General features: G+C 48.9%; 1 protein-coding gene, 1 non-coding gene and 1 pseudogene across 2 annotated transcripts in view; 2 read left to right on the top strand and 1 right to left on the bottom strand.

Annotated features, from left to right (window-relative positions):
* Positions 1–7034: 7034 nt before the first annotated feature.
* Positions 7035–38901, top strand: LOC122435789 (annotated as a pseudogene).
* Positions 28794–28879, top strand: LOC122436170. The gene has a single exon (XR_006267929.1). It is a non-coding gene; the product is annotated as a small nucleolar RNA SNORD62 (small nucleolar RNA).
* A 21959-nt stretch (positions 38902–60860) lies between the features above and the next one.
* The window catches only part of LOC122434975 (cancer/testis antigen 1-like), a 1403-nt gene continuing 1315 nt past the window's right edge, over positions 60861–60948 (bottom strand). Inside the window, exon 3 of the mRNA XM_043458794.1 lies at positions 60861–60948. This exon is cut by the window's right edge and continues 247 nt beyond it. The gene's annotated coding sequence lies outside the window, so the exon portion shown is untranslated.

Genomic DNA, 60948 nt, shown 5'->3' with positions numbered 1-60948 from the left:
AACCCTCTGGACCACAGCCCACCAGGCTCCTCTGTCCATGGCATTTCCCAGGCAAGAATACTGTTGTGGGATGCCTAGCCCTCCTTCAGGAGATCTTTCCTACTCAGGGATTGAAATCATGTATCTGCATTGGCAGGTGGGTTCTTTAACCACTGATGGCACGTGGTGTGGCCACCTCCTTTCTGTTCTGCTGGCTGGAGACACAAGGTGACACCATGGACCACGCAGGTGACAAACGCCACAGGATGGACCTAGGAGGTCCAGAGAAGTCACAAAGTTCTTCAGGAAAACGTCAGACAAGCCCACTGGGTCTGAGCTGTAGGTCAACATCACTCCCAAGAAGAAGACAGAGCACCAGCCAATTTGGATGTCTGCAAAAGACCCACACCCAGAAAAGGACACTCCCCCACCTGTCTTCTGACAGTGCTTTAAGAGGGAAGAGAGATGTTTATTTCTACATGCGAGTGGAGACCAGACCTGCCATCCCCCGGGAGCAGGGTCTGCACCAGGTGTGAATGCCGGGTGGTGAGGATCCACAGGGATGATAGAGGGTCATGCGGATGTGGATGGTTGTGGGCAGAGGGCAGTGGGTAGGGTCCTGGTGGGTACCCAGAGGCCAGGAACTGAGGCAGTCCTGCTGCCTCCCTGATGTTGCAGCTGGTCTTCCCCAGGCCGACAGGCCGCAAGCAACTGAGTCTGGCTGAAAAGAACCCCTGAGGCAGACATGAGACATCACCCAAGGGGCCTGAAGGCACAAAGTGGAAGGGAAATGAGAGCCTTCAGCATGCTTGGCAAACCTGCTGCCATGTCCTCCCAGGAATCTTCCACTGCACGGGCTCCTGCAGGGCTGGTTCTGGCAGCCTGATACCCTCACTCAGTATCAGGGGCATGAGGCAAAAGTGAAGCGAAAGTTGCTCAGTCGTGTCCAGCTCTTTGGGACTTCATGGACTATACAGTCCATGGAATTCTCCAGGCTAGAATACTGGAGTGGGTAGCCTTTCCCTTCTCCAGGAGATCTTTCCAACCCAGGGATCGAACTCAGGTCTCCCTCACTGTGGGCGGATTCTTTACCATCTGAACCACAAGGGAAGCCAAGGATGCTGGAGTGGGTAGCCTATCCCTTCTCCAGTGGATCTTCCCAATCCAGGAATCAAACCAGGCTCTCCAGCATTGTAGGTGGGTTCTTTACTGACTGAGCTATCAGGGAAGCCTCGACTATAAACCAGACCAGGCACACACACATCTAAGAGCTGTGCAGCTCACCTCATCTCTGCATTTCTGGACAGCCAGGGGTAACAGACAGCCTGAAGCTGGCCCGGCCAGATTAATAATCCTTGTCCTCCTGCTTTCAACCCAGTCATCTGCCATTTCTACACAGCACTGACTTCCAGGTGTCTGAGGCTCTAGCTCAGTGCCGGGGTGGGCCGGCCACACCGTGGACTCCCTGGGAATGTGGTATTTTGGGGGCAGCTTCTGTTTTCTTAGAGACACAGTGTGATGTCACAGACAGCTTCCAAAGGCATAAGATAAGATATTCCTGAGTGCAGAATTGTCGCAGAAGTTGTTCAACCATTGCTTAAAGCAGGAGGCTCAGAGGAGGTCTTCTGCATCTGTGAGTTCCAAAGCTCTGGGCTCATGGTCCCACGACAGCTCGAGAACAGGAACCACACTTTCTGACACACTTTCTCCCTGGGGAAGCACTTGAGATCAGTGCCAATAATCTGGATCCAAGTTCAGTTTTGAAGTAGGGAGTCCTTGCCAGGACTCAAACGAGTTAGGAAGGCAGGAGATGCTGCTAAGAGCTGGACTTCCAGAGGTCTGGGGGAGGTGGCGAGCAGGGCCAGCCAGTCTCTGGTCTCTGCACTGTCCTGTGCCCAGCCCTGGGGTCAGAGGTCCCAGCCTGCAAGCCGTGGGCCTCATTTGTAGGAGAAAACCCTCCCCGACTCCCACTCCTCATCCCACCCTTGCTCTCCATCCCTGATGATGAGACTTAAAGACACAAGTGGGTCCTCGTCAGGAAGATCATTGAGTGATGATGAAACACACGCCAAGACAAGGGAGCCCTGAGCTGGAGGCTATACTTTCTGTGGGGAGGAGGCTACTGCTGGAGAACTCATGGGAAGATGAGTCCGTGGGTGATGGAGGCCTGAAGAGGAGAGGATCCCAGGGCCCCTCCTGAGGCCAAGTCTTACATTCAGTATCGGAGTCTTTATTTCCAAAGGGAGTCCCTCAAATCACATAAGCGTTAGGCCCCACAAAGCCCCACAAAAATTAAGACATGTCCTAGTAGAAAGAAAAGTGACTTTTGCAGAAAAGCCTACACAAAAATAGCATCCCCCAGGAAAACAGGCCATGAGCTACCTTGGGGAGACCTTGACCCAGCTCTGGTACCCCCCACTCCCGTTGGGGCTTCTCCTCACCTGTGAAACCAGGGGGTGCTGACATCACTTTTTCTCAGCCTTTTTGGGTACAAGCACCACTTCTTAAAAGAAAACACTGCGGACACCACATTTTAATTTAGCTTGAAATAGTCCATGGGTTTTGGCATAGACAGTAAAGAATCTGCCTGTAATGCGGGAGACCAGGGTTTGATCCTGGGGTTGAGAAGATCCACTGGAAGAGGGAACAGCAACCCACTCCAGTATTCTGGCCTGAAGAACCCCATGGACAGAGGAGCCTGGTGGGCTACAGTCCATGGAATGCAGTCAGACACTACTGAGCGGCTAACATGACTTCTAAAATAATTCGTGTTTCATTAATCACAATAACATCTGCACAGACTGCACCAACATTAAGTGTACATTGACACATTGTTTATTTGGCCCCATGTATGATGAGTCGTGAGCGTGGGTTCACAGACACCTTGACGTTGCACCATAGTCTGTTTCCACTCCCTGAGTTAGATGTGGACCAGCTTGCTTTGAGCAGGTTCTAGGACATCCACCACCATAGCCAACACCGTCCTGTTTCCTGAGTTCCTGGCAAAGTACCCGCCAGCTGCAAGCAGAGGGTTGCCACAGCTGTATCCACCAGAAAACGGTGAATTTGGACCAGCCTAGCCACAGTGGGCACACTCAGGAGGTGGCAGGAGGCAGAGAGCACAGCAGGTGACCGGGGAGGACAAGTGTTCAGGCCATTCCTCCTGGGCTCCCGGCCTCTCTGAGCATTTCCTGACCTTCCTGCTGATCCGCCCGCAGAGGACCTGGAGGACTTGGAGGCGGCCTTCAAATGACACATGGCCTCCAGTGAACTCCACAGCTCCCAATGTGCTGGCGTCAGCGAGTGGGGTCACGGACCCTTGTTCAAGGTTGACATTCCCGCTTGTGTGCCCAGGACCTTTCCCCGGAGACCACCCTGAGCACCAGCTACTCAGGCACTGGGGTGCATGCTCTGGGGGCAGAAGAGGCTTGGGAAGTTGGCTTTTGCCTTGAGGATCTCACGCAAGAGGGGATACCACACCAGGGACCAGGAAAAACATGCCCTGAACACAAGCGTCTGGTCTCCCTCAGCTTCAGGGCAGGCGGCCAAGGGAAGGAGAGGCTCTTGCTGCAGGATCTTGGCCTGCATTTAAAAATCATTCAAGGGACTTCCCTGGTGGTCCAGTGGTTAAGAATCTGCATGCCAGTGCAGGGGACATGGGTTTGACCCCTGGTTCAGGAATATTCCACATTCCAACAGAGCAACTGAGTCATGCACTGAAACTAGCTAGCCTACATTCTGGAGTCTGTGAGCCACAACTACTGAAGTCCACATGCCCAAGAGCCCATGGTCTGCAACTCGAGAAGCTGGAGCACTGCGACTTGAGAGGAGCCTGTGCAGAGCAGCAATGAGGACTCTGTGCTACCAAAAAAAAAAAAAAAATCATTCAAGATCCCAAGAAACAAAGGCCTGTCAGTCCAGTGTTAGCTGTGCACTGTCTTTGGGTGTGGAGGGCGGGGATGCAGGAGAGAAAGGGGAGCCTGTGTGGACTAGGCAGGGCCTTCTGCTGACACCAGGGGCATCCCAGCAGGGTGGTCACCTTCCCTGTCGCTGGGGTTCATGGATGGGGAAAGGCTGCCTCCAATCCTTGGTGGGACCAGAGGTGGGTGGGGAGGACGGGGCTGCCTGAGGTGCCAGACCTCGTTCTCTGCTATGATGTTGAAAGCACAGCAGGTGGGCTGAGTCAGTTATCACACAGGACTGACCACCGGATGGAGGTGGGGATGAGAGAGCGACCCTGCCCACCCTAGATGGCATCCTGGAGAGCGACCTGGAGGGAGTCATGTGCACAGCACACATCCCGCCCTACAGACGTGTGATGTTCAGGGGGAGGGATCCCTGAGCCAGACTCTCCAGGGCCAGTCACCAACTGTGTGACCTCAGGGAAGTCCCTGCCTCAGCTTTCTCATCTGTAAAACCCATCTCTACCTCATGGGTTGTTGTGAGAGTGATATTAGTTCTTATACATAAATGCACTAGCCACAACATCTATTATGATCACTGAACACTTGTCCGCCTGGGCCGTTGGAGTCAGGGAACCACCACTGAAGGAGCAGAAGAGGCTCAGATGGAAGATGAGCTTGGACCAGACTGATGTGGCCACCAACCGTGGGCCACTGTGGTATGGCCTCGTGCCTGGCAAGCCTGGGCACCTGGGGGCAGAACCACTAAGTCATCAGGGAACCCTCACTATCAAACACCCTTGCTGTTGCTCCTGGTAACTGGAGGACAGAAAAAGCAAACAGCTCATGCATCCCGGAGGCCCTGGCAGATTGTCTCTGCCCCACTGGGAACAGCAAGCACAGCAGACACACTGGACACTCAGGGCAAGAAGGGTGGCTGCTTTTCCAGTGTTCATTTTACAAAGCGCCTGCAAAACTGACCCTGCCTGCCACAGAACAACCCTCAGACCACTCCCCTTGCAAGTCCTCCCCACTTCTCTTTTTTTGTAATTAACAAGATCTTGGCGAGGATAGTAAGCAAGGAAGGCAGGGCTGATCCAGGCAAAATGGAGAAGAAAGGAGAGGTTACCTCATCTGGCAGCCCGGACACAGAAAGCACTTCATTGTGACCCTTAACCCCCAGCCTGGGTCAATCATCCTTGTTTCCTTCTTCCCATCAAAATGTATAGGCCCTACGTTCACATGTGTGTGCATGTGTGTGTGCGTGTGCATGTGTGTATTGTGTGCGTGCAAGCATGTGTGTGTGCATATGTGCACACGTTTGTGCATGTGTGTATGTGTGCCTGCATGTGTCTATGCGAGTGCATGTGTGCATGTGTGCATGTGTGTGTTTCAGTAAGTGTTCATTTACTCCTCCAAACAACCACTCCAAGCAGGTATTACTATCTTTACTTTTCTCTTAAGGAAATTAAAGAGATAAAAGTGTAAGTAACTGGCCCACATCACAGAACAAGGCCCTGAGAAGAGCATGTCTGTGGTAAGCACTGAGAGAGATGGCACGACATCTTCTCTGGCACCTTTCTATCTCCTTCTGCTCCATCTCTCCACCACCTGTGGTTTTGGATGGTGTCTGAACCACTGATCAGGCTTCCCAGGTGGTGCCAGTGGTAAAGAACCCACCTGCCAATGCCGGAGACGCAAGGGACTCGAGTTAGATCCCTGGGTTGGGAAGATCCCCTGGAGGAGGAAATGGCAACCCACTCCAGTATTCTTTCCCGGAAAATCCTGTAGACAGAGGAGGCTGGTGGGCTACAATCTATGGGGTCGCAAAGAGTCAGACATTTCGGACGCTGTCTGAGCCACTGAAGATGAAATGAATGAGCTGGACCAGTGGGGACTTCGGGCAGACCTCAGACCTCCCCCGACCCGGTGCTACTCCACCTGCCAGGCAGGCAGGTAGCCCTGCAGACAGTCTGCCATCTGTGCCCTGGCGCTGACCAAAAATGGTTTTAAATTCAGCTCCTAAAACTGTTCCATTTAAAAGAGAATGTTCAGCCCTAATACTCTTTGATATTAACTTTATAATCTATAATAGTGATTGGTTGAGGTAGAATTTATCACTCTACAATGATTTTTAGCTTTTTAAGACAGTTTTATTTTTCTTCCTGATATTTTGCTGAATCCTGATCATCTTGTTAATAATATTCACAAGGAAGTTAAAAATGATTGAGATTCTGAAATTGGAATTTTAGTTGGACAGTGACTTAGCTACCAACCACTACAACCAAAACTGTTTTTATTTATGAAGGGTTTCTTAAAATTGCTGACTCTATTGTGTCCTCTTCTGAAAGTTAGAATTTTTCATCACAAAGCAAAATGATTGCCTTAAAATTATATGTAACATTTCTTCTATACACTGGCTTTAGCTTTAAAATTAGATGACAGGAATGTTTTCTTGTAGGATGCATTGCACAAAAGCTCATTATAATACATATTTTCAAAGAAAATCTGAACAGAGCTACAGTCACCGTAATCAGCCTGAGATAGTTTGCATAATTATTTCTTAATATCAGTTGAAAAATATTTTAAAAATAATGGATACCAAAAACAATGTGTATTGAGAAATTAGATCTCAAATTTTTGTATTTCTTTTTGAAGAGGAAGGTTAATTAACTGAATTATAAACAGCACTCAGAACAATTTCTATACCCAACTGCATCGAATTATTAAATATTCTTGGTTCTACTATTCAAAGAACAAGAGTCTGCCTTTTGACTTGTACAAATAGATCCTGACTCTGGAGACATAGCTCAGGGGTTCAGTGTGATTGAGGGGAGGAGAATCCTGGTCACCATGGCTATAGATATCACAGTTACAATCACCATGGCTATAGACATCACAGGTAGGCTCACCATGGGTACAAACATCCCAGGTAGGGTCAGTACAGGTACAGATATCACAGGTAGGGTCACCATGGGTACAGACATCACAGGTAGGGTCATCACAGGTACAGACATCACAGGTAGGGTCACCATGAGTACACACATCACAGGTATGGTCACTATGGCTACAAACATCACAGGTAGGGTAACCACGGGAACAGACATCACAGGTATGGTCACTGTGGCTATAGATATCACAGGTAGGGCCACCATGGGTACAGATATCACAGGCAAGGTTACCACGGGTACAGTCATCACAGGTAGGGTCACTGTGGATACAGACATCACAGGTACTGTCACCACGGGTATAGTCATCACAGGGACGGTCACCATGGGTCCAGTTGCAGGTGCCATGGCAATGCCTTCAGGATGGACAGGAGATGGCAGAGCCACAGTGCAAGCCCGCCCCTGTCCCGACCCTATCTCACCCACAGGATGTCCCAGGACCACGTTTGGCCTTGACCTGAAGCTGCTCAGAGCCATCCTGAGGCTGGGAGTCATGGAAATGGGTCCATCCACCCAGGGCACTGGCCAGCAGGCCTGGACCAAGCCCTTCAGGTCCTGCTCCCCACTCCTCACCTGGGAGACTGGAGAGCTCAGCGTGGGCCTACTGTGAGCCACATGAGGAGGGAGAGTGTGACCCAGCCTGGGGTCCCTCCGCGCCCCCAGGCACAGTGGCTCCAGGGGACGCTCACTGTTGAGAATGTTGGGGACAGTCTTCTCCAGGCCCTGGTCACAAGAAGCATGGTGTGGGCAGGGACAGGAGGGGACACTGAGGAGATGAGGAGGGGGCTCTGGGCTGTGCCTGCCCTGTGGGACTCCAAACTGCCTGCGCTTCATTTGATTCACAGGCTCCCCCAGGACCCATTTCCATGGCTTTTCACACCTGCTGACACCTCCAGAAAGTGGAAGGAGGGGGCTTTGGGTTCCAGGTGCCTCCCTTCACAGAAGACCCCTTAAGTCAGCAAACGACCATCAGCTGAGGGCCCCCTGCCAGGTCACACTCATCGTGACACTGGACTGATGATGAGGGGTGTCAGGCAGCACCGACCAGAGCCAAGCACTGTCTGCAGCCATGACGATGCCCTACAGGGTGTGCAGACATCACCAGGGTGACAGCTGCCCCCTGTCCCCCACCCCTGGGCCTTGAGCATCCTGGCCCCTTCCATGGTGGCCATGCAAACAAGCCTGCTTCCAGGAGGGTCTCGAACACCCGGTGTCAGAGAGGTGAAATGGAAACCCTTGTCTTTGTTACAGGTATGGTGTTTTCTGGGAGCCAGGGGACAAGTACCAACAGCCATGCCTTAGTCAGAGCCTGATCTGTGCCTGGGAGCTGGCGCTGCATGCTTACCCTGATCTTTGCTGCAGTTACCTCCCAGAGGAGGCGGCTGAGGCTCCTGCATGGGGATAATTTGCTCCAGCTCGTGTAGCAGCTAACTGGGGGAGGCAGTCTTCCTACAACACCCGTCTCACTGGATGGTTGGCTCCTCCTCGACAACTGCAGGTCTGCAGCCTTTGGAGAGCCTGTGATTTTAGGGCCAACTGATGGAGTGGAATGCAAATATCCATGATGTAAGGCAGACAGCCCCTGAAGGCAAATGGAGATGAAGTGACTCAAGGCCAATTAAAGAGCAGCTCTTCCGTGGGCTGAGGTCAGCATCTGCCTCCCCTGGGCCCCTGGGCCAGGCGGGTGATGCGGACAATAATAAGCACCTGCTCCGGGTGAGGTGGTGATGGCTCCAGGGTACCCTGCCCATTGCCTTCTTCCAGCATGCTCATCCCTGGCTAATCTCCTGCATAGCTCTAAATGCAGCAGGAAGTGCGAGGTCCCATGGGCCCTGGGAATAATCGGGGGCAGGAGACAGAACTCCAGTGACCAGGCGCTTCCCCCTGAGTCAGAGAAGCGCTCCCAAGGGACACCCCATCCTCCAATGGAGCACACTTCTGAGATATGGTATATTCTAGTCCTGTTTTGTAGGGTCAGAAGTTCTTCGAATGAATCTTCTCAAACTTGTTCAGTACCTGGCAAAAAATGTCAACTTCTCTTTAGAGTGAAAAACAAGTCACCATGAGTTAATTCTCCCTTTGCCAAAATCCAAACAGCATACGGAAATCAAAAACCAAGTGAATTCTGCTCTGTTTTCTCTAATCCTCTTTGGCCAAGTGTGGTCCAAAGCAAGGGACTGCCAGTCTCTCTGGGAATAAAATGACCATGCGGAGAAGTTTCCAGAAGCCTGAGAAGAGTGTGCTAGTACTTCTGGGGTTGGGAGGATCTCACACAGGAGAGATTTTTGTCAAAAAGCCCCCAACTGGACAGGCTGTCAAATGACTTGAAGAGAAGGCAGAATCCATTGGGGCTGCGTCCTTACTGCACACACGAGGCTCCCCTTTCTCCTGGGGGCTTCTCTCCCAGTTGAGAGACAGGGCCTCAGGCTTCCCAACCCTACAGAGTGGATTGCCTTCAGGTGCCTTTCCCACATTGTGCCCTTGGAACCTGGAGGGGAGTGCCTTCCCATGAAGAGCAGGTCCTAGCTCCACACATTGCTCTGGTCTTCCACAGGTTCCAACCCACCTAACGTTCCCTGTGTCTCACGGCCGTGCTTATGTGAGTCTGAGCTCATCTTCTCCCAGTCCAGCTGTGGCTTCTTGCCTTGATGAATGCTGCACAAAGGACTACATTCACAACCAGCCAGAACCCGGGCTCTGGGACTAATGGGCCTGTGTGTGCTGAGCCATACCTGGTGGGATGGGCAGGGCAGGTATGTTGTCTGTCCTACCAGGAACCTAACGCTCACTGTGACCACCCTACTGCCAAGCTTGCAACCATGCTTCTGTGACTCCACTTCACGGAGGAGAAAGCTAAGACCCACAGGCAGGGGCGGCTCACCCAAAGGGCCTGCCAGAGCCTTGAGTGGATTCTGGTCTTGGAGTGTGTGGAGTGGGCACTGCCATGAGAAGGAGACTGAGCTGTTTTGAAGGCTCACAGAAGGGCAGAGGGTGGTGCTGGCTCTGGTCCTGATTCCTGGTCCACAGCTCGTCCCAACGCCACAGGCGCCTGGCTAACCAGGGGCTGAGCCTCCGGCCCATCTCTCCTGTCCACCCCACACTATCCAGCAGCTCGAGCTGTCTCTGCCTTGAAGGCTCCATCTGCCTGGGTCACGTCAGCATTACAACTGTCACCTCTGGATTAAATGACAAGAAGCAGATCAAAACAGTGCAGGCAGTTAGGAAAGGGTTTGGGATGACTCCTAAAACACAGCCCCCATGTGTTCTCACTGTTAATAAGTGTCTGCCACTTGCACCCTCACTGCTGTGTCGACTGGGAAAAATCAAAAGGGTCTGGAAAACTGCAAGACATAAGTAACATGCCTGATAGATCTGCACTCAGAAATAAACGTTCTCGTTCTAAATACAGGCCATCTTATTTATTCCCGCCTGCATCAGCAGCCTTTTTCCTGCCATTAAATGTTTAATCCGAGGTGCTGAAAGAATTAAATAGGGAGTTAAAGAAGAAATCGGTGAACGTCAAGCCGGGAGGCAGAAGGAGCTTTTCCCTTGCTGCCCACAGCCTCCCTGGCTAATCAGCGCCGTGTGACTTGCATATTACTCACTGCACACGCCTCACCACCATCCCGGTGGTCTGACAACTCCCACAATTCAGCACTGGAGCCCAAGGACAGCGGAACCGACGTGCCTGCGCTGGCCACCAGGGGGCAGCGTCCAACACCCCCCCCCCCACCCCCGCCCCGCCCCGCTCAACGCCCTCACCCTCACCACATACTTAACCTCTGAGACAGGCAGGAGTCTGGGTTTGATTTTTATTCCAAGGTCACGATCGCTCAGATGTTCGTTATAACCTTGCTGGCTGCTAATTTGCAGCTTCTTCAAACACTGATAGATTGCCTCAATTCTCCCGTCTTCCTTTTCTCATTCCAGGGGAAAAAGACAACAAATGCATTTCCAATGGCTGGAGACTTTTGAGGAGGAAACTGTCAAGAAGCTGCTCCTGTGGGGTGGACGCCCAAGGCTCCTGATGGCCCTGCGATGACAACCTGCAAACCCGTCTGTCCCATAAAAGCACCCCAGAGGCTCCCCTTGTCACTGCCTCACACGAAGGGCAGTGTTTCAGGACTCCAGCCATGCCGAAAGGAGCCAGACACACTGAGGGCAAGGGAAGTCCTGCAACTTTTGTTAAACCTCTTCTTTTTTTCTTTTAGTAAAGTCTCTCTCTCTTATGAGTTTGAACAAGCTCTGGGAATTGGTGATGGACAGGGAAGCCTGGAGTGCTGCAGTCCATGGGGTTGCAGAGTTGGACACGACTGAGCAACTGAACTGAACTGAAAGTCTCTGTCTCTGCTTCATTTTATCTATCTCTGAGATTTTCTCTTTGTCTCTGTCTCTCTCCTCTCAGAAAATCATGATGGTGTGATCACTCACCTAGAGTCAGACATCCTGGAATGTGAAGTCAAGTGGGCCTTAGGAAGCATCAGTACAAACAAAGCTAGTAGAGGTGATGGAATTCCAGTTGAGCTATTTCAAATCCTAAAAGATGATGCTGTGAAAGAGCTGCACTCAATATGTCAGCAAATTCGGAAAACTCAGCAGTGGCCACAGGACTGGAAAATGTCAGTTTTCATTCCAGTCCCTAAGAAAGGCAATGCCAAAGAATGCTCCAACTACCACACAATTGCACTCATCTCAGACACTAGTTAAGTAATGCTCAAAATTCTCCAAGCCAGGCTTCAGCAATACATGAACCATGAACTTCCAGATGTTCAAGCTGGTTTTAGAAAAGGCAGAGGAACCAGAGATCAAATTACCAACATCCGCTGGATCATCAAAAAAGAAAGAGAGTTCCAGAAAAACATCTATTTCTGCTTTATTGACTATGTCAAAGCCTTTGACTGTGTGGATCACAACAAACTTTGAAAATTTTGAAAGAGATGGGAGTACCAGACCACCTGATCTGCCTCTTGAAAAACCTGTATGCAGGTCAGGAAGCAACAGTTAGAACTGGACATGGAACAACAGACTGGTTCCAAATAGGAAAAGGAGTACATCAAGGCTGTATATTGTCACCCTGCTTATTTAACTTATATGCAGATTACATCATGAGAAATGCTGGGCTGGAAGAAGCACAAGCTGGAATCAAGATTGCTGGGAGAAACATCAATAACCTCAGATATGCAGACGACACCACCCTTATGGCAGAAAGTGAAGAAGAACTGAAGAACCTCTTGATGAAAGTGAAAGAGAGTGAAAAAGTTGACTTAAAGCTCAACATTCGGAAAACAAAGACCATGGCATCTGGTCCCATCACTTCATGGGAAATAGATGGGGAAACAGTGGAAACAGTGGCTGACTTTATTTTTTTGGGCTCCAAAGTCACTGCAGATGGTGACTGCAGCCATGAAACTAAAAGACACTTAGTCCTTGGAAGGAAACTTATGATCAACCTAGACAGCATATTAAAAGGCAGAGACATTACTTTGTCCACAAAGGTCCGTCTAGTCAAGGCTATGGTTTTTCCAGTAGCCATGTATGGATGTGAGAGTTGGACTATAAAGAAAGCTTAGCAACAAAGAATTGATGCTTTTGAACTGTGGTGTTGGAGAAGACTCTTGCGAGTCCCTTGGACTGCAAGGAAATCCATCCAGTCCATCCTAAAGAAGATCAGTCCTGGGTTTTCATTGGAAGGACTGATGTTGAAGCTGAAACTCCAATACTTTGGCCACCTAATGCAAAGAGCTGACTCATTTGAAAAGACCCTGATGCTGGGAAAGATTTAGGGCAGGAGGAAAAGGGGCCGAAAGAGGGTGAGATGGTTGGATGGCATCACCGACTCAATGGACATGAGTCTGAGTAAACTCCGGAAGTTGGTGATGGACAGGGAGGCCTGGCATGCTGTGGTTCATGGGATCTCAAAGAGTCAGACACGACTGTGCGACTGAACTGAACTCTCCTCTCTCACACACACTCTGCATCTCTGCCTGAGCCTCATCTGTTTTAACATCCTCTGCTTGGGAGATCGCAGTGTGGGAGTAACGAGTTCCTTTTCCCTGTTGCTACAACATCAGAGTCAGAATCAATAAAGGCCCTTTACCCCAGAAGGCCATGTCCTCAGCAGCCTGAAAGGTGTCTTTTACATAGTTTTCAATTCCTCCTTCAGCTTTATGTTCCCTTAAGGATGATTTTCCAGTCTCAGTTAAATGTTTCAATGAAACAAAATTACTTATATAAAGCTTGAGCACATAGAAAGAAACTTGCATGGCTCAGCCTGAGTGCAAAGTAGCTGGACATCACAGCAGGTGGCGAGACCCCCTGCCCCACCTGGTCTTCTGCAAACCTCAGCTGTGACCACTCAGAACTGGTTCTCATTTCGGGCTTTCATCCTTTTGACCTGCATGGCCACCAAAGCACAGTGTTCTGTGCTCTCTGAAGGGTCTGGCAAACCTTCCATTGGCCCAGGAGCACAGGGGACTGTCTGAGGGCTTCCAGAAGAGTCCCCATGCATTGAGGTCTGTGCCTCTGTCCTTCAGTTCTGGGGCTTTGACCCCAACACCTTAGGGACCAGAGCCTCCTCCATGCGAGGCAGGTGGAGAGACCAGAGGCCAGAAGTGCTGAATGTCTGAGTGGAAGTGGCCATGGTGCCCGGATGGGAGGACACTACCTGCTCCACCAGCCATCCATGCTCGGCTCACGGGAGTGAGCATTTCCCTCGCCAGAGCTGTAGGAAGGGCCCAGAAAGTCCCCCGACTTTACCAGCTGGTGTCATGACACAGAGAGGTGGCCGTGGATTTTCTAACCATCATCATTCCCCAGCTATTTAAAAAATCTCCCCCTCAGTACAAGCTTATGCAAGCACACATCTTGCATGATCTCAAGTCAGCAGTAGATCTCTAAAGACAGAAAGTGGAAAAGACATTGGGGACCAGGCAATGGCAATCTCATGAGATAAAGAAACTTGGGAAAAATGTTTAAGGAATCAGCTCTGGATTCCATAAATCAATTAATGGGTTAGCAGTTGCTTGGTTTTCTGGTTTTCCTGTGTCTGCAGTCTTCAACCAGAACAGGTCACTCTGCCAATGTAGGCTCCCCTGATTTCTCTGCCCAGGAGATCACCAGCACTTTTTCAGAAGACACCCCCACAACTCCTCTAGCAGTGTCTCAGAGTGGCGGCAGTGAGGAGGGGCCCAGGCAGGCTAGGTCCCCTGCACAGGGATTCAGCAAGTAGAAGAATTCACTCCCTCCAGCTTCCAGTACCAGCAGCAGCAGCAGCAGCAGCTAAACAGGAGATGCTTAGGCCATATGGTAAACAGACCCTCCCCTCCATCTCCCAGGCCCCTTCAATTTAAGCAAACGACACCCACCCTCCTATACCTCAGTTGCCAGCAGGGAAGTGGAGAGTGGGGGCCTTGGAGACCAGCCCTGGTCTTTCATTTCTCTAGGTAATTCATCCTCTGGATGAAAACCTTTGTTGGTAGTTTATGGACACTGTTGTCTAGTGTTGAAAGGAATGGTTGGTGGTGTCTGAGTGGTTTTTTCATTCAGAGTTTTACACTATGGCTACTCTTCACACTGACAGCGACCCCACCCTGGAACCTCCCCAGGAGGAAGAGGTCTGGAGGCTGTGCAGAGAGCACTAGTGAGGCATGTTGACTTTGAGTTAAGGGCGGAGGTTGTAGGTTTCGCATCAAACAGCTTTGGGTTCTGATCCTAATGGTGCTGCTTACTAGCTGTGTGGGGCCTTGGACAGGTCAGTGTGAAGCAGAAGGAATGAAGCCCTGACCCTCTGTGTGGCAGTGAGGGATTCTGCCATGCCTGTAGACTAGTTAATCAATAGTCTGGTAGTGTTTTTATTGGTGTTCCCTCAATGTTTTTAAAATATTGAGTCTCTCTCTCTCTTTGTTTTGGCTGTGCTGGGTCTTCGTGGTGGCACGTCAGCTTCTCTGGTTACACAGAGCATGGGCTTAGGTGCCCTGTGGCATGTGGGATCTTAGTTCCCTGACCAGGAATCAAATCCACATCCCCTGCATTGAAAGGTGGATTCTTAAACACTGGACCCCCGGGGAAGTCTGGCAAATTATTGTTAGTAATAAAAAATTGTCAGAAAAGAAAGTACTCAGTCGTGTCTGACTCTTTGCGACCCCATGGACTGTAGCCTACCAGGTTCCTCTGTCCATCGGATTTTCCAGGCAAGAATACTGGAGTGGGTTGCCATTTCCTTCTCCAGGAGATTTTCCCAACCCAGGGATTGAACCCGGGTCTCCCACATTGTAGGCAGATGCTTTCCCATCTGAGCCAGCAAGGAAGTCAGGGGAGTTCTGTCTCCTCACAACAAAAATTTGAAGTGATAGACATTAAAGCCCTTGGCGTGTCACAGCTCTCAGACGGACTGTGTTATAGCTCTCAGCTCTCGGACAGACCATGTTATAGCTCTCGGACAGGTCAGTGATACAGCTCAGTTTTATTTAGAAAATAAAAGGAAAGTACATCCTGGAGGCATGAGGGCATGCTGAGCCAAAAGACGTGAAGAGAAGAGAAAGAGAGAAAGAGAGAGAGAGCTCATGGGAGAGAGAGCGATCCCCAGCCTTTGGCTCCTCGTTTTTTATGTTTTTCCTCCCCCTGGGCCTGGGCAAGCCAGGAGTGCTGTTTGTTCTACCTGAGGTCCTCTCTCTGGTCCTCGGACCTTCCTTTGTTCTATTTCACGGGCTTATCTCTTCCTTGTCTTTTAGCTACCGCCATTCTGGACTCCTTTTTCCTGTTTTTTAACTACCTAATAAAAATGTTCCAAAATGTGAGTGCCCTGGGGAAACAGATCAATGTTTCCACCTTTCCCCAGAATTTTTATAAAGTTGCTTTTACAACCTTCTCCCCAGACCCTATTTTTCTTGGGCTCCTAGGAAGCATTCCAGGAGCCCAATGTGGCCTATGTTCTAGACAGTTAGGTACATTCACTGTGCTGTTGTAATTTTGTACTGTTAGCAGGCAGCATGCAATTAATTACTCCTCGGTTTGGTGAAGATTTACTGCCGACTGGAGAGATCTCTGGAGTCACTCCAGCTGGACACAGTCATAACAGCTGCTCTAGGGAAGAATTCTTAGGAGGGTAGGGATGGGCAGTGACAGGTAAATCCTTCCTGAATAGTAGGAGGAAGTCTGAACGTGCCAGAGTAGCCTGAGGGAGTCTTGCAAACAGACTGTCTGGTCAGCTTCTCTGGAGCCCTGGGGTCTAACCAGGAGGAGGAGCTGTGGGCAGAGCCCGGGAGAGCTCCACTTACTGAATGCCGAGCGCTCCTAAGAGGCGCTGTGAGCACCGGCAAGCCGTCCAGGGAACCCAGCCCAGGCTGGAGTTGAGCCAGCAGGCTGGTAGGATAGGTGTGCCGGGTCAGCTGTCCTGCTTGTTTGACTATACCTGTGTCTAGCCAGGATGCTGGTTCAGGATATGCTTGTGATGGAAGCTCCAGGGTGTTGTGGAGCAGGGTCTGAAATGAACCCTCACTGTGTCTAGGTCCTTGAGTTTTAATACTCTGTTGATGTGTTATGTTCATCCATTCATGCAATGAACTTTTTCTGCACCATGTCTGGTGGTAGAGGTGAATGGACTGCAGTGAACTTGGTACACGATCTCCTGATGTAGGGAGGGAGGCCAACCGCAAGAGAAACACCAATGCAGTGAGAGCCGAGAACAGGGGACCTGATCTTCCTTGGAACCTGTGGCAGGCTTCCCAGAGGAAGTGCTCTTTAAGCTGAAACCTGAAGGATGGGTGTGGGTGAGCGGGTTTGGGGCCCAGGGAAGAGATGGCCCAGTGTGTTTCCAAGGCCTGAAGCAGCTGGGCAGGCAGGTATGTGGACTGGAGGCCAGGGCAGTCATGGGAGGTGATGCTGGAGAGGCAGATGGGTCAGGACCTGCAGAACCCTGTAGATCACATGCAGCCCTGTGGGATTCCAGCTGTTAGATGGAGAGCTGTGGAGAACCCAGGAAGACTCCAGCCATGGTCGGGGCATTGGAGTGTGGAGAGTGGATTGAAGAGGCAGTGGGGGCTGTGGGTGGGGAGGGGCATCGGGGAGAGGTGCTCTGGAAGGTGTGCTGGTCACAGGTCAGCTCCAGGAGAACCTTTGATTTGTGTGAGCACCCAAGGTGCCATGTGTAGTCGGGGAGCCCCAGGGTCCCGTGTGACAATGGCATGACCATTCATCCATCCTGGGAGAGGGCCCAGGCCTGAACGTGGTCATGCATACATTGGGGCCTCCCGTCTCTGGTCTTCTGTCTGGGTGGGTTTTCCCTTGAAGACTGTGTGTGCGTGCACACACAGCCTGTCTGCTCTGCAGCACCTGTGCAGCCAGATCTGTCTCTGCCAGGAGCAGCTGTACAAGATGCAGCGCTGGCAGCTGGCGTACCCTCCATCATCTATCTGCATGACACCTTCTACCCACGCTACCCCAGACGCTGGGCTTTGACCCCAGGCGGATGATGATGCCTTCCTACATGGACCCACGGAACTCGCCTGCTCAGACCCCAGTGGATTTCTACCCTTAGGCCCTGTATCCCTCGGGTAAGCACCAAGGTGCAGTGACAGGCCAGGGTATGTGGTGTGGTCAAGGGTGTTGCCTTGGGAGGAAGACAGACCCCACCTGGATTCCAGTCTGACCTCTTCGCAAGCCACACGTCCATTCTGAGTTTTAACTTCCTTGCTTGCAAAATGAGGGTATAATAGTAACTCTCACAAAGAATTGTTAGGAAGAGACTCTAAGATTATGAATCATAAATTGTCTTAATTAATTTTCATATCTCTGCCATGTAGTTTTGTCCCTCTTTCTGTTCTTTAGTGTTCTTTGTGTTCTCTCTTTTCCTTGATTAGTCTTTCCCAAGGTTTGTCGAATGCCATTTTTTTAATGTCATTTTTTAAAATGTATCTTTTGAGGTTCTTAATTCCTGTCTTTTATTTGGTTTTTATTTCATTAATTTCTGCCTCCCCCCATTTTTCCACTGAAATTATTTTGTTCTTTTTATAATTATGTTGGATACTTAATTAAGTCACTAGTTTCTCAGTTTTCTGATGTATTTAAGTCTCACCTGAGTTTATGAGCCACTGAGTTTTAAAACATTTTTATTATTGTTCAGTTCTAAATATTAGTCTTATTTTGAGTGATTTTTAATGGTACATTGTTAAATTTCCAAATACAGAGTTTTAATATCACCCTTATGATGCTAATTTCTACTGTGGCTGCCATTTGGTCATATATCATGGTCTGTATGATATAGACCAGCAGTCACAATTTTTTTCTATTAATACCAGATTATAAATAATTTAGTCTTCGAACTGCTACTCCAGGTTTGCTATGGTAGAACAAAAAGAGCTATAGACAATAGCAAGTGAATGGGTGTGGTTGCTTTCCAGTAAAACTTTATTTTTAACAAGTGGCAGATCACACTTCACTCAGGGGCTTGAAAAGAATGTATTCCCCTATTGGACATGGTCCATTAAAGTGTGCTTGCTAACTGTGCTGTATAAATATCATCATAGTTTTTATCCCCTTGATCAGTTACTAAGAGGTGTGTGAACATTTTCTACCATGATTGTGGACTTGTCAAATGTTATAAACCTGTCAGTTGTTTTTTTTTTTTTAACCTACCTGGAAGCATATAGGCTTGGGATGACTGCATCTTGTTTCTTATATCTTTGTATAGCACATTTGTTACTTGGGTTTTCTACCTTTAACGTCTACTTTATCTGACTATAATTTCATTCCAGTTTTCTTCTGATTAGCCTTCGTGTGGTATCTTTTTCCCCCAACGTTTTATTGTCAGCCTGAGCCCTTTTTGGAGGAGAATATCTTTGTACATTTAAGATGTGTCCGGTTTTACCCACATTGAGAATTTGTGACTTTAGTTGCCAAAGTTCTTCCCGTTAAATTGGGGGAGGGTGTGTCAAGTTTTCTGATTCTTTTTATTTGCTTTCCTTCTACATTCTGTTTCTACGGTTAGTGGTTAGGTTAAATTCTAACATGCACCCTTGATTTAACAAAGGCTAATCAGTTTAACCTGAACCTGAGCTCTAATTCATGAGTCTTGTAATTTTTGCCTGGAATTGTAATTCTTCCCTTGTTTTGATTCCTACCAAATTATTATCTTTGTTGTTTTATTCAGTCTGTGCTTGTTCAGATCTGCCTGTATGCTGACTAGTTTCTTTGCTGCTTATCCTTCCATCTGGGTTCCATTTATTTTTTCAGAAGGTACATTCTGTCAAGGCCTCTAGGAAAGATTTTTGGCAATATGCATTCTTCACATGGGGCTTCGCAGGTGGCACCAGTGGTAAAGAATTCGCCTGCCAATGCAGGAGACATGGGTTCCATACCTGGGTCTAGAAGATCCCCTGGAGGAGAAAACAGCACCACACCCCAGTATTCCTGCCTGTGAAGTCCCATAGACAGAGGAGCCTGACTGACTACAGTCCATGGGGCCACAAAGAGTTCGACACAACTGAGCGACTGAGCACTATTTTTCACCTATGACAGCCTTTCTCTTGGACGATAGTGTAGCTGGTAGAGAACTCTAGGTTTGCAGTTCCTTTCTTTTAGGCCTGTGAAGATAGTATTCCTTTTCTTCTGGCTCCTGTGTCTGGTTTGTGTTGCTTTAAGATCTCTCTGTCTTTGGTCTCCTGGAGTTCTTTCTCAAAAGGCTGTGTCTAGGTATGTATCTATATCTATCCTTACTTTATTCTGCTTAAAACTCATGGTGCTCAAATCTACGGTTGTACGGCTTTCATCACTTCTGGGAGTTTCTCTTCTAATTATCATGTTAACTATTTGCCTTTTTTCATTCTTTGTATCCTTTCTTCCTGGGTAATCTACTTTGATTATTTGTACTTAATATTTGTACTTAGGTAATTTGTATTTAGGTAATATACTTAGATTATTTGTACTGATTATTTGTACTTATTCTGCTATACGAGTGTCTGCATCATGATACTTCTCACTTTGCCTCCAAGTCTCTTGAATATATGAGAGCTGATTTCTGTGGTGCCTTCTGGGAAAATGCTTACTTTCTAATTCCATGTTCTCTCCAACTGTGTCTATTCTGCTGTTTTTATTTTTGTTTTACTGTCCAGTGGGTTTTTTATGTCAATGACCGTATTTTTATTACTAGACTATTCCCCTTAAAGCTTTTTTTCCTTCTGTCTTGTATTTTTTGTGAGTTTTCAATTCCTTCTTTTATGCTTTTAATAATGTAAACAGTAATTCTCTGGTGTTTAGCATTTTGATCTGTTTTCTGAAGTTCTTGGGGACAGTGCATGATCCTATGAACTTGCTGTGGACTTGTGGTGGATTGCTTTCCCCCTGATGTTCTGGGGGTTTTGACTCATGAGTTCATTTCCAGCAGAGCTAGTCTTACCCTGGGGATTCTGTATAGCTTGGTTTGAGAGTGTACCCTTCCAGGGTGGCTCTACGTTTTCATCTGCCAGCCTAGAACTACCTTTTATTGAACCTCAGGAAATTTCTGGAGAATTCTAGGAGTGTAAGTCTGAACTCCACTCTGCTGCCCCCAAGCCTGAGTGAAAGCTGGCATGTGGCCCTGAATTCCTCACAGGGGCCTGTTTTCCCTGCTCTGGCCCTGGCTGGGACACTAGCTCAGTCATCTCCCCAAAGAGCATGAGGTTTTTCTGATCTGCCTTGAAATTGAACGCATAACCCTTTGAGGGTCTTTGTGTAAGCAGCACCTCAGCTATAGCTCTCTGCCTGTGCAGAGAAGCCCCGTCTCTTGTCGGGAGGGGGAAGGGGCAGTGATTAGGAGCACACTTGTAGGTTTCTACATCTGACAGAGGTGTCCCTGGCTCCCCTCTAGGGAGCCCTTGCTTGTGCCTCTGACCCATGGCTCTTGCCCATGGCTGTGGTTTCAGCTCCCTGGGGGTTTCCTGGTTAGGGGGAGCAGAGCTCTGCAAGTCAAATGTGTAATAGGTTTTGTACAGCGTTTTTGTGACAGGAGGTTTTTTTTTCAGGTAATATGAGCTGCTATATTGCCAAAAATAGGTCTTTGTAGTGCTGGACAGTTCTGCATACCTCATAATCAATACTTAGTAAATGGTGTGTAATTTTAGGATTCCAGACAGGGTCCTCACCGCCACATGACTCAGACTACCTTTGTATCGGAGTCATATATTGATCACATTTGGACAGAGGACTCCACAGCTGAAAGAAAGTGTATAACCACTGGCCTGATGCAGAACCATTTTCCTGATCAGATTTTCTCAGCTTTAAAAACGGGCACAAAAACATTGGCAGCCAGTAATTAGCTTTGTGAAGTATCTGAAAAATCAGACCCCCTTTTCTACACATTCTCTGGCCCAGTGGGAGACCTTTAATGTCGTCTGCAGCATCCCATCTGGTAGAAGTGGACAGAGGGGCCCTGGTGGGGGAGGGTGCCATCTCCCCAGCTGGTTTGTATGTGGTTGGACTGAGATGTCAGCGTACCCCTGTCTCCTTGGGCCAGTTAAGAGTTGAGTGTCATCTGTGTCCCCTTCTCCCCTTCCCTGGACAGAATGTGGTGCGTCACTGTAAGCTCAGGGGCAGAAACAAGCGGAGCTGAAGCCCAGACCCCTTTCAGAATCTTCTTGCAGGGTTCAGAAGCCGACAGACACTGGCTGCTTGGTGTGTGTGGGCTCCCTGGAGCAGTAGCTCATCTTTCCTGTGTCTGTGCAAGAGACCCTCGGGCATCTCCCGCTGCTAGCTGCCTGACCCCTTAGCTTTCTGCCACCAGCCATGAGCTCTCTAGTTGGTTGTGTCCTGTTTCCATTTGCCAGTTCATTATACCCTTTGACATAGGGGCTCTTCATCGAGAACTAAGACTGGACCTCCAGGGTCTTTGAACAGGCCTTTCAGATTGCATGTGTGTGTGCCTGCAGAGGTTCTGTGATCAGATGACGTGAAGCAGGTGGGGTGCTGCATCTGCGTGATGGTCGGGGCAGCTTGTCTCCTCTGGGCCTGTGGGCGACCCATGGCTTGCTGAACGAGGTGAACAATTGGCTGATTGCTTCCTTCAGGATTGATGAAACCCATAATGCCCGCGGATTCCCTCAGTGGGACCGGCTGTCGCTCTGAGGACCAGAGCTGTGTGCCCCCGCTGCTGGAAAGGAAGATGACTGCCATTGACCCCGCCCCATGTGGAGCCCCGAGGGTTACATGGCATTGCAGAGCAAAGGCTACTCGCTGACCCACCTGAAATCCAGCGACAATTTGGCCATGGACGTGCATGTCAGGTGAGGCGACACTTGGTCCTGCTGCCCTGCAGCTGAAGGAGGAATCTCGGTCCTCAGTAAGATGGGCTCTGGGAGGAGGCCCTGTCCCGGGAGACACTGCCCTCAGGGAAGGGGCACCTTGGGAGGGACCGGTGTGCTCTGGGGAAGGAGAGTGAGATGAAGATGGCTGGGTGCTTTCACGTGAGAGGCTCTGATGGTGACTGAAGGCCCAGGAGGAATCCTGGGGTCAGAGGCAAATCCCACAGAACCTTGGGGCAGGGCCACAGGGTGGGGTTGAGTGCATGTGTTATGGCTCCTTCCTGTGAAAGTAAGGCGAGCTGGCAGAGGGGAGCACCTGCCTGGCCCAGGACACATGGCCTGTCCAAGAGGCGGCTGAGGACGAGGACCAAAAGACTGACCCCGTGCTGGCCAATGTAGCCCCGGCCACCTCAGAGGACCAGGGCTCAGTCTGTGCCAGCTCAGACCATGAGGCCAGCCGTCCCGAGGGGCACAACAACAGAGATGGGGCCCCAGAGGCCAGACCCTCCAGGGAGGCCAGCCACACACTCCTAACCAAGAGGAATAACTGGATCTTCATTGATGAGGAGCAAGGCTTTGGGGGCCGGGGGCCAGCCCGGGGCCATGGCCATGGGTTCTGAGAGTTCACCTTCTGCTGGCAGCCCACTGGTAGTAGCCTGTGGGGCGGGGGCGTCCTCAGGGCACAGGCCCTCTACAACGGCAGCCAGAGGAGTGGCCGGGGCCGGGGTCTGCAGGAGTTTGGCCCACCAGATTAATTCCCCCGGGCCAAGCCCCGGCGGAGGATGGCCAGCGAGACCCACAGTGAGGACTCTGAGTAGGAGGAGCTTCTGAGTAGGAGGAGCTTCCAAGCAGCAAGGGCAGCGAGGCGCCAAGCCTGGGGATGAGGGTGAGCTCCCAGCGTAGGAGGAGGCCACGGGAAGGAAGGGCGACTTCAGGGAGTCCTGGTGGTCTGGCAGGATGCACCCCCATAACAGCCCTGCAGTGTCCCAGTTTTAAAGACGGGAAGTTGAGGCCCAGAGAGGTTGAGTGATATGTCCAGGGTTACACAGCTGGTTAGGAGTGGAGCTGGGCCTCAGGTGTGTCTGTCGCTCAGGCCTGTTTTCTTCACTGTTTCCTGTCTGGTTTGAGATAACAGCGCATTACAGGGTTGTGAGAAGAGTGTCGAAATCCTCCCTGGGTTTCCTAGACCCTGGTGATAGTGAATAGGCTGAGGCCCAAGCCAGCTAAGGGCCTGGCCTTTTGAGTTGACTCAGTGCTTCGATTTCAGGTGTCTGTAGGGTTAGGTTATTCTTAGCTTGCAGTAAATGGAACCATTGCCCTTCCTTGTGAATCTTGGTTCAGACACCAACATTGAAAATTGTGGATCCAGCCCTGGGGAGGAGAGTGAGGTGGGCTCTGGTGGGCAAAGGCTTCATTGAGGTCCTGACCAAGAAGCAGCGCTGCATGCTGGAGGAGGAGAGGAGGAAGAAGGAGCAAGCAGTGCAGGTATGGGGCGTGATGCGAGGGGGCTGGGACGCAGAGACCTGCGGAGTCGGAGTGTTGAGAATTTGGCCCGGGCTGGGAGAGGAAGAATGACATGCTTGTAAGCAGGCACTGCCTCCCAGGGCCCACTGTCCCTGTGCTCCGTGGGGTAGATGGTGTGATTTCCATGCTCTCAGAGGATGACTGGTCCTTGTTGACACCAGCTGAAATGAAGTGAGCAGGACATAGACCTCTGTTAGCTCCTGAAGTCCAGCCTCCTCCTATTGTAGTCTCAGATCGCAGCCCACTGGGCACTTCCAGGGGTGGTTTGGTTGGCATTGCAGTTCCCGCGTGGTCAAGGTTTTAACTGATGGTTCGTGAATTCTCTGGAGCAGTTTCTGGGTGTGGTTTTGGAGCCCAGAGGCGTCTTTCTGGGGGGAGCTAATTTTTCCCGTCTGCCATCGAGGCTGGACCCCATCACCCTCTTCTCCGTAGGTTCCTGTCAAAGGCCGAAGTCTTTGCTCTTGAATTCCTCTCGGTTTGCGAAGAAGCAGAACAACCTGTGTCTGGAGCAGGGCGACGGGCCTGTGCCCAGCAGCAGCCTGGGCACCGAGATCTGTGAGAGCAGCAGTCAGGGTAGGAGCTTGTGTTCGGATCCCAAGGCTCGGGCCGCCTCCCAGGCTTGCAGTCCTTCTCAGGGTAGGATTCTGCCTTGGGGCCGTGAGCATAGACACAGCATTGCCTGTTTCCTGGCTTCCTCGCCGAGTCTGGGGTTAATGCCATCTGAGCACCACGTGCCGCTGCAGCCTCTAAAGAGATGTACGTTTCCCTGCCTGAAGTGTGGTGGTGAGCAGAGCATTCTGCATCCAGTGACGGGAAAGAGTGGTCCCCACCCCTCCTGGCTGAGGTCGCTCAGGAGTTGACTTGACTCTCACCCACATCAGCAATCCTTTCTTCTTACCTTGAGAGCGAGCAGCAGACGAATATTTGGGAGAACAGGAGTCGAGAGCTTTCCTGTCTGTGCTGTGTGCCCTTTCCTTGCCAGAAGGAAGGTTCTGTCGCCCCCTCCCCAAATGTCGTCTTAGACTTGAAACCAGACTAGGGTGGCCCTTAATTTGTAGAAAATCTCTGTTTCCCTGAAGTTAAAAGAATTTCTTATCCAGTGGTATTTTTCTGGTAATCTTTCATTTTAAAATACGAAACCATTTTAATTGAGCAGATTCTTCTTGAGTTCCTGCTTTGGGCAAGGCCCTGCAGGGAAGGCAGCGGGAACTTGGTGAAATCACCCATTGCTAGCTCTTTTATTCAAAGCAGCTGAGACTTCCAGAGTGAGTGACAACCCTGGAGCCACATGACAGACACCCTGGGTTCTGAGCCTGGTTCTCTTAGTTTTACAACATGGCCTGTCTTCATGTTTCTGATTAAAACCTTGATTCTAAACATTTCAATGTAATATTGGGAAATAGTCAACTCTGATTGAAAGTGCAGTAGTCTTTCAGTATATTTTGGGTGCAGTCAGTTTGGTTTTGTGAGAGTGGTGGGTGTCACAGTGTAAATGTCCAAAAATACGTACCTGCCAGCGTGGTCAAGCAGAATGGACCAACTAGGGAGTTGCCCTTGGCTATCAAGGATTTCCCTCCTGGATTGTGCAGTGTCTCGTGGTTGCTCAGACCAGGGGTGTGTGGATGGCTTCAGAAGGGCCCTGGATCTTGGAAAAGAGCTCAGGAGGTTTTCTGCACACACACACAGGGTCTGTGACTTTTGTTGGATTCTCAAGAATGCTTGAGCTAACAACAGTTGAGTAATAATCAGCTTGACTCGTTCCAAGACTCGTAGGGAGGTGCCAATTTGTAGAAATAAATAGTTGGCTTATGTGAGAAAAGCTTTACCGCAGCAGAGGTAGTGATACAGAATTCTAATCCCTGTGAGTGAGAAGTTGCTGGCATGTTTACCTGGAGCTCCTTGTCCATGAAATCACGGGAAGCTCGTTTATGGAAATGTTTCTGGGGATGTTGGGGAGTCGAATGAAGGTGTCAGACTGAGGAGGGAGGTGGTTTGGAGACTTGAGTTTGTGTGAGCTGCCCGTGGCCGTGTTTCTGGCTTGGTTGTTCCTCTTTGATGTCCTGACTCTGTCTTTCTCCTAGCAGCCCTCCCACTTCAGGCCTCTGCTAGTGACTCCTGGACCAAAGCTGCCACTGCCTTCACCAGCACCAAGCCTGGCTCTGCTGAGGTGAGTGGCCCCCAGGCACCAAGCTTGTGCTTACCATCAAGGGCCGTCCCAGTGGCCCGCCCATGCTCTCCCTGGCCAGGCAGTGAGCCTGGCTCATCGCTGGTCACCAGTCTTGTTTTCAGCTCTGCAGGAGGTGCCTGTGTGGGAGGGAGAAAGAGGGGATGGCCATGGAGTACCCACCCTGGGTCCTTGGTGTCTGGCCATGCTCAGAGTGCAGGGGTCCATGTGTACCTGGGATCATAGGCTCGGGCCAGGAGACATGTCATGCCTCAGGTCTTGCTCTGCAGGACTCAGGTGCTGACTGGCCGTGTGTCCTGCACAGCAGGGCTTTAAGAGCAGCCAGGGAGACAGTGGTGTTGACCTGAGCGCAAAGTCCCAGAGTCCTTAGTGACCTCCTCGCAGCGCAGCTCACCATGTGGCACCCTGAAGCCCGAGGATGCAAGTGGGTCTGGCCTGGTGCCCAAGGCCATTAGCCACAAGGAGCAAACTCAAAAGCAGTCAGAGCCAAAGGTCATCTGGAGCCCGGCTCTCAGGGGCCAGGCTGGGCAGAACGGCTGGTGTCTTTTTTCTTCTTTTCTGGCTCCCAGTTCCTTGGAAGCTAGTGGTCAGGGTCACTCCAGGCTGTGTGTCTCAGCCTCTTTGCTTTTTCATCAAGGATTCAGAACAAGGCTCAGGACAGAGCACGGAGCACAGACTGGGACCCATCGGAAGTGAGCGCTCTCTGCAAAACAGAAAGGGCTCCGAGGGGGCCGAACAGCTGCCAGGCGCTGTGGTTCCCCATTCATGGGGTGGAGATTCACGGGGACTCTGTGCTGCCAGTGACACCCATTGAATTTGGAGCCAACCCGAAGGTGAGGCTTGAAGTGTTTCTTCTCCGCACCTCCCCAACCCCTGTTTTTGGTGCTTGGAGAGGAAGGAGGGGCCTTTCCTGGAGGAGTGGGCTGGTAAGTGCTGGCAACACTCGAAGTGATGTCGTGGGGTGGCATCCTGGTTGAAGAGCTGCTATGGGCTGGTCCCATCTCCCTGCCAATGCCAGGCAAGTTCTCAGACCAAGCAGGAAGCCAGGCAGGGAAGGGGATGGCTGCCTTGCTTGGGGGCTGTTGAGAAACAGCTGGCCGTTTTGTTCACATGGTGAATACTGCTTACTTATTTACGTTTAAGTCTTTATTTATGTGGCTGTGCTAGGTCTTCGTTGCGTCACATGGAGTCTTTGATCTTCGTTGCGGCATGTGGGATCTAATTCCCTGAGCAGGGATCGAACCCGGGCCCCCTGTATCGGGATCCTGGAGTCTTAGCCCCTGGACCACTGGGGAGGTCCCATACTGGGTTTTTTGAGTTGCTGAGGCGATGGGTCTACTTCACGTGTGTCTCTGCCAGAAGGCGAGCCAGGGCGATTTCTGTGGGCCTTGTTCCCTTTTTTTTACAGGACTCTGATTTCAGCTTGCAGCCCGGCTCTGCCTCTGGTCCCACAGGGATTCCAGTTGTCAAACCTCAGGACGCATTGGCCATGCTTCTACTGCCCAGCTGTGTGGTCCCTGTGCCAGCAGGCCCCGGGGAAGAGAGCCTCGTCAGTGTGGCTCTCGGGTTGGGAGGGTTGGTTTGTGTCTTGGTGCCATCTCTAGCTAGTTGAACGCCCGTGGCAAGTTGTTCCACGCCCTGGTTTTGTGAGCTTAAAATGGAGTGGTGTAACCCCTAAGGTCTGTTGTATTTGGCACTTTGTGATTCAAACCTTCCCGGGTTCCGCAGTCACACAACGTTTGAGAATGCTGTGCTAAATTAAGTAAACAAGTTTCCTTACTCTGCGATTATTCAGAAACCCCATGACATGCAGGTGGGCACTGGACACTGCAGGAAGGGGGTCTAGCGCTGTATTTCTGAGCATGTTTCCAGGGCCTCTTTTTCGCAGTCTGGGGGAAGGGGCTGAGACAGGAACTGGGACCTCCATGCCATGCAGTGGGGCCTGCGTGCTGGCCACCAGCTCTGCTTCTGTTGCTGAAACACGGCAGCCCTGCTGGAAGGCTGGGTCTGGACAGGAGAGGGTGTGGTTCCCCCCTTTGCAGGTGTCCCACTGTGTCCTTCCCTCCAGGCCGGGCTCACCCCCAGCATCCCCATCCTGCAGCGTGACCACCACATCCAGAGAGCCATCAGCCTCTCCCACATGTCCTTCCCCACCGCTGACTTCACTCTGAAGGTAACTTGGGGCCTGGCTTGTGAGTGGGCAAGAGCAAGCAGACCCCACCCCAGCACACCCCCTCCTTCCACCCCTGGACTTAGCTTTGTGCCACCGCTGCCTTCTGGCCCGTAACTTCAATCTCCCCCCACCTCCTTGCATCCAAAGATGGAGTCTGTGCACAAGGCTTGGGAAAACTCGCCCAGCTAGCCGGAGCAGAGCTCGCCAGGAGCCGCCAGCTCAGGCCTGCAGTCCCCATCCTCCAGGGGGCCTCCAGTGGGGTCAGCTATAGCTCCTTCAGTGGAGTCTCCAAGCCCTCTGTGCCCGTGGCCTCAGTCACACTTTCTGCAGCCCTTCCAGGTACCTCTCCCCTGGTCCAGCTCACGGATCCTTCTCCATTCCCTCGAGGGAAACATGGGTTTGTAGCCCTGAGGCCCCCCTGCCTTGACCTAAGGAGCATGTTCCTGCCTGGGGGCCATGGGTTCCTGTGCACTCTGGTCTCTTGCACTTGCTGCTCTCAGCGTCCAACCCTGGGAGGCGACAGGACTCTGTGACCTCTGCAGGGCTCTCTCACCTCCTGCAGAGAGGTCCCATCAGAGATTCTGTCGCATGAGCAGCTGTCTGAACGTTGCCCCCTCCTCTGTGAAACAGCAGAGTCGTGATGGCCCAGTGCGGGGTCACCATGCCCATGAGATGAGCTCACATCCAGGGAGGGTTTTGTATCAACTGAGCCTCAATAAGCAGGAGCCAGTTTTACCCCAATGGTCACTGTCCTCATCACGGTGTCAGTGCCCAAAGGAGCCCGTGGGGACTCAAGGGGCCCAGCTGCCAGCGTCTCAGTGATCCGATCGCAACAGATCCTTCTGACTCTCCACTGTGGACTCAATAGCAGGGAGATGAAGAGGACCGTGACTGAGAGACCTTGGCAGCCTCCTTTATGACCGAGCCCTTCCTGGGTGTGTGGGGTGGTGGGTGAGAGGGGAAGGCTGGCTGCAGCGGCCCCTCTCCCCGGGCCCTGGGCTGCACAGGAGCCCAGGGCCAACTCTGCCACGTTGCCTCCCCCCACCACTTTGCAGGACCTTCTGGGACAGTGAGACTTGATCCTGTTCCCCTGCCTCGAATTGTGTTTCCAGGCAGCCACCTGCCACCTCTCTACCTGATGGCCATGTGTTTGCGAGTCAGCCCCGGCTGGTTCCTCAGACCATACCTCAGCAGCAGAGTTACCAACAGGTAATGCCAGCGAGACAGGTGACCCAGGGATAGAGGGGAGGGTGCAGCACAGGGCGTGATTGGCTGCTTCATGTACCCGTTCATGGCCTGTCTCATGTTTTGAACCCCTCACATTACTGCCGTGTACCTGGCACGTTATGGCAGCCAGTCAGTGTTTCCTGAGTGAACACGTGGGAGCCGAGGAGGAGGGACGGAGCTGAGTGCTCTGGACCGCTTAGCTTTCCTTTCTTGACGCTCTCCCTCCTGCACCCTAGCCAGGGGATTCACTGAAACGGAATTCTCTTTGGTGATCAGGTATCCTTCTGCTGAAGAGAAGAAAGGCCTAGACTCCCAGGCATGGATGCGTTAGAAAGCGGTAGTTGTATAAATGAGCAGGTGTCTGTGTTCATGCACAGTGGGCACAATTCTGTGCTGGCAGGGGCCGCGTGTGGAGGGAGTCTCCCTCCTGAAGCTGGTGCTGGGCCTTCCACGGGGCTCCTGTGCCCGCCAACCCCTGTACCCGCAGAGCCCAGGGTGAAGCACTGCCCCAGGGGCAGAGGATATGGCCCATCCTGATCTTTTCAGAGCATATTCTTAAACATTATGTCTTTTGGCTCTGCAAGGTCTCATAACTGGGCCATACCACATGTATTCTCTGTCCGTGGCGTTATCCATCCACGGTTCCGCTTCTGGACCCGCCTCTGTTGGGGGTGGAGCTCAGGCTCGTTCATCCAGCGGTGCAGGGTCCAGTGCAGGGATGCTCGTAGTGCTGGTTTGGGGTTGCTTCCTGCCGGTTCTCTGCTCTCTCCTGAGAAGGAAGGAAGTGCAGGCAGGCTGTGTTGAGTTCGCTCTATGGGTGGTGTTGGATGCCCCAGGAAGAAAGACCGGGGTGGAGGTGAAGGGGTGCTGGTGATGGGCTGTGAGAAACAGCTTGCAGGGCAGCATGGTGACCCACCCACCTCCCCACCTGCAGGCTGCTGCTTCCCAGCAGATCCCAATTTTCCTTCCCACGTCTCTCTCTCTCTTTTTTCCATTTATTTGTATTAGTTGGAGCCTAATTACTTTACAATATTGTAGTGGTTGCCATACATTGACATGAATCAGCCATGGATTTACATGAGTTCCCCATCCTGAACCCCCCTCCCACCTCCCTCCCCATCCAGTCCCTCTGGGTCATCCCAATGCACCAGCCCCGAGCACTTGTCTCATGCATCCAACCTGGACTGAAGATCTGTTTCACACTTGATAACATACATGTTTTCATGCCGTTCTCTCAGATCATCCGACTGTCACCTTCTCCCATAGAGTCCAAAAGTCTGTTCTATACATCTGTGTCTCTTTTTCTGTCTTGCATATAGGGTTATCGTTACCATCTTTCTAAATTCCATATATATGTGTTAGTGTACTGTATTGGTGTTTATCTTTCTGGCTTACTTCCCTCTGTATAATGGGCTCTAGTTTTATCCATCTCATTAGAACTGATTCAAATGTATTCTTTTTAATGGCTGAGTAATATTCCATTGTGTATATGTACTACAGCTTTCTTATCCATTCGTCTGCTGATTGGCAACTAGGTTGCTCCCATGTCCTGGCTATTATAAACAGTGCTGCGATGAACATTGAGGTACACGTGTCCCTTTCAGATCTGGATTCCTCGGTGTGTATGCCCAGGAGTGGGATTGCTGGGTCATATGGCAGTTCTATTTCCAGTCTTTTTTTTTAAGGAATCTCCACACTGTTCTCCATAGTAGCTGTACTAGTCTGCATTCTCACCAACAGTGTAAGAAGGTTCCCTTTTCTCCACACCCTCTCCAGCATTTATTGCTTGTAGACTTTTGGATAGCAGTCATTCTGACTGGCATGTAATGGTACTTCATTGAGGTTTTGATTTGCAGTTCTCTGATAATGAGTGACATCTCTTAAAGCTCAAGCCCAGCTGGGACTGAGGGGCGGGCCGCATGTCTCCCAGTCTCAGGAGATCTTCAGCTCCTTACAGCCCTTCAGCCTGGGTTTGAGGGGGCTTTGCGGCTTGCCCCCAGGGGTTCCAGCCTTCACAGGCTGTGGGGCTGTTCCCTTGTCCACCTGTTGCTGTGAGCATGTCCACAGGGGATGCGGGTTGGGGTAGAGAGTGAACTGTGGTGTGTTAGAGACCAGGGGCCCAGCCTTGTCTTTTGTCCCCATGTCCTCCTGCCTCCCTCCCTGCTCTCCCCCATTGCTGCCCTTGGCCCGCTCTCTCAGTGTGTCTGTCCCGTGCTTTTGGCATCACACAGGTTTTCCTGTGCCTCATACAGCCTGTATGTCTGCTTAACCAGTGAGGTTCAAACTGGGGTCCCTAGACTAGCAGCAGCAGCATCTAGGAGCTTGCTGTAAATGCAGGTTCTCAGGCCCCATCCCAGGCCTTTGTGTCAGAAACCCTGGGGCTGAGGCAACAGCCCATGTGGGAGTGAGTGCTCTGGGGTCTGAGGTGAGACCAGCCAGTTCAGCCGCTTACCTGACCTGACCATCCATCTGGCTTTTGCAGACACTTTCTTTTGGGCTTTCGAAAGACAGGTGGCACTAGTGGTAAAGAATCCGCCTGCCAACACAAGAGACGCAGTGGACACAGGTTCAATCCCTGGGTGGGGAAGATCCCCTGGAGAAGGAAATGGGAACTCAGTCCAGTATTCTTGCCTGGAAAATTCCATGGACAGAGGAGCCTTGTGGGTTACAGTCCATAGGTTGCAAAGAGTCAGACACAATTGAGCCCACACACATATATACACACATACTTTTAATCCAAGAGAAAGCAGAGGTTAGAGAAGTAGTTACATACAGTTCAGGACAAAACCAGATAAAACACGAGGAGGACTTCCCTGGGGGTTCAGTGGACGGGAATCCACCTGTCAATGCAAGGGACACTGCTTCGACGGCTGGTCTGGGAAGATCCAAAGTGCCACGGAGCAACTGAGTCCATGCCCCACAGCTACTGAGCCTGTGCCCTAGAGCCCATGTTCTGCAGTAAGAGAAGACACCGCAATGAGAAGCCTGCGCTCAGCAACTAGAGTGTAGACGCCCCTGGCCACAACTAGAGAAAGCACATGTGCATCAACGAACACTAAGTGCAGGCAAAAATATATAAATAGTCAACATGACAAGAGGAGAGCAGGCCAGCTTCTCCGAGTAAAGGGCAGTGTGGAGCTGGCTAGGAATCGTGTTCAAAAGCCAAGTGGAAAGTAAAGCCTCACAGTCGCTTACAGACAGCTAAATGAGCTCTTTGTCCCAGGCTCCCCTGTCGGTACTACAAATGCAGAGCCATGAGCAGACGTTGTTACAGTTTTAGTTGTAGGTTTAGCAGATATTAATAGGTTTTTGCCATCATCCCTGGAGAAAAACATGTCAGGGCAGAACCAGAGTCACGTGGGTACGTAGAGTAGGTGTGGACACTGGTCAGACATGTGAGAGGATAGTCGAAAGAATGTCCCAAGCAAGTGCCTAGTGTGTTGACTTCTGCTGTCATCCATCCCACAAGCGAAAGCTCATGAATTAATCAGGCCCACCTGAGGGTCTGACATTAGGGCAGAAGGAGAGACAGTGGGTCATTTAGGTGGCTCTGACTCCCGCCTCCACAGGCGACACTGTGAGGACACCCTCATACACCCCACTGAGGAGACTGGTCACAGTTTCCCAGGGCATAAATGCTGGAGTTCAGGGATGTGCACACTTTACTGGATTCAGTCATGCTAGGCTGCTCCCTGTTACGGCTGCACCCATTCCCACTCCTACCATATCCTGCAACCTTTGGGGTTTTTCTCTTCTATAACTAGCCTTTGTATCTTTTCCACATTTCCACAAATCAGAATTGTAGTTATCTTCTTGATGATCAGCAGGATATTAAAAATATTGCTATTTTCTTGGTATTAATGTGTGATGGGCTTAAAACAATGTTTAGGAAGTACTTCTTCACTCCTAGCTCACAAGAATATTTTATTACATTTTCTATAGTAGCTTTGTTTATTCGGTAACTCAAGGAACTTTTTTTGCTGGACATTGCTCCAGGCCTCCATGGAGGTTCCAGTTCAGCCAGGAGAGACTGTCAAGAAATGAAAAAACAGCTACACTAGGTAGCCTATGGGAAGGTGGTGAGGCCTCTGGACAGAAATGCAACAGTTGAAAAGAGAGGGAGTGCTTGGAGGAGAGGTTTTCCATTTCCAGCCGGGTGGTCGGGGTCAGCTTTGTTGTGAAGCAGAGACGGAGTGAAGACTTGAGGGAGGTTTGGGAGCGTGAGGAGACCAGTGTGGCTGGAGCAGAGTGGGTGAAGAGGAGAGCAGCAGGGTAGGGGGTCGAGAGCTGACAGGGATTGGATGTGGAGGCCTCAGGGCACATGCTGAGGGCTTGTGCTCAGAATGAAGTGGAAGTTGGTGGAGGGTGGCTGTGGGTTGGATTGCGTCCCCCAGAAAAAGATGTTGAAGTCCCAACCCCTGGAGTCTGTGGATGTGACAAAATCATGCCTTTTAAAAAAATTCACTGTTTTTACTATTTCATTTCTGGCATTAATAAAGGTCATAAGGAAGAATCATGACCTAAGTGTCCTCTTATTTGTTTTAAGTAATGACCTCTGATAAAAACTCGGAACACGTTTTGAAGGCTGAGTGTTGAAAATAGACTTCCCTGATGTTTTCAAGTACAACAGGCCTAACCTGACTCACATGGAATGCCCTACATCCATGTTACTTCACTGCAAGCCGTTCAGCAGGTGGCTGTAACAAGCACTGCTTCTGGTCAGCCAAACCACGTCTTTTTTCTGGGTCAGAAACTAGCTTCAGTAGTTGACAATAAAATCAACGGCCCTGCCAGAAACCACAGATAAGGTGACCTTCTGTACTGACATTTAAAGGCAACAGCACCCAGCCTGCCTCCCCACAGCAGGGGTCTGCTGTGCCCTCACCTCTCTTTTCCCCATTGCTGATGCTCCCAGCTGCCCTGCATGCCAGGTCAGCAGCGTCTCTAGGCCGTGATGTAAGGCAGAGACAACCAGAGTAGCTGGGGATCGGGTTTGGGGGAACCAGGCCAAAGGCACAGAACCTACAGCCAAGGGGAATCCTGGTGCTGAGAGAAAGGAGGAGAAGCCACATGAACTTCCTCACCCTGATCAAGGACCAGGCTGATTACCACAAATGTTTTTTCCTGAAACTCCAGACCAAGCCGCCAATCTAAAGAAGGGTATGTTGGCCCACAATGCTAACCTGAGAATCAAGGGCCAGGAATCCTAACCTGAAGGTCTCTGACCCCCAGGCCCCTTGAGCTCTGGCCCCTTTACTCCATCAGGCACCTCCCTAGGTTTCCACCTTTCTGCTTTTTTTTCTTTGATCTTAAATTGCATTTATTATTATTTATTTTAATTGTGCCATTTGTCTTTATAAATTTAATTCTTGTTTTCTGAGACAGAGTGGCACTGTGCAGGCTGGAGCAGGGGGCCCCATAATAGAGAGCAGAAATGAGGCACAGACCCATCCCACGTGGGCACCTCACTGACAGCAGATGGGGCACTGGAGAGCCTAAGGGGCATGGTGGCCTTTCCAATCAAGGCTGTTGGTCACTGAAACTCCACAAGGCCAGTCGTGAACTGGACCTCACTCAGCACCACAAACTGACATCACTGCCTAGGAGGCCTCCGTGGGGAAGGCAGGGTAATCCCTGGGACATGTCCCTTTGTTTGGCTTCTGTCCAGCACTGTGTTCTCATGGTCTTTGTTTCATGGTCAAAACCTCTTATTTGCATGAGTTTGAGCCTCTGTATACTTTCACATAAAAGATCACACCCTAATTGTTTTTTCTGTCTTGAAATTTTAAATCATTTCCACTTTTTTGTTCTTCAGTGTGACTTTTAATTCATTTTCATACTCTATGGTGATAAAAGTCAAAATAGTGATTATCTCTATTGGGAAGAGGCAGGAAGTAAAACAAATTTGTAAATTATACCATATTATAGAAGGTGATCAGTGGTGTGGGAAAGAATAGCGTGAAGAAGATTGACTGCCCACCAGGCTGTGGGGAGGGTGGCTGCAAGGGGAAGTCGGGTGAGAAGATGAGACCTGGGCAGACTCGGAGATGAGGGAGGTGGCCAGGAGCTATATTTGAGAGGGTAATCAAGGCAGGGAGAACAGACTATTCAAAAGCACTAATTCCTCAGAAAACCTGGAATGTTGAGTGTGCAGCCAAGAGGCCAGTGTGGTCAGCATGGACTGAACAAGAGTGAGCATAGCAGAGGAGGTACAGAGGCAATGGGGGTTCACAGATGAGAATGTGGGGCCTTTCTGGTCATTATAAGGACCTCTGGCTTATATTCTGAATGAGAATAAAGCCAGTGAAGGGAACGGAACAGGGGAGACATATCTGGCTTACATTTTGAAAGGAAGGATCACTGTAGCTACTAGAGGTGCTGGGTGCTGCCGGGTGAGATAACTCCATCACCGTCACCCCCAGGACCATTGCCACCATCCCTGGCAGCAGCACTTGCCTCCCTCCAGCCCACGGGAGCAGAGCTCTCGCGGTTCTGTCACGGCAGACTCTGTTCACGCATGTGGGGGAAAAGGACCAGCTCTGCCTTGCCACTGGCTTCAAAGATCCCCTTAAAACATGCCAAAATATATGAAGCTCAGGCTGTGAAAAAACTGGACGTCAGGCCAGGGAGGATCAGCAGTGATCTCTGGGAGCTGAGACATGGAAGAGATGAGCTGTGCAGCTGCCCCAGCTTGCTGTCTACACAGACTGCCCAGGCCATGTCCAGCCGGCCCCCTGGGTGTCGAGGGGGAATTGCAGAGCAGAGGCTGTCAGAGCTGGTAGATGGTGAACCAGAGAGAAGAGGGTGGCAGAGGGAGGAGAGAACCCTGCACGTGGGCAGAGAGTCCGCTGGAGCCGTAGTAGAAACTCTTCATTCAGGTGACATCATATACAGGACTCAGAGGGATCTTGTCTCAAACTCCCACTGATCAAACCTTAAGGCAAGACTCAACAGGATCAAAGTGTTTCTAAGGTAAGTAAACAACATTACATTTTTAAAAGTTGTGGAGTATACCTAGGGAAAAATATACCCAGTACCCAAGGAAAAGAGTATGCCAAGAATCAGAAATACCCAAACCATTATGAGAAGAGAAATCAATGGAATAAAGGCATCTTGATTGGCCCATTTTTTATTGGGTCGTTTATTTTTCTGGAATTGAGCTGCAAGAGCTGCTTGTATGTTTTTGAGATTAATTCAATTGGAAAGGAGAAATTAAAGCTATCTGCAGACATGATTGTCTATGCAGAAAATCAAATGGAATCTACAAAATATTGACAAGAACTAATCAGTGAATTTAGCAAGTTTGCAGAATGAAAGATATAAGAGACTGCTAACTCCCAATGCCCAATCACTCAACTAATTGTCCCAACACTTTTCTTCACTGACTTAAGTACAGTCAGCCACAAAATTCTTATTTTAGTGTACCTAGGTTTTTGTTCTCTCCTCATGCAAAGTCAGTTTTTTATTTTATTAGGAAATCAAACCAATTGTGACAAGGATGTTGGGAAACCAGAAATCTGGTAGCAGGTATATTTTCTGAAGAGAAATTGTGATAAAGAGTTAATTTTTTAAAAAAAGAGAACCTGTTTCCTCTCTGTCTTTTGTTTTGATTTGCTGCATCTCACTGCTTGTAGGATCTTAGTTGTCCAACATGGGACCAAAGTCATGTCTCCTGCAGTGGAAGCCTGGAGTCCTGACCACTGAACTGCCAGGGAATTCCCTGTGATCAAGAGTCTTAAAAAAGAAATAGAGAAGTCAACATTTCCGTCAATATTTCTAACTTTGGGGATATATTAATACTCTAAAAAATGACCATTAATGGAAATAATTATATACATGGAATTGAACCTACAGCCCTTGCACTGAAAGTGCAAAGTCTTAACTGTTTGGGAAGTCCCCCATAATTAATTATGATGCATCTTATATCTATTCAATAACACATTTTTGAAGAGCTTTTAGAAATTGGAAAAGCTAGTATATTAAATGAAAAAAAATTGGAAAATCTTTTATGCTAAAGTTGATAGGTGACAAGAAGGGACGACAGAGGGTCTGATGGTGGATGGCATCACGGACTCAATGGACATGAGTCTGAGCAGGCTCAGAGAGGTTGTGATGAACAGGGAAGCCTAGGGCCCTGCAGTCCATGGGGTCCCAAAGAGTTGGACATGACTGAGCGACTGAACTGAACATTACATGCTGTTCTAAATTTAATGTGCAGGTACAACTAGAAAATATTCTTAATGGTGACAGTATTTAGTGAACTTAGGGCTCGATTTTCATTTTCCTAAATTGTTTTCAATTACCTCGTTCTACTGGAGAAGGAAATGGCAACCCACTCCAGTACTCTTCCCTGGAGAATCCCATGGACAAAGGAGCCTGGTGGGCTACAGTCCATAGGATCGCAAAGAGTCAGACGCAACTGAGCGGCTAACACACACACTGGAATATCTGAATTTCAGAACCTTCCCTCTAAGATGAGAACCAAGATAAAGAGTTTTTTTTTTTTTTTCCAAATCCAGAAGTGCATTAGCTGAAAAGAAACGGAGGCACGAAAAGTGATTTAGTTTTTTCTGCTGAGATAAACACTGAAGCATCTCACTCCTCAAGCAGCATGGAAACAAAGCAAGTGAACCAAGAGATACCAAATGCCAGTAAAGGCAAAAACTTACACTCAAATAACAAAGTGGCGATGACTCTTAATTTTGAATCCCCTATGCCTTGCTGAGTAGGAGACACAAGGTTAGGCTTCAGCCCCTTTCCTCAGCCTAGAAAAGGTGGGATCCCAAGGCTCCGAATGCTCTGAATCACCAGAGAAAGCTGATCGAGGAATGGGTTGATGGAAATTCGGATGAAAGCAAGGTCTTCAGCAGTCCATCTGCTAAAAGCGGGGAAAATCAGGTTAAAGGGGAGATCTTTTCTGTAGGTCCAGGGTACCAGCCCCCCTCCTTATATGAAGCCCCCCAGTGTCTTCATCATACCACTCTTAAGCGGGAGCTCAGACCACAGCACCACCGCCTCCCATTCCCCAAGGGAAACACGTCCAGAACTGACACCATCAGGTCACAGCCATTCACTGCAAATTCCTTCTGAATAATTCCTTGGAGGTGTTAGACATCTCAGAGCAGAGACCTGCGAGCCATGTCTGCCTCCAGCGGGGACTGGAAAGGCACTCTGAGTGTGCTGGGAGAGACACGGTTAAGGCACTGTCCATTACTGCATCTGCTGATATCTCGGGCTTCCTCACACCTGAGAGGCCCGTTTTTATCCCAGGATGCCCATGCTCCCGACCACAACCTGAGACCACCCTGAGCTGCCTCCCTAAACTTTCGGTCGATCTTCCCCACCCTCCAGGCTCCTCGGGCTTTGAAAACTCCCTTTCCTGCCAGGCTGCCCACTCCTGCTGCCCCGGATTGCCCCCGTGCTCCCTTCTATCCCTCCCTTAGGCTGCTGGCATGTTTCCCACCACCATACCACTGACTTTCTCCAGGGAGGCTCCAGGAAAAGGATACAGCACCAGCACTCCACATCTATGCCTTACAGCCACGGGTGCTACATCTCCACCAGGTCCTGGGGCACGTGGTGCCCTCTCACCCTGGGGATGAGTTTTAGCAGCTCCCATCTTCGCTCTTCCTCTGCCAGGCCTATCCTGGCCTTCTGGGGCCCGGTGACCATCCTCACCTTCGGCACTGCCTGAGCCACTCTGGCAAGGACGCATTCTGGAGCTCTGCTGGTCATCTCAGCCCTCTGCACCACCGGCACCAACACCCAAGCCTTGAATGGTGGCCGTGCATCTCCCTCTGACGCCAACAGAAGGGGCTGAGAGAGTGAGGCCCTCAGGAAGTACTTCCCCTTCTGCTCAAGGACGCCAAAAGTGCGCCTGTGCAAACAGCCCTCAGGGAGCCCTCTTGCACCATACTGGTTACCGCCTAGCCCTCCTGGCCACACATGGGCAGCTATGGAGACCCCATGGGGCTTGAGGGGCTTGGCTTCCTCACAAAGCCATACTCCTTTCAGGTGGCCCCTATGTGCCTGTGCACACGGGTCCCTACACTGCTGTTCCGGATGGCATGGAATGGACCCCACCAAGTGTTCACAGAGAAACCACCGAGACACAAGTGGTGGCTTTACAGTCTCAAGGTCTAAAGCTAGTTCCACAATGCAACTTTGATTCCTCCAACATATGCCACAGAAGGGTCTTACTAGATTAAGGTGGGAGTGGAGGGCAAGGGGCCAAGCCACATGACCCATCAGCGTCACCCCTCTGCCCACTCCACATCTATACCTGTGCTCTTTGACCGGAGTGATAGCTACCACTTCCAATGGTCCATGTGCCGTATCAGCTGCTTTCCATGTGTTTGTCCATCATGTCAGTTTTCAGACAGTATGGCCATGTCGGTGTCCTGTCTCCCATGATGCAGGTCTCCTCCAAACAAAGCACACAGACCCACTCATTCACCAACACCAGCAGCTCAAAGTCTTGTGCATTTTGGTTTCTGCATTTCTCAAAACTATGACGACAGTAGTGCTCCATCAGGCACTGGATTTAAGTTGGGTCTGAATGGTGAAATCTGCAAAGGATAATGACAATGACAATGGCAAATAATATGTGTGACACAGACAGTGACAGAACTATGAAGGAAAGTGAGTGTATGATAGAATGAGTTTCACAGAGAGTTTAGCATTCTGACAGGTGGATGCTTTTGAGTGAGTGTGACAGAGTGAATATGTGATTGGGACAGGAATTTAAAATGACAGCATGTGAAGGAAGAGAATTGGATGCAGAAACCAAGACAGAGTGTGTGGCAAAGTGTCAGAGATACATTCTACGAGAGGTAGGGTGTGAAAGAGAATATGTGTGATGAAAAAAGCATTATAGAGCGATGCAGGAATATTATAGAAAGAGTGCATGTGACAGGATGCATGATCATCCTGACTCAGGATGAGAAAGTAAATGTGAGAGACTGTGTGAAAAAAAATGGGTCTTGTCACACATATCAGAGTGTGATGGAATGAACCTGACAGTGGGAGGCAGCAGCCTGGTCAAGTGAGTCAGTCCTCGGAGCCCATGTTTCTCCACAGGCATCCGTGCCCAGGTCTCCATCTGGAGGATGTCAGAAAATTGACTTTGCTCAGCTGCCCAAGAAGCACTGCTGTTGAAAAAGCTAGTGGATGTGATGAAATTCCAGCAGAACTTTGCAAATCCGTGAAGGAGGATGGTATCAAGGATTCACATTCATTTTGTCTGCAAATCTGGAAGACCACAGGACTGGAAAAGATCAATCCTCATCCCAATTGCCAAGAAGGGTAGTACCACAGAATGTGCTAACCATCAGACAATTGCACTCATCTTCCATGCTAGTAAGGTCATGCTTAAAATCTTGCATGCTAGGCTTCAGCATTGTGCAAAACAAGAACTTCCAGATGTCCAAGCTGGGTTTAGAAAAGGAAGAGGAACTAGAATCCAGTTGCCAACATTCACTGGATTATATAGAAATCAAGGGAATTTCAGAAAATAATCTCACACTGTTTCCTCGACTAGGCTAAAGCCTTTGGCTCTGTGGATCATGACAAACTGTGGAAAGCTCTTAGAGAGATGGGAATAGCAGACCATCCTATCTGTCTCCTGAGAATATTGTGTGCAGGTCAAAAAGAAACAAAACCCTGTATGGGAAAACTGATTGGTCAAGATTGAGAAAGGAGTATGACAGGGCTGTCTTCTGTCACCCTATTTGTTTAATCTATATGCTGAGCACATCACGAGAAATGCCAGGCTGAATGAGTTACAGGCCAGGATCAAGATAGGTGGGAGAAACATCAACAACCTCAGATATATGGATGATACCACTCTAATGGCAGAAAGCAAAGAGGCACTAAAGAGCCTCTTGATGAGGATGAAGGAGGAGAGTGAAAAAGCGGACTTAAGACTAAATATTTTAAAAACTAAGATCATGTAATCTGGCCCCATTACTGCATGGCAAATAGAAGGAGGGAAGGTGGAAGTAGTGACAGATTTCCTCTTCTTGGGCTTCAAAATCACTGTGGACGGTGACTGCAGCCATGAAATTACAAGACAATCACTTCTTGGCAGGAAAGGGATGACAAAACTCGACAGGGTGTGGAAAAGCAGAGACATCACTCTGCAACAAAGGTTCATAGAGTCAAGGCTATGGTCTTCCCAGTGATCACATACAGTTGTGAGAGCTGGACCATAAAGAAGTCAGAGCCCCAAAGAATCTGTGCCTTCGAACTGTGGTGCTGGAGAGGACTCCTGAAAGTCCCTTGGACAGCAAGAAGATCAAACCGGTCAATCTTAAGGGAAATCAACCATGAATATTCACTGGAAGGATGGATGCTGAACCTGAAGCTCCGTTATTTTGGTCATCTATGGGAACGGTTGACTCACTGGAATAGTCCCTGATACTGGGAAAGTTTGAGGGCAGAAGGAGAAGAGGGCGTCAGAAGATGAGATGGCTGGACGGCATCAGGGATGCAATGAACATGAACTTGGGCAAACTCCAGGAGATGGTGAAGGAGGGAGGCCTGGAGTGCTGCAATCCATGGGGTCACAAAGAATCACACAGGACTGGGTGCCCATTGGTGAAGTAGCCCAGATGCTTGCATCTGCCAGCAGCAAACGGGGGCTGAACAGGGAGGTGGGGGCTATATGCTTAGGGTAAGGACCGGGCCTGGATGCCCTGAGGAAAATCTGAGGGAGCTAACATGAGAGAGCAACCCAAACTGTGGGATAGACAGAGAGAAAAAATGAGAGAGAGAGAGAGAGAAACTTCCCACAGGAAACTCTAACCCTAAGGCACTGCTGGGCCTGCTCACAGAACAAAGGACTGAACGAATACCAGAGGAGAGCTAGCCGGCTGCGGACTGGCCCATCCCCCCCTCCAGAGGCAGAGAGGCAGGTAGGCAGCAGCCAGAGCCGAAAGTTGAGGGGCTATCTCGGCCCCAGAGATGGCATCCTCTACCAAACTGTGAGCTCCCAGTTGCTAACCAAGTCTTCCTGGGATCCTGAATGGTTGACATCCACCAGGAGGGTTGCAGTCAGAGATCAGCCCTTATGAGGAAACACATGGCACACCTGAGATGGTCCTATCGCTGCGCATCCAGGAAACAGTGGGGCAGGGACCAGGGAAGTGATAAGACGCACCAGCCAGTGGGGAGAGTTCACTCGCCAAGCACCTGGCTGCCTGAGCTGCTAGAACCTGGGAAGGACACAAAACGGAGGCCCAACCAAGTCTGTACCTTTGTCGAGTACCTGGGAACCTGAACCTGAGCGGCTTAGACCTGGGAAGTGCACGCAACCCAGGGCTCACTTTAGACAGTTCCCCTGCAGAGCAACCTGAAGCCTGAGCAGTGTAGACCAGGAGAGCACACATACCATGAGTGGTGCAATGCAGTGTGGCCCAGACACTGCAAGCAATCCCCACAAACACCAGTGATATTTGTTTGTGGTGTTCCTCCCTCCCCACAGCACAACTGAACAAGTTAGCCTAAATAAGTGACCACCTTCGCTCCCTTGTGTCAGGGCAGAAATTAGACACTGAAGACACTTGCAAACAGAGGAAGCCAAAATAAACAAAGAAGAGGGAACCACTTTGGAAGTGACAGGTGCAACAGATTAAAACCCTGTAGTTAGCACTGACTACATTGGAATGGACCCATAGACCTTGAAAAGTATAAGCAGGAACAAGGAATTTTCTGAAACTGAACTGATCCCACACTGGCCTCAACAGCTCCAGAGAAATTCCTAGATGTATTTTACTATTATTATTTTTTAAACTTTTAAATATTTTTTATTTTAAGTTCTTTATTACTCCTTTAATTTTCATTTTTATAACCTACTATTACCTTGCAAAAAAGACCCTATTTTAAAAGCAAATTTCATATATATATATATATATACATATATATATATATATACAATAATTTTTGTGATTTTGTTTTGTTTCTTTAATATTGTATTTTTGAGACTCTAATCTCTACTCTAGATTTTAAATCTTTGCTTTTTGGTATTTGTTATCAATTCTGAACCTTTAAGAATCCAATCTTCAGTACCCATTTTTACTCAGGAGTGTGATTACTGGCTTGATTGCTCTCTCCCCCTTTCGGCACTCCTTTTTCTCCCCCAGGTCACCTCTATCTCCTCTGTCCCCCTTCCCTTCTCTACCCAACTGTGTGAATCTCTTTGAGTGTTCTTGGATGTGTAGGACACTTAGAGAACTGATTACTGGCTATATCTGTCTCTCTCTTTTTGACTCCCCCTCTTCTCCTCCTGGTCACCTCTATCTCCTTCCTCCCTCTTCTCTTCTCTATGTAACTCTGTGAACCTCTCTGAGCGTTTCAGACTGTGGAGAGCATATAGGGAATTGATTACTGGCTAGATTGCTCTTTCCACTTTTGATTCCCCCTCTTCTACTGGTCACCTCTATCTCCTTCCTCCCTCTTCTCTTCTCCGTGTAACTCAGTGGACCTCTCTGGGTGTCACTCACTGTGGAGAATCTTTTCACCATTAACCTAAATGTTTTATCATTGCTGCTATATGGATGGAGAAGTCTTGAGGCTACTGTAAGAATCAGGCTGAAAGCCAGAGGTAGGAGGCTTACATCTAAAGTATGAGAACACCAGAAAACTCCTGACTCCAGGAAACATTAATCGACAAGAGCTCATCCAAAAGCCTCCATACCTGCACTGAAACAAAGCTTCACTCATCAGCCAACAAGTTTCAGAGCAAGACATCCCAAGCTAATTCTCCAACAACACAGGAACATAACCATGAGCATTAAAATACAGGTGGCCAAAAGTCACACCAAACCCATAGACACCTCAAAACTCACTACTGGACATTTCATTGCACTCCAGAGAGAGGAGATCCAGCTCCACCCACCAGAACACAGATGCAAGCTTCCCTAACCAGGAAACCTTGACAAGCCACTCATCCAACCCCACACACAGGAAGGAACCTGCACAATAAAGAGGATCCACAAACTTCCAGCCTACAGAAAGGCCACTCCAAACACAGCAGTTTAAACAAGATTAAAAGGCAGAGAAATATTCAGCAGGTAAAGGAACATGATTAATGCCCACCAAACCAAACAAAAGAGGAGGAGATAGGGAGTCTACCCCCCAAAATTCAGAATAATGATAGTAAAGGTGATCCAAAATCTTGAAAACAAAATGGAGTTACGGATAAATAGTCTGGAGACAAGTATTGAGATGATGCAATAAATGTTTAACAAGGACCTAGAAGAAATAAAAAAAGAGTCAATCAATAGTCAATAATGCAATAACTGAGATCAAAAGCACTCTGTAGGTAACCAACCTTAGAATAACTGAGGCAGAAGATAGGATAAGTGACATGGAAGATAGAATGGTGGAAATAAGTGAAGCAGAGAGGAAAAAAGAAAAAAGAATTTAAAGAAATGAGGACATTGTCCTCAGAGACCTCTGGGACAATGTCAAATGCCTCAACATTCAAATCATAGGAATCCCAGAAGAAGAAGACAAAAAAAGAAAAAAAAAAAAAGCCATGAGAAAATACTTGAGGAGATAATAGAGGAAAACTTACCTAAAATGGGGAAGGAAATAGCCACCCAAGTCCAAGAAACTCAGAGAGTCCCAAACAGGATAAACCCAAGGTGAAACACCCCAAGACACATATTAATCAAATTAATGAAGATCAAACACAAAGAGAAAATATTAAAAGCAGCAAGGGAAAAACAACAAATAACACACAAGGGGATTCCCATAAGGATAACAGCTGATCTTTCAATAGTAACTCTTCAGGCCAGAAGGGAATGGCAGGACATACTTAAAGTGATGAAAGAGAAAAACCTACAACCCAGATTACTGTACCCAGTGAGGATCTCATTCAAATATGAAGGAGAAATCAAAAGCTTTACAGACAAGCAAAAGCTGAGAGAATTCAGCACCAGCAAACCAGCTCTTCAACAAACGCTAAAGGATCTTCTCTAGACTGGAAACACAGAAAAGGTGTATAAACTCGAACCAAAAACAACAAAGTAAATGGCAATGGGATCGTACTCATCAGTAATTACCTGAAATTTAAATGGGTTGAATGCCCCAACCAAAAGACAAAGACTGGCTGAATGGATACAAAAATAAGACCCCTACATATGTTGTCTACAAGAGACCCACCTCAAAACAAGGGGCACATAAAGACTGAAAGTGAAGGGTTGGAAAAAGATACTTCATGCAAATGGAGACCAAAAGAAAGCAAGAGTAGCAATACTCATATCAGATAAAATAGACTTTGAAATAAAGGCTGTGAAGGGAAAGAGACAAAGAAGGACACTACATAATAATCAAAGCATCTATCCAAGAAGAAGATATAGCAATTATAAATATATATGCAACCAACATAGGATCACTGTAATATATAAGGCAAATGCTAACAAGTATGAAAGGGGAAATTAACAGTAACACAATAATAGTGCCAGAAAAATAAACGACCCAATCAAAAACTGGGCCAAAGAACTAAACAGACATTTCTCCAAAGAAGGCATACATATGAGTAACAAACACATGGAAAGATGCTCAACATCACTCATTATCAGAGAAATGCAAATCAAAACCAAAATGAGGTACCATCTCACGCCAGTCAGAATGGCTGCTGTCAAAAAGTCTACAAACAATAAATGCTGGAGAGGGTGTGGATAAAAGGGAATCCTCTTACACTGTTGGGGCGAATGCAAACTAGTACAGTCACTGTGGAGAACAGTGTGGAGATTCCTTAAAAAAACTGCAAATAGAACTGCCATATGACCCAGCAATTCCACTGCTGGGCATACACACCAAGGAAACCAGAATTGAAAGAGAAAATGTGTACCCCAATGTTCATCGCAGCACTGTTTACAATAGCCAGGACATGGAAGTAACCTAGATGTCCACTGGCAGATGAATGGATAAGAAAACTGTGGTACATATACACAATGGAATATTACTCAGCTATTAAAAATAATGCATTTGAATCAATTCTAATGAGGTGGATGAAACTGGAGCCTATCAAACAGAGTGAAGTAAGTCAGAAAGGAAAACACCAATACAGTATATTAATGCATATAAATGCAATTTAGAAATATGGTAATGATGGCCCTATATGCGAGACAGCAAAAGAGACACAGATGTAAAGAACAGACTTTTGGACTCTGTGTGAGCAGACAAGGGAGGGGGGTGATTTGAGAGGATAGCATTGAAACATATATATTACCATATGTGAAATAGATCGCCAGTCCAGGTTTGATGCCTGAAAACAGGGTGCTCAGGGCTGGTGCACTGGGATGACCCTGAGTGATGGGACAGGGAACACATGTACACCCATGACTAATTCATGTCAATGTCTGGAAAAAAAACACTACAGTATTGTAACATAATTAGCCTCCAATTAAAATAAATTAATTAATTAAAAAATAAACATCAGTTTTATTACTGAAGAAACTGATTGGGCAGAATGTGGCTTGGGGAGCTGAGCCAAGTCAATTTGCTGTCTTCCTCTGGACTGGCTGAGACCTGGGGATGGCCGCCCTCAGGGAACCATGGGCCCCAAGGATTGATTCACCTTCCCAGGCTACTGCCTCCCACGGTCAGCTTCATTCCCTGTCACACTCTGACATGTGTGACAGACCCATTTTCTTCTGTATATATTATCTCTGAGATTTGCTTTCTCATACTGAGTCATATTATCTGTCACACGCACTCTTTCTGTAATATTCCTGTGTCACTCTATGATGCTTTTTCCATCACACTTACTCTCTCTCACACCCGATCCCTCCTAGACTTTATCTCTGACACTCTGTGTGCCACACACTCACTCTGTCATGGTATCTGTGAGAGAGTTAACTTAGTCAGGTTTCTAGGGAGACCAGGGCTTTTTAAGGAGGAGGTGAATATGAACATTCTTTCTTTTTCACATTGTTTTTCCTTAGACATGGAGGCCTGGTAGGCAGCAGAACCTCTTGCTCAAGGACATGCTTTTTTTTTGAGCTGAGAACCTATGTTATGGGAGAAGGTCTGGGTAAAACTTCCATGGTCTTGAGCTCTGGGTAAACCCAATTCTTCTGGTTAATATCCTGCAGATGTCATCCCAGAATGTATGTTATGGGAAAGGGACTGGGAAAAATTTTCACAGCCTCGAGGCATCCTTTTAATCTATTCTCAGCAGCTAGCAGAAAAGTATAAAATGCTCTGCTTAAACTAGCAAACTGGGTACTCTTTCTACCCCCTTCTGATGTCTATGTCAGAAGCTTTTTCTATCAATATCACTTTAATAAAATTCCTACTACACAAATATCTGAGTGACTGAAGTTGTGTCTCTTGGTCTCGGAATTAAATCTTTTCCTTTGGAGACTAGGAATCCGGCGGCGCCATTCACTGTACATGTTAAGTTATTATCTATCATTTTGGAGGCTGGCTACTGCTATCACTATCATCTGCAGCTTAGTTTCTTCCATCACATTCTGTCCTTTTACATTCCTGTCCCAATCACACATTCACTCTGTCATACTCACTCAGAATCATTTACCTGTCACAGTGGTAAACTACGACCTCATTCTATCATACACTGTCTCTCCTTCATTCTCTGTCACTCTCTTGTCAAACATATTATTTCTCACTGTCATTATTTTCCTTTGCAGATCTCACAATTCAGACCCAACTTAAGTCACATGCCTGAGGGAGCACTGTTTTCATCATAGTTTTGTGAAATGCAGAAACCAAAATGCTCAAGACTCAGCCACTGGTGTTGGGGAGAGAGTGGTTGTGTGTGGTTTGTTTGGAGGAGAACTGCATCATGGGAGACAGGACACCAGTATGGCAATACTTTCTGAAAACTGATGTGATGGACAAATACATGTAAAGCACCTAAAACAGCGAATGACCATAGTAAGTTTTAGCTATCACTACGGATGAAGGGCACAGGTATAAATGTGGAGTGGGAAGAGGGAGGACGCTGGTGGGTCAAGTGGCTTGGCCCCTAACCCTCTAGTCCATTGTACTCTTGTGAGTCCCCTTATGTAGCACAACTATTCTTTCAAATGTCACCTCAACCTGACAATGGGCCCCTGAGGGAGAGATGTGTCCAGGCCCCCTGCTGGGGTCCTCTAAGCCACAGAGCAGGGGACAGACACAGGCATTATACTGGGTCTACCCACACTCTAAAACTGACTCAGAGACAGAATCAAAAGAAACTGGGTGGGTAAGAAGGTGGGACAGGGATGCCCCACCCACAAGGAAGGGTCAAACATTACTGGTGCCTCTCCCCCACTAGGAGGGTGGGCGAAGGCTGCTGGCCTTGGATTTGGAGGGCCAAGAGGACTCTCCAGCCAGGTGGTGGGGATCAGGGGACAGACTGGAGTACAATCCCTGATGCAGTCACCTCCTTTGGCAGCAGTGGTCCCTGGCAGATGCACCCCAAGACCAGGCAGTGCTGTCCCAGCTCCATCGTCACTCCCGGCTGTACATTGCCTGTTGACTTGATCCCCTTCCAGACACAGAAGTAGAGCCAGCACCCAGCAGGCCAGAAGACACAGGGTCACCTCCCAGTTGAGGTTCCCCGGCACCATCAGCCCTCTGGAGAGCCTCAAGACTTTATTCGTGGGGAGGGAAAAGCCAAGAGAGTTGTTCCATCAGAGGGAAAGAAACTGGGCAGCATCCAGGGGGACATTGCCCTTCTCCCAGCCCTTGAGTCTAGCTGGTTCCTCTGGTGCTTCTGAGAGGCCTGCGGCATGCCCACAGCCTGGAGTCCCTGTAGTTTGTGTGCCCGGACCTCCAGGCACCCCTACCCCATGCCATCCCCTGTGGGCCCAACAGTAGTCCCCTCTTCCCTCCCCAGGTGGGCAGGAACAGCCCACTCTGCATCCCTGGTCTCAGGACTCCAGGGCCAGCCTTGGCGCACCCCCATGTGCATGTACCTGCACATGCCCACACGTACGGACAAGGACACAGACTTGAGCTATATGTGGGAAATGAATGGGACAGACCTGGCCTGGCCCTGGCACTCGACTCCCTTCCGGAAGTTGAAGTCAGCAGAATGATCAAATGTGAACATGGCAGCAGAGATGTAAGGGGAAGGGACTCATTTGGTGTTTCCACATTTGGTGGGAAACAGTCATGTGCTCATAACCACCTAGGAAAGACATCCTGGGACTGGTGTCAGGGCCTGATTGCACAGGCTCTCTTGGCGCCCATAGTGACATCACCCATCCAGGGGCATGGTCTCCTCTCGGCGCCTCAGCCCCTCAGATGCTCTGGCTGGCTGTGGTGGGCTGAGGTGAAGCGTGAATGTTCATGGAGGCCACAGACCCAGGTGCTGGCGGAGGTGGCATGGTGGGAGGTGCTGAAGGCCAGGGAGGCTCAGATGAACCTGGTGACCCAAATGGCCCTGAAGGGCATGAGGGCCTGGGAGGTATGGGAGAGGCGAGTGCAGCCACAGCTGGAGCCCCAGAGCTGGCGCAGGCACCTCACGCTCCGGGACCTGGCAGAGATGCCCTGCTGGGATTGGGTGGACAGGCCTTGGCAGGGCCCAGTGGCCATGCCGCACCTTGGCTGGATGGACAAGCCACGGCAGGGCAGGGTGACCACGCCACCCTGGGGACCAGGTGGACATGTGGTGCCAGGGCCTCGTGGCCATGCCAGCCTGGGGACAGGAGGACATGCTGGGCCGTGGCCTGGTGTAAATGTTGCATCAGGACTTGATGGGCATGTGCTGCCCGTGGCCGGAGGACCAAGAAGCCAACTTCACAATTTGTATCCTATTTGAAGAGAGGCGAGGGGCTGGGGCTAGATCAGGGAGGAACGGGCCTCCTGTAGACAGTGGAATGGAGAGAAGGTGGTCAGCCTGGGGTTGGGAGGGGGTGTGGGGAGGGGGACCGATAAGATGGCTGAAGGGTCTGGCCTTGGGGGTATGGGTCAGAGGTGGCAGGGAGAGATGGAGGGGGGAGATGACCTGAGGTACTGGAAGGGTGGGAAGCAGACTTGGGGTGGGGATGAAGACAAGTGAGAATGGCCAGAAGGAAACAGGCCTCCGAGTGAAGAGTAGGCCTGAGGCACAGGCAAGGTTGGCGTGAGATGGTCCCTTAACCTCGCTGCCACCAGTTCCAACATAGTGCTCTTCCTGTCACCCATGGAGGCAGACATTGGCCCACTAGTCCCTGAGCCCACACGTCCAGCCCAACCACAGGGCAGTAGGGAAGGAGCTCACAGTGAACGGCAGCATCCTAGCAATGTTAGTTTGCAAAGGGATCTGGGTGGGTGGCAGGTGTCTGGGTTCATTCTAATAGTCAGTTGGAGACCCCCCAAAGGTGAAGTCTAAGGATGTAGACATGTGCACTGAGCCTGTCAGCAGCTGAGGGGGCAGAGAGAATTAGGTGAACAGTTACCACATTTAATTATTCTTTATCCCTCCCTTTTAGACAGCTGACTGCTGAAGACGGTGGCCAGCTCCAAATTTCCATTATCTTCTGTCTTAAGCAGCTTTTCCCGTTGGTTGGGATCAACCAACCAATTACGGGGTACTTTGTGTCCCTGGTTATCCCTAAGCCTAGGCCAAAAAAGAGCACCTAAGATTAACCTAGGCAGTGCATCCTTCCCCAGGGCATTGATTCCTACACTGGTTGCTGATTTATTATAGGGGCCTAACTGCTTGCTTATACTGGCCCTTGTGCACTCTTGGCCCTGTTGTTTTCTCTGGGTGGAGGAGGAGGGTGTTTCAATATTTCTTGTACCATAAAATAAAGCTGAACTATCATCCTGTGTCTGAATATATTTTCAAATACTGCACCTCCACAGTTTCTTGACTTGGTTCTTGATTTCAAGGGAAGGTTCTGGGCTTCAGATAGTCTAGTAGTACAGTGTAATTGAAGACAATTTAAGAAATGGAAGAAAATTAAAATGTATTATGTCTTGTCATTCAGCATTAACTGCTGTCAGTATTTTGGAATATTTTCTTAGTTTTATAGTGGCAATATCTGGTTCAGCTGGTAAAGAATCTGCCTGCAATGTGGGAGACCTGGGTTCGATCCCTGGGTTGGGAAGATGCCCTGGAGAAGGGAAAGGCAACCCACTCCAGTATTCTGTCCTGGAGAATTCCATGGATTGTATAGTCCATGGGGTCGCAGTGTTGCACAATGAATGAGTGACTGTCACTTAATATATAACAATAATGTAATTGTTGAAAATTTAGGATTAATTTTTTCTTGGAATTAATTTAACATATAAGCTTTTTCTCTTTCTAAAATTTCTTCAAAAACATGTATTTGGATGCATGAAGTACTGTAATGTAAGTGTTGAACATTTAATATGTTTCCATTTGTCCCTAATAATGATTCAGTGCAATTCTTCTGTATGTCTTCTCCTGACTGGTTATTTCCTCAAGATAGATTCCAAAGGGTAGAAGTACTTAGTTAAAAATTCACTTTTCTATTGGTTTTTTTAAGGCTATTCATCTGCAGTAGGTGGTTGCTACTCAAAAGTGTGACTTCCCACCAGAATTCTAGTTTGCCTACCACCATTTATCAGTAGGTCTGATTACTCCCAAAGTAACAAGCTTAGCTTGCAGAAGATCAAACAATTCAGAAATACTAGAACTGTAACTTTATGGCCTACTGACCTTGTTTCAGTTCAATGTAGAAAAGTTTAGGGACAATTAGTTAAGTCTTTGGGGGAAGAGTTAGCTCCCTCCAATGTCTAGTATTTCCTGAAACCTCACCAAATTTGCTGATAGTTTTAGCAGTACTGTGAATTACAACATACTTTCTTCATGTATGAGCAGGTTATCTGCTGATAAGGTGTGCTCAGTCACTCAGTTCTGTTTGACTCTTTACAACCCCAAGGATTATAGCCTGCCAGGCTTCTCTGTCCATAGAATTTTCCAGGTAAGAATACTTCAGTGGGTTGCCATTTCTGCCTCCAGGGGATCTTCCTGACCTAGGGATCAAAATGACATCTCCTATGTTGGCAGGCAGATTCTTTACCAGTGTGCGACCTGGAAGTGACGCCGTGTTAAAATTGAAGGAAAGTGAATGTGCATCTTCACTGAATAAAGATTCAGTAAATCATAGTAAGCCCATCCCTAGGTGACTCAGTGAAAAGAATCCACCTGCCAATGCAGGAGACTTTGGTTTCATCCATGATTCAGGAAGATCCCCTGGAGTAGGAAAGGACAACCCATCCAGTATTCTTGCCTGGGAAATGCCATAGAGAGAGGATCCTGGTGGGCTACAATCCTTGGGGTTGCAGAATAGAGTGCAACCGAGCAACTAAACAAAGGGGAAAAAAAGAAAGAAATCAGAAGAAGTTGGGAATATTTAAGGATATAATATGTTCCTATTCTTAACAGTATGCTCCCACCATGTGACTGTGGGTATTACTTTTGAATTTTTAAAATTTGTGCAGGGCTCAGTTGGAGCATGCAGGATCTTCAGTGCAGCATGCGAGCTCTTATTTAATAGTTGTAGCATGTGGAATCTAGTTGACTCACCAGGAATTGAACCTGGGTGCCCTGCATTGGGAGTGTGGAGGCTTAGCCACTGAACCACCAGGGAAGTCCCTGACATAAGTATTTTCTTTATTTGGGAAACTAATTGTCTGCTCTATTAGATTAATGGGCTTCCCAGGTGTCACAGTGGTAAAGAATCCGTCTGCTAATGCAGGAGATGCAAGAGATGCAGCTTCAAAGCCTGGGTTGAGAAGATACCTTATAGAAGGAAATGGCAACCCACTCCAGTGTTCTTGCCTGGAAAATTCCAGGGACAGAGGAGCCTGGTGGTCTATAGTCTATGGGGTTGTAAAGAGTTGAACATGACTGAGTGACTGAGCATGCGTGCTCTTTTAGATTAAGAAATAATTGTTCCCAGTTTTGTTCCTTTAAAACATTGGATATTGATTTTGATTTTGATTAAAAGCCTATACCACTGTCAAGAACATGTATGGATTTTGTAACCCAGCATCCATTTTCCTACTCTTGGTACTGGTATGATGTCACTCTGGAAAATTGCACCTTTCCTTTTCTCTAGGCCATTGTGATTGTGATAGAGTTGACTTCACCTTTGATTCCAGGGGTGGGCATGTGGCTCAGGCCTGGCCATTGGAGGATCACTTTCTTCCTGCTGTGGTGATATCATCCAACCAGTGACACTTTGGGTCTCTAGGGGAAGCAGGTTGGCAAAGGACAGAGTGTGAACTGGAGCAAGAAGGTAAATCTCAGGGAACAAAATGCTGGATCCAGCCATGCCTGTAGACAGAAGCTACCTCTGTACCTTGTAGTTGCACAGACCAAGAAATTCTCCCTTTGGTTTAAAAACCAATGGGGTACTTTTGGTCATTTTTCTTTCACTTGTTTTTTACTTGCAATAGGAAAGTCTCGACTATTAGTGAATTGAATGTTCATAAATTTATTTCTTACTTAACTAATGTGGCCTGAAGACTTGGCCCTTCTTTATTACTTCAAGGTAGAAATAGGCCTATTTTGTTGCTAATGGATTAGCCCCTTGCTGATCAACTCATAACATGGTGGAAAAGGAGCCCAAAGAGTCAAAGGAGGGGAGGGACACTGCAAGGGGCAGCTAGAGAAAGGGGACAAGGAGGAGGACCATCCCTTTCCAGAAAGGGCACCCAGAATTGACCCAAAGGTGGGCTATAGAGTGAATACAGCTAAGACTGTGCCATCCACAGTACTTTTAAGAGCTATATACTATTCCTCAAAATGTGTAATCCATAGTTATTTGAACCAACTTCTTGTATATAGGCCTTTAGGCTGTTTGCAATTTTTCAGTATTATAAACAATGCTGAAATGGATATTCTGGTACATTTGTTTTTGTGTAACTCATTATGTGGAGAAGGAAATGGCTACCCACATCAGTATTCTGGCCTGGGAAATCCCATGGATAGAGGAGCCTGGTGGGCTACAGTCCATGCAGTCGCACAAGTCGGACATGACTGAGTGACTAAACCACTACCACCAACACGTTATGTATAATAGTTCTGATTTAAGAAGGAGGATTGTTGGGTCAAAAAGTAATTTCTTTTTAAAATGTTTTATACATGTTACCAAATTGCCCTCCAAAAAGGTTGCATTGATTTAACTCCAGGTATTTGGGTATGAAAGTATTCAGTTTCTTACTTCCTACCCTGAATTTGTCAGCTTGTTTTTTAGTTGCTAAGTTGTGCCCAACTCTTTTGCAACCCCATGAACTGTAGTCCACCAGGCTCCTCTCTGTATGTCCATGGGGTTTTCCAGGCAAGGATAATGGCGTGGGTTGCCATTTCCTTCTTTAGAGGCTCTTCACAACATAGGGATCAAACTCATGTCTCCTACTTGGCAGGCAGATTCTTTATTTTACCACTGAGCAACCTGGGAAGCCCATTTGTCAGGTTAGCCTGGCATGTAAAATAATAATAACATACCATAGACCAGCTGGTGTAAGGGCTTCCCTGGTAGCTCAGCTGGTAAAGAATCCTCTTGCAATGCAGGAGACTCCGGTTTGATTCCCTGCTTGGGAAGATCCCCTTAAGAAGGGATAGCCTACCCACACCAGTGTTCTTGGGCTTCCCTGGCAGCTAAGGCAGTAAAGAATCTGCCTGCAATGTGGGAAACCTCGGTTCAATACCTGGGTTGGGAAGATCCCCGGGAGGAGGGCATGGGAACTCACTCCAGTATTCTTGCCTGGAGAATCCCTGTGGACAGTGGAACCTGGTGGGCTATAGTCCATAGGGTAGCAAAGAGTTGGACATTATTGAGCGACTAAGCACAGCACATTAAGAACAATGTTTGTGAGTAAAATTGCCAATTTAGGGGCGCTCCTAAGATGGCAGAGGAATAGGACTGGGAGACCACTTTCTCCCTCACAAATTCATCAAAAGATCATTTGAATGCTAAATAACTAACACAAAAGAGCTTCTGAACACCAGCAGAGGACATCCGGCACCCAGAAAGGCAGCCCATTCTCTTCCAAAGGAGGTAGGACAAAGTATAAATGACAAAAAGAGAGACAAAAGAGTTAGGGATGGAGACCCGTCCTGGGGAGGGAGTCGTGAAGGAGGAGAAGTTTCCAAAAAGCAGGAAACCCTCTCACCAGCAGGTCTGTTGGGAGTTTTGGAATCTCAGAGGGCAACATAACTGAGAGGGAAAAAAAAAAGAAAAAGCAGATAATATGCACTTAACTGCAACTGCCAGAGGAGAAGTACCCCAGATACTTGCATCTGCCACCAGTGAGTAGGGGCTGGATAGGGAGGCACAGGCTGCATGCTTAGGGTAAGGATTTGGCCTGAATGCTCTGAGAAAAATCTGAGCCTGCTAACGTGAGATAAGAACCCAAACTGTGGAATAGACAGAGAGTAAAAAACAAAAACAAACAAAAAAAAAACCGGAGACAACTTTCCTGGGAAGAACTCTGACTTAATGAGCAGTCTGGCCCTCTCATAGAACAAAGGACTGAGTGAATACCAAACGAGAGCTAGCAGCTGTGGACCGGCCCCTCCCCTCCTGGAGGTGGCCAACAGCCAGAGCCAGAAGGTGAGGGGCAATCTCGGCCCCAGAGACAGCATCTTCCACCAAAGTGTGAGTAGGCTAGTAGGCTCCCTGTTGGTAACCACGTCTTCCTGGGATCCTGGATGTTTGACATCTGCCAGGAGGGTCACAGCCTGAGATGAGCTCCCCAGAGGAGACACATGGCACACCTGAGACGGCACTCTCAAAGCGCACCCAGGGAACTGAGTGGCCAGGACCAGGGAGGTGATTAAGATGCACAACCCACCTGGGACACTGCACTCGCCAAGCTCCTGGTCAACTGAGCTGTTCAGACCTGGGAAGGGCACAAAATGCATACACAAGTGAGTCTGTGCCCTTGCAGAGTACCCAAGAACCTGAACCTGAGAAGCTCACATCTGGGACATAAACAAAACACAGAGACTGCTTTGAAGAGGTCCCCTGCAGTGCAACTTGGAGCCTGAGCGCTGTAGACTGGGAAAGCACAGGCCATCATGATCCGGGGCAAAACCCGTGTGCTACATACACTGTGAGCACTCCAGACATGACAGCAATATTTGTTTGCAGTGTTCTTAAAGAGACAGGAATAACAGAATACCTGACCTGCATCTTGAGAAATCTGTATGCAGGTCAGGAGCAACAGTTAGAACTGGACATGGAACAACAGACTGGTTCCAACTAGGAAAAGGAGTATGTCAAGGCTTATACTATCACACCACTTTTTAAACTTATATGCAGAGTACATCATGAGAAACACTGGGCTGGATGAAGCACAAGTTGGAATCAAGATTGCCAGGGGAAATATCAATAACATCAGATATGTAGATGACACCACCCTTATGGCAGAAAGTGAAGAACTAAAGAGCCTCCTGATGAAAGTGAAAGAAGAGAGTGAAAAAGTTGGCTTAAAACTCAAAATTCAGAAAACTAAGATCATAGCCTTGGGCCCCATCACTTCATGGCAAACAGATGAGGAAACAGTGGAAAAAGTAACAGGTTTATTTTTGGAGGCTCCAGTTCAGTTCAGTTCAGTCGCTCAGCCGTGTCCGACTCTTTGTGACCTCCATGAACCACAGCACGCCAGGCCTCCCTGTCCATCACCAACTTCCGGAGTCCACCCAAACCCATGTCCATTGAGTTGGTGATGCCATCCAACCATCTCATCCTCAGTCGTCCCCTTCTCCGCCTGCCCTCAATCTTTTCCCAGCATCAGGGTTTTTTTTTCAAATGAGTTAGCACTTTGCATCAGGTGGCCAAAGTATTGGAGTTTCAGCTTCAATATAAGTCCTGCCAATGAACACCCAGGATGGATCTCCTTTAGGATGGACTGGTTGGATCTCCTTGCAGTCCCAGGGACTCTCAAGAGTCTTCTCCAACACCACACTTCAAAAACATCCAGTTTTCAGTGCTCAACTTTCTTAGTAGTCCAGGTCTCACATCCATCCTTGACTAATGGAGAAACCAAAGCCTTGACTAGATGGACCTTTGTTGGCAAAGTAATGTCTCTGTTTTTTAATATGCTGTCTAGGTTGGTCATGACTTCCCTTCCAAGGTGTAAGCGACATTTAATTTCATGGCTGCAATCACCATCTGCAGTGATTTTGGAGCCCCATAGAATAAAGTCAGCCACTGTTTCCACTGTTTCCCCATCTATTTTCCATGAAATGATGGGGCAAGATGCCACAATCTTAGTTTTCTGAATGTTACTCAGCTCTTAAATAGAGTTCAGTTACCTGGGTCAGGTACCTGCTGACCATTTCTGAATCCAGGTAGGACAGGGAGGACACCAAGAGAGTGCTGGCATATTTTATTAAGGGCCAGTTCATGCAGACAACCAGTTCTGGCCCCCAGGTCTGGCTGAGGCCCGCCTACTCCCAGATAACGTTGGGGAAACTGTGCACCACAGCCGATCAGGTCACCCCCATGTCCCACAGCCACCTGGCGGCAGATCATGGGCTGCTAGTTCTGGACACCTTTGGTCCCTGATTCTCCATCTGTGCCCCAGTGGCAGCCCCCACCCCACAGCTTCTGAACCGTCTAGTGCTCATCTTCCTGAGTTCCTCCCCCAACCTCTGCCCTACAACCCCCAGTGAACCTGCAGGCTCCTCAGAAAGGATACAACTCCAGCACTGGGCCTCGCAGGCTCCACCAAATGCCACAGCCTCCGCACCTTGCACTGGGACAGTTGATGCCCCCAGTGCCTGGGGGGCCGCCCCAGCCACAGCGCCCTGCCCAGCAAAACTCATGATGCTGTCAAAGGACTGCATGGCCACCACATGTCCCTCTTGAGGTCAACAGGAGCTGAAGAGAGACTGAGCCCCTCATGAGGTCCTCTCCTTCTGTGAAAGGATGCACAGTGTTTCTGCGCACTCTCCTCAGGGTGCTTCCTCACACCAGATTGGTTACTGCCCAGTCTCTCCGGCCACCCATGGGCCACTAGAGAGAACCCATGGTGCGAGAGGGACTCGGTTCCCTCATGAAGCCACACTCCCTTCAGGTATCTCTAATACGCCTGCGCACACAGGCCCCTCCTGTGCCGGCCCAGACGGTGTGGAGTGGACAACGGTGTACACAGAGACGCAGCTAAGACAAGGATCGTGGCTTTCTATGCCCAAGGCCTTGACCATGGCTCCTAAACATCTCCTCAAGGTGATAAGGGCTCCTCCCCCACACCCTCCAACACCTCCCCACAATAAAACTCAAAGTGAAACACACACAGCAGGGCAAGAGTAGGACCTCCAAGAAGAGGGGTCTTCCCCAAGTTGGGGGGTCAGGACTGATCAGTGTCCTAAGACCACCATGGAGGTACCACCCTCAGGACCTCATCTATACCTTAGTATATTCCAAAGGCCCATCTCCAAACTCCAGCCCCTGGGGCTTAGGGCTTCAATATGGGAACTGAGGGTGGAAGAAGGACCCAGACACTCAGTGTACAGGCCAGTGTTACTGGCTTCCCCATCTATGCTCACATGAGCCTTTTTGGTAGGGAGACAGTGACTGACCCAAACAAGCATAGAAACCAAGTCTCTTCTGCCTGATAATCCACCTTAGCTATACAGACAGGTGTGACACTCAAGGCCTCACAGACCTGAGCTGAGGGACAGATGGAAACAGGAAAGTAAGTCTTCCTGACATAACAGTGTTAAAGCAAGACAAAGCCACGCGCCCTAAGGAAGTTCCTGGAATCAGAGGAGCTGTGGAGGTGATACCAGCTGTGGTGACCTAGGGTCACTCTACTGTCTCCCCAATTCCACTCAGGGGTGCCCTTCCCTCCTTGTGCTCCCTGGTGGGTGGGCGGGCCCAGGCTTCCCCTGCTGTCCTGGCTAGTTATGCGGACCCTCCTTCTCCTGGACCAACACCGCCCCTCACATCTCAAGGCCAGGAGATGACAGAGGTGCTCCTCTCACCTATTTCCAGGCCACTCCTCCACCTGAGGGGCTGGTTCCCATGTGTCCCCAGCCCTGCCCTCCCACAGAGGCTGCACAGAGGTGCAGGTGTCACTCAAGAGGCTCCCACCCTCGGGCTTCCAGTGGGATCTCCACAGGCAGGAGGGGCCCTGCCTTTGCTGATCTGTGTGCTGCACACTCCCAGGACAGTCGACTATAGGCCCCGCCAACAAAAAGCCACCACCACCGAGTGCCTGGCTGCAAAAAAAAAGTGCTCCCAGTTGGCTGCCATAAGCAGCAACCCCCAGGGCTGCAACCTAACTCTCACCACACACAGACATTCTGCTCTGAGTCTCTGTGCCTCCCAGGAGGGGCAAACAGAATCCCAACTCATTTGCCTCCCAAACCACGCACAAGGGTAACTAGCTGGCCCAACCTGGACCCATCTAAAACGTGCATTCCACAATGCAGCTTTGACCTCTCCAACGTGTGCCACAGAAGGGTCACACTAGACAAAGGTAGCAGATGGTGAGGGGCCGAAGCAAACAACCCACCAGCATCTTCCCCATGCCTGTTGCTGTTCATTCAGTCATGTTGGACCCTTTACAAACCCAAGGACTGCAGCACTCCAGGCTTCCCTGTCCTTCACCATCTACTGGAATTGCTCAAATTCATGTCCATTGAGTCGGTGATGCCTTCCAACCATCTCATCCTCTGTCGTCCACTTCTCCTCATATCTTCAATCTTTCCCAGCATCAGGGTCTCTGCCAATGAATCAGCTCTTCACACCAGGTGGCCAAAGTGTTGGCACTTTCATTTTTACAGAAATCAGTTAAAATGCATCAATTGGAAAGAAAGAAATGTGCATTACAGGCAAAATGATTCTTTATGTACGAAGTCCAATGGGATGTATAAAAGAGCTATTACAATTAATTATTCAGTTTAGCAAGGTTTCAGGATACAAGGATACTCTTGAGAGGACTTGGACTACAAGGAGAACAGACCAGTCAATCCTAAAGGAAATCTACCCTGAAGATTCACTGGAAGGGCTGATGCTGAACCTGAAACTGCTATACTTTGGCTACCTGATGTGAAGGGCCAACTAACTGGAAGAGATCCTGATGCTGGGAAAGATTGAAGGCAACAGTAGAAGGGGGAGACAGAGGATGAGATGGTGAGATAGCATAACCCACTCAATGGACATGAATTTGAGCAAATTGCCGGAGACAGTGGAGGACAGATGAGTCTGGTATGCTACAATCCATGGGGGCACAAACAGTCAGACATGAATTACAGACTGAAAAGCAACATCATTCATGTGTCATGTGAAAAGTGAAAAGTGCACTTGCTGTGTGGAGTCTGACTCCTTGCAACCCCATGAATTGTAGCCTGCAAGCTCCACTGTTCAGGATTTCTCCAGGCAAAAATACTGGAGTGGATTGCCATTAACATTTCCAGAAGATATTCCCAACCCAGAGATTGAACCTGGGTCTACCACACTGCAGGCAGATTCTTTACCATCTGAGCCACCAGGGAAGGCCTCTGGTAATTTATCTTAATATTTAATATAACTATAAAATGAGAAAATATTCCAAAATTAATACTGAATGACAGTATACAACTTTCTTACTCTCCCACTTCTTACATTGTCTTCAATTATGTTGTATTCCTTGAATATCTGGATCTCAGAACCTCCCTTCCAACTGAAAGCCAAATGCAGAATGAGGAAGTGCAGAAGCTAAAAATAAAGTCAGAGACAGCACAGTAGCTCGGTTTTATTTTCTGCAGTTAACAATCACCAAACAAACAATTTTATGTAGTTAACAATCACCAAACTATGACGCC

The sequence above is a fragment of the Cervus canadensis genome, chromosome X, assembly GCF_019320065.1.
Source record: "Cervus canadensis isolate Bull #8, Minnesota chromosome X, ASM1932006v1, whole genome shotgun sequence".
Lineage (NCBI taxonomy): Eukaryota > Metazoa > Chordata > Mammalia > Artiodactyla > Cervidae > Cervus > Cervus canadensis.
This window is presented reverse-complemented; position numbering and strand designations above follow the sequence as displayed.